Raw genomic sequence first — 72,089 nt, 5'->3', positions numbered from 1 at the left:
AGTCAGAGGCGGGTAATCAGAGTCGGGGAATCAGAGGCGGGGAATCAGAGGCGGGGAATCAGAGGCGGGGAATAAGAGGCAGGGAATCAGATGAAGGGAATCAGATGAAGGGAATCTGAGGCAGGGAATCTGAGGCAGGGAATCTGAGGCGGGGAATCTGAGGCGGGGAATCAGAGCCGGGGAATCTGAGGCGGGGAATCAGAGGCGGGGAATCAGAGGCGGGGAATCAGAGGCGGGGAATCAGAGGCGGGGAATCAGAGGCGGGGATTCAGATAAAGGGTATCTGAGGCAGGGAATCTGAAGCGGGGAATCAGAGGCGGGGAATCAGAGGCGGGGAATCAGAGGCGGGGAATCAGATGCGGGGAATCAGAGGCAGGGAATCAGAGGCAGGGAATCAGAGGCGGGGAATCAGATGCGGGGAATCAGAGGCAGGGAATCTGAGGCAGGGAATCTGAGGCGGGGTATCTAAGGCGGGGAATCAGAGGCGTGGAATCAGAGGCGGGGAATCAGAGGTGGGGAATCTGAGGCGGGGAATCAGAGGCAGGGAATCAGATGAAGGGAATCTGAGACATGGAATCTGAGACATGGAATCTGAGGCAGGGAATCTGAGGCGGGGAATCTGAGGCGGGGAATCAGAGGTGGGGAATCAGAGGCGGGGAATCAGAGGCGGGGAATCAGATGCGGGGAATCAGAGGCAGGGAATCTGAGGCAGGGAATCTGAGGCAGGGAATCTGAGGCGGGGAATCAGAGGCGGGGAATCAGAGGCGGGGAATCAGAGGCGGGGAATTAGAGGCGGGGAATCAGAGGCGGGTAATCAGATGCGGGGAATCAGAGGTGTGGAATCAGAGGCAGGGAATTAGAGGCGGGGAATCAGATGCGGGGAATCAGAGGCAGGGAATCTGAGGCAGGGAATCTGAGGCGGGGAATCTGAGGCGGGGAATCTGAGGCGGAGAATCAGAGGCGGGGAATCAGAGGCGGGGAATCAGAGGCGGGGAATCTGAGGTGGGGAATCAGAGGCAGGGAATCAGATGAAGGGAATCTGAGGCAGGGAATCTGAGGCAGGGTATCTGAGGCAGCGAATCAGAGGCAGGGAATCTGAGGCATGGAATTTGAGGCGGGGAATCTGAGGCGGGGAATCTGAGTCGGGGAATCTGAGGCGGGCAATCTGAGGCAGGGAAACATGTGGATAAACAGAGGCAGGTAAACATAGGCGGATAAATAGAGGTGGGGAAAGAGGTGGGCAAAACATAGTTGTTGGAACTTGTGTGTTGAAAATGAGGTACACAAAACAGATCAAACAGAGTTTTTGAAATTGAGGGAGGGAAAGAGAGGCGTGGAAAGAGTGGAGGGGAAAGAGTGGGGGTGAATGAGAGGCCCAGAGACAGAGGCGGGGAATCAGAGGCGGGGAATCATAGGCGGGGAATCAAAGGCGTGGAATCAGAGGAGGGGAAAGAGATGTGGGGAAACGGAGGCCGGGAAAGTTGTGCGGGAAGGGAGGCGGGGAATCAGAGGGGGGAATCAGAGGCGGGGAAATTGAGGCGGGGAATCAGAGGCGGGGAATCAGAGGCAGGGAATCAGATGCGGGGAATCAGAGGCGGGTAATCAGATGCGGGGAATCAGAGGCGGGGAATCAGAGGTGGGGAATAAGAGGCAGGGAATCAGATGAAGGGAATCAGATGAAGGGAATCTGAGGCAGGGAATCTGAGACAGGGAATCTGAGGCGGGGAATCTGAGGCGGGAAATCAGAGGCGGGGAATCAGAGGTAGGGAATCAGAGGTGGGGAATCAGAGGCGGGGAATCAGAGGCGGGGAATCACAGGCAGGGAATCTGAGGCAGGGAATCTGAGGCGGGGAGTCAGAGGCGGGGAATCAGAGTCGGGGAATCAGAGGCGGGGAATCCGAGGCGGGGAATCAGAGGCAGGGAATAAGAGGCAGGGAATCAGATGAAGGGAATCAGATGAAGGGAATCTGAGGCAGGGAATCTGAGGCAGGGAATCTGAGGCAGGGAATCAGAGCCGGGGAATCTGAGGCGGGGAATCAGAGGCGGGGAATCAGAGGCGGGGAATCAGAGGCGGGGATTCAGATGCGGGGAATCAGAGGCCGGGAATCAGAGGCAGGGAATAAGAGGTGGGGAATCAGATGCGTGGAATCAGAGGCCGGGATTCTGAGGCAGGGAATCTGAGGCAGGGAATCTGAGGCGGGGTATCTGAGGCGGGGAATCAGAGGCGGGGAATCAGAGGCGGGGAATCAGAGGCGGGGAATCTGAGGCGGGGAATCAGAGGCGGGGAATCAGATGAAGGGAATCTGAGACATGGAATCTGAGGCAGGGAATCTGAGGCAGGGAATCAGAGGCAGGGAATCTGAGGCATGGAATCTGAGGTGGGGAATCTGAGGTGGGGAATCTGAGTCGGGGAATCTGAGGCGGGGAATCTGAGGCAGGGAAACAGGTGGATAAACAGAGGCAGGTAAACATAGGCGGATAAATAGAGGCGGGGAAAGAGGTGGGCAATACATAGTGGTTGGAACTTATGTGTTGAAAATGAGGTACAGAAAACAGATCAAACAGAGTTGTTGAAATTGAGGGAGGGAAAGAGAGGCGGGGAAAGAGATGTGGGGAAACGGAGGCCAGGAATGTTGCGCGGAAAGGGAGGCGGGGAATCAGAGGCGGGGAATCAGAGGCGGGGAATCAGAGGCGGGGAATCAGAGGCGGGGAACCAGAGGCGGGGTATCAGATGCGGGGAATCAGAGGCAGGGAATTTGAGGCAGGGAATCTGAGGCAGGGAATCAGAGCCGGGGAATCTGAGGCGGGGAATCAGAGGCGGGGAATCAGAGGCGGGGAATCAGAGGTGGGGAATCAGAGGCGGGGAATCAGAGGCGGGGAATCAGAGGCAGGGAATCTGAGGCAGGGAATCTGAGGCAGGGAATCTGAGGCGGGGTATCTGAGGCGGGGAATCAGAGGCGGGGAATCAGAGGCGGGGAATCAGAGGCGGGGAATCTGAGGCGGGGAATCAGAGGCAGGGAATCAGATGAAGGGAATCTGAGGCATGGAGTCTGAGGCAGGGAATCTGAGGCAGGGAATCAGAGGCAGGGAATCTGAGGCAGGGAATCTGATGCGGGGAATCTGAGGTGGGGAATCTGAGTGGGGCAATCTGAGGCGGGGAATCTGAGGCAGGGAAACAGGTGGATAAACAGAGGCAGGTAAACATAGGCGGATAAATAGAGGCGGGGAAAGTGGTGGGCAAAACATAGTGGTTGGAACTTGTGTGTTGAAAATGAGGTACACAAAACAGATCAAACAGAGTTGTTGAAATTGAGGGAGGGAATGTGAGGCGCGGAAAGAGTGGAGGGGAAAGAGTGGGGGTGAATGAGAGGCGCAGAGACAGAGGCGGGGAATCTGAGGCGGGGAATCAGAGGCGGGGAATCAGAGGCGGGGAATCAGAGGCGGGGAATAAGAGGCAGGGAATCAGATGAAGGGAATCAGATGAAGGGAATCTGAGGCAGGGAATCTGAGGCAGGGAATCAGAGGCGGGGAATCAGAGGCGGGGAATCAGTGGCGGGGAATCAGAGGCGGGGAATCAGAGGCGGGGAATCAGAGGCGGGGATTCAGAGGCGGGGAATCAGAGGCGGCGAATCAGAGGCAGGGAATCAGAGGCGGGGAATAAGAGGCAGGGAATCAGATGAAGGGAATCAGATGAAGGGAATCTGAGGCAGGGAATCTGAGGCAGGGAATCTGAGGCAGGGAATCTGAGGCGGGGAATCTGAGGCGGGGAATCAGAGGCGGGGAATCAGAGGCGGGGAATCAGATGCGGGGAATCAGAGGCAGGGAATCAGAGGCAGGGAATCTGAGGCAGGGAATCTGAGGCGGGGTATCTGAGGCGGGGAATCAGAGGTGGGGAATCAGAGGCGGGGAATCAGAGGCGGGGAATCTGAGGCGGGGAATCAGAGGCAGGGAGTCAGATGAAGGGAATCTGAGGCATGGAATCTGAGGCAGGGAATCTGAGGCAGGGAATCAGAGGCAGGGAATCTGAGGCAGGGAATCTGATGCGGGGAATCTGAGCTGGGGAATCTGAGTGGGGCAATCTGAGGCGGGGAATCTGAGGCAGGGAAACAGGTGGATAAACAGAGGCAGGTAAACATAGGCGGATAAATAGAGGCGGGGAAAGTGGTGGGCAAAACATAGTGGTTGGAACTTGTGTGTTGAAAATGAGGTACACAAAACAGATCAAACAGAGTTGTTGAAATTGAGGGAGGGAAAGTGAGGCGTGGAAAGAGTGGAGGGGAAAGAGAGGGGGTGAATGAGAGGCGCAGAGACAGAGGCGGGGAATCTGAGGCGGGGAATCAGAGGCGGGGAATCAGAGGCGGGGAATCATAGGCGGGGAATCAGAGGCGGGGATTCAGATGAAGGGAATCTGAGGCAGGGAATCTGAGGCAGGGAATCTGAAGCGGGGAATCTGAAGCGGGGAATCAGAGGCGGGGAATCAGAGGCGGGGAATCAGATGCGGGGAATCAGAGGCAGGGAATCAGAGGCGGGGAATCAGAGGCGGGGAATCAGATGCGGGGAATCAGAGGCAGGGAATCTGAGGCAGGGAATCTGAGGCAGGGAATCTGAGGCGGGGTATCTGAGGTGGGGAATCAGAGGCGGGGAATCAGAGGCGGGGAATCAGAGGCGGGGAATCTGAGGCGGGGAATCAGAGGCAGGGAATCAGATGAAGGGAATCTGAGACATGGAATCTGAGGCAGGGAATCTGAGGCAGGGAATCTGAGACGGGGAATCAGAGGCGGGGAATCAGAGGCGGGGAATCAGATGCGGGGAATCAGATGCGGGGAATCAGAGGCAGGGAATCTGAGGCAGGGAATCTGAGGCAGGGAATCTGAGGTGGGGAATCAGAGGCGGGGAATCAGAGGCGGGGAATCAGAGGCGGGGAATCAGAGGTGGGGAATCAGAGGCGGGGAATCAGAGGCGGGGAATAAGAGGCAGGGAATCAGATGAAGGGAATCAGATGAAGGGAATCTGAGGCAGGGAATCTGAGGCAGGGAATCTGAGGCAGGGAATCAGAGCCGGGGAATCTGAGGCGGGGAATCAGAGGCGTGGAATCATAGGCGGGGAATCAGAGGCGGGGATTCAGATGCGGGGAATCAGAGGCAGGGAATCAGAGGCAGGGAATCAGAGGCGGGGAATCAGATGCGGGGAATCAGAGGCAGGGAATCTGAGGCAGGGAATCTGAGGCGGGGTATCTGAGGCGGGGAATCAGAGGCGGGGAATCAGAGGCGGGGAATCAGAGGCGGGGAATCTGAGGCGGGGAATCAGAGGCAGGGAATCAGATGAAGGGAATCTGAGACATGGAATCTGAGGCGGGGAATCTGAGGCGGGGAATCTGAGTTGGGCAATCTGAGGCGGTGAATCTGAGGCAGAGAAACAGGTGGATAAACAGAGGCAGGTAAACATAGGCGGATAAATAGAGGCGGGGAAAGAGGTGGGCAATACATAGTGGTTGGAACTTATGTGTTGAAAATGAGGTACACAAAACAGATCAAACAGAGTTGTTGAAATTGAGGGAGGGAAAGAGAGGCGAGGAAAGAGTGGAGGGGAAAGAGTGGGGGTGAATGACAGGCGCAGAGACAGAGGAGGGGAATCAGAGGCGGGGAATCATAGGCGGGGAATCAGAGGTGTGGAATCAGAGGCGGGGAAAGAGATGTGGGGAAACGGAGGCCGGGAAAGTTGCGCGGAAAGGGAGGCGGGGAATCAGAGGCGCTGAATCAGAGGCGGGGAATCTGAAGCGGGGAATCAGAGGCGGGGAATCAGAGGCGGGGAATCAGAGGCGGGGAATCAGAGGCGGGGAACCAGAGGCGGGGAATCAGATGCGGGGAATCAGAGGCAGGGAATCTGAGGCAGGGAATCTGAGGCAGGGAATCAGAGCCGGGGAATCTGAGGCGGGGAATCAGAGGCGGGGAATCAAAGGCGGGGAATCAGAGGCGGGGAATCAGAGGCAGGGAATCAGAGGCGGGGAATCAGAGGCAGGGAATCTGAGTCAGGGAAACAGGTGGATAAACAGAGGCAGGTAAACATAGGCAGATAAATAGTGGCGGGGAAAGAGGTGGGCAAAACATAGTGGTTGGAACTTGTGTGTTGAAAATGAGGTACACAAAACAGATCAAACAGAGTTGTTGAAATTGAGGGAGGGAAAGAGAGGCGCGGAAAGAGTGGGGGGGAAAGAGTGGGGGTGAATGAGAGGCCCAGAGAAAGAGGCGAGGAATCAGATGCGGGGAATCATATGCGGGGAATCAGAGGCGGGGAATCAGAGGCGGGGAATCAGATGCAGGGAATCAGAGGCGGGGATTCAGAGGCGGGTAATCAGATGCGGGGAATCAGAGGCGGGGAATCAGAGGCGGGGAATCAGATGCAGGGAATCAGAGGCAGGGAATCTGAGGCAGGGAATCAGAGGCGGGGAATCTGAGGCGGGGAATCAGAGGCGGGGAATAAGAGGCAGGGAATCAGTGGCAGGGAATCAGAGGCGAGGAATCAGAGGAGGGGATTCAGAGGCGGGGAATCAGTGGCAGGGAATCAGAGGCGGGGAATCAGAGGAGGGGATTCAGAGGCGGGGAATCTGAGGCAGGGAATCTGAGGCAGGGAATCTGAGGCGGGGAATCAGAGGCGGGGAATCAGAGGCGGGGAATCAGAGGCGGGGAATCAGATGCGGGGAATCAGAGGCAGGGAATCTGAGGCAGGGAATCTGAGGCAGGGAATCTGAGGCGGGGTATCTGAGGCGGGGAATCAGAGGCGGGGAATCAGAGGCGGGGAATCAGAGGCGGGGAATCAGAGGCGGGGAATCTGAGGCGGGGAATCAGAGGCAGGGAATCAGATGAAGGGAATCTGAGACATGGAATCTGAGGCAGGGAATCTGAGGCAGGGAATCTGAGGCAGGGAATCTGAGACGGGGAATCAGAGGCGGGGAATCAGAGGCGGGGAATCAGATGCGGGGAATCAGATGCGGGGAATCAGAGGCAGGGAATCTGAGGCAGGGAATCTGAGGCAGGGAATCTGAGGTGGGGAATCAGAGGCGGGGAATCAGAGGCGGGGAATCAGAGGCGGGGAATCAGAGGCGGGTAATCAGATGCGGGGAATCAGAGGTGGGGAATCAGAGGCAGGGAATTAGAGGCGGGGAATCAGATGCGGGGAATCAGAGGCAGGGAATCTGAGGCAGGGAATCTGAGGCAGGGAATCTGAGGCAGGGAATCTGAAGCGGGGAATCTGAGGCGGGGAATCAGAGGCGGGGAAACAGAGGCGGGGAATCAGAGGCGGGGAATCTGAGGTGGGGAATCAGAGGCAGGGAATCAGATGAAGTGAATCTGAGGCAGGGAATTTGAGGCGGGGAATCTGAGGCGGGGAATCTGAGTCGGGGAATCAGAGGCGGGGAAACAGAGGCGGGGAATCAGAGGCGGGGAATCTGAGGCAGGGAATCTGAGGCAGGGAATCAGAGGCATGGAATCTGAGGCAGGGAATTTGAGGCGGGGAATCTGAGGCGGGGAATCTGAGTCGGGGAATCTGAGGCGGGGAATCTGAGACAGGGAAACAGGTGGATAAACAGAGGCAGGTAAACATAGGCGGATAAATAGAGGCGGGGAAAGAGGTGGGCAAAACATAGTTGTTGGAACTTGTGTGTTGAAAATGAGGTACACAAAACAGATCAAACAGAGTTTTTGAAATTGAGGGAGGGAAAGAGAGGCGTGGAAAGAGTGGAGGGGAAAGAGTGGGGGTGAATGAGAGCCCCAGAGACAGAGGCGGGGAATCAGAGGTGGGGAATCATAGGCGGGGAATCAGAGGCGTGGAATCAGAGGCGGGGAAAGAGATGTGGGGAAACGGAGGCCGGGAAAGTTGGGCGGAAAGGGAGGGGGGGAATCAGAGGGTGGAATCAGAGGCGGGGAATCTGAGGCGGGGAATCAGAGGCAGGGAATCAGATGCGGGGAATCAGAGGCGGGTAATCAGATGCTGGGAATCAGAGGCGGGGAATCAGAGGCGGGGAATAAGAGGCAGGGAATCAGATGAAGGGAATCAGATGAAGGGAATCTGAGGCAGGGAATCTGAGGCAGGGAATTTGAGGCAGGGAATCTGAGGCGGGAAATCAGAGGCGGGGAATCAGAGGCAGGGAATCAGAGGCGGGGAATCAGAGGCGGGGAATCAGAGGCGGGGAATCACAGTCAGGGAATCTGAGGCAGGGAATCTGAGGCGGGGAGTCAGAGGCGGGGAATCAGAGTCGGGGAATCAGAGGCGGGGAATCAGAGGCGGGGAATCAGAGGCGGGGAATCAGAGGCGGGGAATCAGAGGCGGGGAATAAGAGGCAGGGAATCAGATGAAGGGAATCAGATGAAGGGAATCTGAGGCAGGGAATCTGAGGCAGGGAATCTGAGGCAGGGAATCTGAGGCAGGGAATCAGAGCCGGGGAATCTGAGGCGGGGAATCAGAGGCGTGGAATCATAGGCGGGGAATCAGAGGCGGGGATTCAGATGAAGGGAATCTGAGGCAGGGAATCTGAGGCAGGGAATCAGAAGTGGGGAATCAGAGGTGGGGAATCAGAGGCAGGGAATCAGAGGCGGGGAATCAGATGCGGGGAATCAGAGGCAGGGAATCAGAGGCAGGGAATCAGAGGCGGGGAATCAGATGCGGGGAATCAGAGGCAGGGAATCTGAGGCAGGGAATCTGAGGCGGGGTATCTGAGGCGGGGAATCAGAGGCGGGGAATCAGAGGCGGGGAATCAGAGGCGGGGAATCTGAGGCGGGGAATCAGAGGCAGGGAATCAGATGAAGGGAATCTGAGACATGGAATCTGAGGCAGGGAATCTGAGGCAGGGAATCAGAGGCAGGGAATCTGAGGCATGGAATCTGAGGCGGGGAATCTGAGGCGGGGAATCTGAGTTGGGCAATCTGAGGCGGTGAATCTGAGGCAGAGAAACAGGTGGATAAACAGAGGCAGGTAAACATAGGCGGATAAATAGAGGCGGGGAAAGAGGTGGGCAATACATAGTGGTTGGAACTTATGTGTTGAAAATGAGGTACACAAAACAGATCAAACAGAGTTGTTGAAATTGAGGGAGGGAAAGAGAGGCGCGGAAAGAGTGGGGGGGAAAGAGTGGGGGTGAATGAGAGGCACAGAGACAGAGGCGGGGAATCTGAGGCGGGGAATCAGAGGCGGGGAATCAGAGGCGGGGAATCATAGGCGGGGAATCAGAGGCGGGGATTCAGATGAAGGGAATCTGAGGCAGGGAATCTGAGGCAGGGAATCTGAAGCGGGGAATCTGAAGCGGGGAATCAGAGGCGGGGAATCAGAGGCGGGGAATCAGATGCGGGGAATCAGAGGCAGGGAATCAGAGGCGGGGAATCAGAGGCGGGGAATCAGATGCGGGGAATCAGAGGCAGGGAATCTGAGGCAGGGAATCTGAGGCAGGGAATCTGAGGCGGGGTATCTGAGGTGGGGAATCAGAGGCGGGGAATCAGAGGCGGGGAATCAGAGGCGGGGAATCTGAGGCGGGGAATCAGAGGCAGGGAATCAGATGAAGGGAATCTGAGACATGGAATCTGAGGCAGGGAATCTGAGGCAGGGAATCTGAGACGGGGAATCAGAGGCGGGGAATCAGAGGCGGGGAATCAGATGCGGGGAATCAGATGCGGGGAATCAGATGCGGGGAATCAGAGGCAGGGAATCTGAGGCAGGGAATCTGAGGCAGGGAATCTGAGGTGGGGAATCAGAGGCGGGGAATCAGAGGCGGGGAATCAGAGGCGGGGAATCAGAGGTGGGGAATCAGAGGCGGGGAATCAGAGGCGGGGAATAAGAGGCAGGGAATCAGATGAAGGGAATCAGATGAAGGGAATCTGAGGCAGGGAATCTGAGGCAGGGAATCTGAGGCAGGGAATCAGAGCCGGGGAATCTGAGGCGGGGAATCAGAGGCGTGGAATCATAGGCGGGGAATCAGAGGCGGGGATTCAGATGCGGGGAATCAGAGGCAGGGAATCAGAGGCAGGGAATCAGAGGCGGGGAATCAGATGCGGGGAATCAGAGGCAGGGAATCTGAGGCAGGGAATCTGAGGCGGGGTATCTGAGGCGGGGAATCAGAGGCGGGGAATCAGAGGCGGGGAATCAGAGGCGGGGAATCTGAGGCGGGGAATCAGAGGCAGGGAATCAGATGAAGGGAATCTGAGACATGGAATCTGAGGCGGGGAATCTGAGGCGGGGAATCTGAGTTGGGCAATCTGAGGCGGTGAATCTGAGGCAGAGAAACAGGTGGATAAACAGAGGCAGGTAAACATAGGCGGATAAATAGAGGCGGGGAAAGAGGTGGGCAATACATAGTGGTTGGAACTTATGTGTTGAAAATGAGGTACACAAAACAGATCAAACAGAGTTGTTGAAATTGAGGGAGGGAAAGAGAGGCGAGGAAAGAGTGGAGGGGAAAGAGTGGGGGTGAATGACAGGCGCAGAGACAGAGGAGGGGAATCAGAGGCGGGGAATCATAGGCGGGGAATCAGAGGTGTGGAATCAGAGGCGGGGAAAGAGATGTGGGGAAACGGAGGCCGGGAAAGTTGCGCGGAAAGGGAGGCGGGGAATCAGAGGCGCTGAATCAGAGGCGGGGAATCTGAAGCGGGGAATCAGAGGCGGGGAATCAGAGGCGGGGAATCAGAGGCGGGGAATCAGAGGCGGGGAACCAGAGGCGGGGAATCAGATGCGGGGAATCAGAGGCAGGGAATCTGAGGCAGGGAATCTGAGGCAGGGAATCAGAGCCGGGGAATCTGAGGCGGGGAATCAGAGGCGGGGAATCAAAGGCGGGGAATCAGAGGCGGGGAATCAGAGGCAGGGAATCAGAGGCGGGGAATCAGAGGCAGGGAATCTGAGTCAGGGAAACAGGTGGATAAACAGAGGCAGGTAAACATAGGCAGATAAATAGTGGCGGGGAAAGAGGTGGGCAAAACATAGTGGTTGGAACTTGTGTGTTGAAAATGAGGTACACAAAACAGATCAAACAGAGTTGTTGAAATTGAGGGAGGGAAAGAGAGGCGCGGAAAGAGTGGGGGGGAAAGAGTGGGGGTGAATGAGAGGCCCAGAGAAAGAGGCGAGGAATCAGATGCGGGGAATCATATGCGGGGAATCAGAGGCGGGGAATCAGAGGCGGGGAATCAGATGCAAGGAATCAGAGGCGGGGATTCAGAGGCGGGTAATCAGATGCGGGGAATCAGAGGCGGGGAATCAGAGGCGGGGAATCAGATGCAGGGAATCAGAGGCAGGGAATCTGAGGCGGGGAATCAGAGGCGGGGAATCTGAGGCGGGGAATCAGAGGCGGGGAATAAGAGGCAGGGAATCAGTGGCAGGGAATCAGAGGCGAGGAATCAGAGGAGGGGATTCAGAGGCGGGGAATCAGTGGCAGGGAATCAGAGGCGGGGAATCAGAGGAGGGGATTCAGAGGCGGGGAATCTGAGGCAGGGAATCTGAGGCAGGGAATCTGAGGCGGGGAATCAGAGGCGGGGAATCAGAGGCGGGGAATCAGAGGCGGGGAATCAGATGCGGGGAATCAGAGGCAGGGAATCTGAGGCAGGGAATCTGAGGCAGGGAATCTGAGGCAGGGAATCTGAGGCGGGGTATCTGAGGCGGGGAATCAGAGGCGGGGAATCAGAGGCGGGGAATCAGAGGCGGGGAATCTGAGGCGGGGAATCAGAGGCAGGGAATCAGATGAAGGGAATCTGAGACATGGAATCTGAGGCAGGGAATCTGAGGCAGGGAATCTGAGGCAGGGAATCTGAGACGGGGAATCAGAGGCGGGGAATCAGAGGCGGGGAATCAGATGCGGGGAATCAGATGCGGGGAATCAGAGGCAGGGAATCTGAGGCAGGGAATCTGAGGCAGGGAATCTGAGGTGGGGAATCAGAGGCGGGGAATCAGAGGCGGGGAATCAGAGGCGGGGAATCAGAGGCGGGGAATCAGAGGCGGGTAATCAGATGCGGGGAATCAGAGGCGGGGAATCAGAGGCAGGGAATTAGAGGCGGGGAATCAGATGCGGGGAATCAGAGGCAGGGAATCTGAGGCAGGGAATCTGAGGCAGGGAATCTGAAGCGGGGAATCTGAGGCGGGGAATCAGAGGCGGGGAAACAGAGGCGGGGAATCAGAGGCGGGGAATCTGAGGTGGGGAATCAGAGGCAGGGAATCAGATGAAGTGAATCTGAGGCAGGGAATTTGAGGCGGGGAATCTGAGGCGGGGAATCTGAGTCGGGGAATCAGAGGCGGGGAAACAGAGGCGGGGAATCAGAGGCGGGGAATCTGAGGCAGGGAATCTGAGGCAGGGAATCAGAGGCATGGAATCTGAGGCAGGGAATTTGAGGCGGGGAATCTGAGGCGGGGAATCTGAGTCGGGGAATCTGAGGCGGGGAATCTGAGACAGGGAAACAGGTGGATAAACAGAGGCAGGTAAACATAGGCGGATAAATAGAGGCGGGGAAAGAGGTGGGCAAAACATAGTTGTTGGAACTTGTGTGTTGAAAATGAGGTACACAAAACAGATCAAACAGAGTTTTTGAAATTGAGGGAGGGAAAGAGAGGCGTGGAAAGAGTGGAGGGGAAAGAGTGGGGGTGAATGAGAGGCCCAGAGACAGAGGCGGGGAATCGGAGGTGGGGAATCATAGGCGGGGAATCAGAGGCGTGGAATCAGAGGCGGGGAAAGAGATGTGGGGAAACGGAGGCCGGGAAAGTTGTGCGGAAAGGGAGGGGGGGAATCAGAGGGTGGAATCAGAGGCGGGGAATCTGAGGCGGGGAATCAGAGGCAGGGAATCAGATGCGGGGAATCAGAGGCGGGTAATCAGATGCTGGGAATCAGAGGCGGGGAATCAGAGGCGGGGAATAAGAGGCAGGGAATCAGATGAAGGGAATCAGATGAAGGGAATCTGAGGCAGGGAATCTGAGGCAGGGAATTTGAGGCAGGGAATCTGAGGCGGGAAATCAGAGGCGGGGAATCAGAGGCAGGGAATCAGAGGCGGGGAATCAGAGGCGGGGAATCAGAGGCGGGGAATCACAGTCAGGGAATCTGAGGCGGGGAATCTGAGGCAGGGAATCTGAGGCGGGGAATCTGAGGCGGGGAATCAGAGTCGGGGAATCAGAGGCGGGGAATCAGAGGCGGGGAATCAGAGTCGGGGAATCAGAGGCGGGGAATCAGAGGCGGGGAATCAGAGGCGGGGAATCAGAGGCGGGGAATCAGAGGCGGGGAATAAGAGGCAGGGAATCAGATGAAGGGAATCAGATGAAGGGAATCTGAGGCAGGGAATCTGAGGCAGGGAATCTGAGGCAGGGAATCAGAGCCGGGGAATCTGAGGCGGGGAATCAGAGGCGTGGAATCATAGGCGGGGAATCAGAGGCGGGGATTCAGATGAAGGGAATCTGAGGCAGGGAATCTGAGGCAGGGAATCAGAAGTGGGGAATCAGAGGTGGGGAATCAGATGCGGGGAATCAGATGCGGGGAATCAGAGGCAGGGCATCAGAGGCAGGGAATCAGAGGCGGGGAATCAGATGCGGGGAATCAGAGGCAGGGAATCTGAGGCAGGGAATCTGAGGCGGGGTATCTGAGGCGGGGAATCAGAGGCGGGGAATCAGAGGCGGGGAATCAGAGGCGGGGAATCTGAGGCGGGGAATCAGAGGCAGGGAATCAGATGAAGGGAATCTGAGACATGGAATCTGAGGCAGGGAATCTGAGGCAGGGAATCAGAGGCAGGGAATCTGAGGCATGGAATCTGAGGCGGGGAATCTGAGGCGGGGAATCTGAGTTGGGCAATCTGAGGCGGTGAATCTGAGGCAGAGAAACAGGTGGATAAACAGAGGCAGGTAAACATAGGCGGATAAATAGAGGCGGGGAAAGAGGTGGGCAAAACAAAGTGGTTGGAACTTGTGTGTTGAAAATGTGGTACACAAAACAGATCAAACAGAGTTGTTGAAATTGAGGGAGGGAAAGAGAGGCGCGGAAAGAGTGGGGGGGAAAGAGTGGGGGTGAATGAGAGGCACAGAGACAGAGGCGGGGAATCTGAGGCGGGGAATCAGAGGCGGGGAATCAGAGGCGGGGAATCAGAGGCGGGGAATAAGAGGCAGGGAATCAGTGGCAGGGAATCAGAGGCGAGGAATCAGAGGAGGGGATTCAGAGGCGGGGAATCAGTGGCAGGGAATCAGAGGCGGGGAATCAGAGGAGGGGATTCAGAGGCGGGGAATCTGAGGCAGGGAATCTGAGGCAGGGAATCTGAGGCGGGGAATCAGAGGCGGGGAATCAGAGGCGGGGAATCAGAGGCGGGGAATCTGAGGCAGGGAATCAGATGAAGGGAATCAGATGAAGGGAATCTGAGGCAGGGAATCTGAGGCAGGGAATCTGAGGCGGGGAATCAGAGGCGGGAAATCAGAGGCGGGGAATCTGAGGCGGGGAATCAGAGGCACGGAATCAGATGAAGGGAATCTGAGGCAGGGAATCTGAGGCAGGGAATCTGAAGCAGGGAATCAGAGGCAAGGAATCTGAGGCAGGGAATCTGAGGTGGGGAATCTGAGGCGGGGAATCTGAGTCGGGGAATCTGAGGCGGGGAATCTGAGGCAGGGAAACAGGTGGATAAACAGAGGCAGGTAAACATTGGCGGATAAATAGAGGCGGGGAAAGAGGTGGGCAAAACATAGTGGTTGGAACTTGTGTGTTGAAAATGAGGTACACAAAACAGATCAAACAGAGTTGTTGAAATTGAGGGAGGGAAAGAGAGGTGCGGAAAGAGTGGAGGGGAAAGAGTGTGGGTGAATGAGAGGCGCAGAGACAGAGGCGGGGAATCAGAGGCGGGGAATCATAAGCGGGAAATCAGAGGCATGTAATCAGAGGCAGGGAAAGAGATGTGGGGAAACGGAGGCCGGGAAAGTTGCGCGGAATGGGAGGCGGGGAATCAGAGGCGGGGAATCAGAGGCGGGGAATCTGAGGCGGGGAATCAGAGGCGGGGAATCAGAGGCGGGGTATCAGAGGCGGGTAATCAGATGCGGGGAATCAGAGGCGGGGAATCAGAGGCGGGGAATAAGAGGCAGGGAATCAGATGAAGGGAATCAGATGAAGGGAATCTGAGGCAGGGAATCTGAGGCAGGGAATTTGAGGCAGGGAATCTGACGCGGGAAATCAGAGGCGGGGAATCAGAGGCAGGGAATCAGAGGCGGGGAATCAGAGGCGGGGAATCAGAGGCGGGGAATCAGAGGCGGGGAATCACAGTCAGGGAATCTGAGGCGGGGAATCTGAGGCAGGGAATCTGAGGCGGGGAGTCAGAGGCGGGGAATCAGAGTCGGGGAATCAGAGGCGGGGAATCAGAGGCGGGGAATCAGAGGCGGGGAATCAGAGGCAGGGAATAAGAGGCAAGGAATTAGATGAAGGGAATCCGATGATGGGAATCTGAGGCAGGGAATCTGAGGTAGGGAATCTGAGGCAGGGAATCAGAGCCGGGGAATCTGAGGCGGGGAATCAGAGGCGTGGAATCATAGGCGGGGAATCAGAGGCGGGGATTCAGATGAAGGGAATCAGAGGCAGGGAATTTGAGGCAGGGAATCTGAGGCAGGGAATCTGAGGCGGGGTATCTGAGGCGGGGAAGCAGAGGCGGGGAATCAGAGGCGGGGAATCAGATGAAGGGAATCTGAGGCGGGGAATCTGAGGCGGGGAATCTGAGGCGGGGAATCAGAGGCGGGGAATCAGAGGCGGGGAATCAGAGGCGGGGAAACAGAGGCGGGGAATCAGAGGCGGGTAATCACAGACAGGGAATCTGATGCAGGGAATCTGAGGCAGGGAATCTGAGGCGGGGAATCAGAGGCGGGGAATCAGAGGCGGGGAATCAGTGGCGGGGAATCAGAGGCAGGGAATCAGAGTCGGGGATTCAGAGGCGGGGAATCTGAGGCAGGGAATCTGAGGCAGGGAATCAGAGGCGGGGAATATGAGGCGGGGAATCAGAGGCGGCGAATCAGAGGCAGGGATTCAGAGGCGGGGAATAAGAGGCAGGGAATCAGATGAAGGGAATCAGATGAAGGGAATCTGAGGCAGGGAATCTGAGGCAGGGAATCTGAGGCGGGGAAGCAGAGGCGGGGAAGCAGAGGCGGGGAATCAGAGGCGGGTAATCACAGACAGGGAATCTGATGCAGGGAATCTGAGGCAGGGAAACAGAGGCGGGGAATCAGAGGCGGGTAATCACAGACAGGGAATCTGATGCAGGGAATCTGAGGCAGGGAATCTGAGGCGGGGAATCAGAGGCGGGGAATCAGAGGCGGGGAATCAGTGGCGGGGAATCAGAGGCAGGGAATCAGAGGCAGGGAATCTGAGGCCGGGAATCAGAGGCGGGGAATATGAGGCGGGGAACCAGAGGCGGCGAATCAGAGGCAGGGATTCAGAGGCGGGGAATCTGAGGCGGGGAAACAGAGGCGGGGAATCAGAGGCGGGTAATCACAGACAGGGAATCTGATGCAGGGAATCTGAGGCAGAAAATCTGAGGCAGGGAATCTGAGGCGGGGAATCAGAGGCGGGGAATCAGAGGCGGGGAATCAGTGGCGGGGAATCAGAGGCAGGGAATCAGAGGCAGGGAATCAGAGGCAGGGATTCAGAGGCGAGGAATAAGTGGCAGGGAATCAGATGAAGGGAATCAGATGAAGGGAATCTGAGGCAGGGAATCTGAGGCAGGGAATCTGAGGCGGGGAAACAGAGGCGGGGAATCAGAGGCGGGTAATCACAGACAGGGAATCTGATGCAGGGAATCTGAGTCAGGGAATCTGAGGCGGGGAATCAGAGGCGGGGAATCAGAGGCGGGGAATCTGAGGCAGGGAATCTGAGGCAGGGAATCTGAGGCGGGGAATCTGAGGCGGGGAATCAGAGGCGGCGAATCAGAGGCAGGGAATCAGATGAAGGGAATCAGATGAAGGGAATCTGAGGCAGGGAATCTGAGGCAGGGAATCTGAGGCGGGGAAACAGAGGCGGGGAATCAGAGGCGGGTAATCACAGACAGGGAATCTGATGCAGGGAATCTGAGGCAGGGAATCCGAGGCAGGGAATCAGAGCCGGGGAATCTGAGGCGGGGAATCAGAGGCGTGGAATCATAGGCGGGGAATCAGAGGCGGGGATTCAGATGAAGGGAATCTGAGGCAGGGAATCTGAGGCAGGGAATCTGAAGCGGGGAATCAGAGGCGGGGAATCAGAGGTGGGGAATCAGAGGCGGGGAATCAGAGGCGGGGAATCAGAGGCGGGGAATCAGAGGCAGGGAATCAGAGGCAGGGAATCAGAGGCGGGGAATCAGATGCGGGGAATCAGAGGCAGGGAATTTGAGGCAGGGAATCTGAGGCAGGGAATCTGAGGCGGGGTATCTGAGGCGGGGAAGCAGAGGCGGGGAATCAGAGGCGGGGAATCAAATGAAGGGAATCTGAGGCAGGGAATCTGAGGCGGGGAATCTGAGGCGGGGAATCAGAGGCGGGGAATCAGAGGCGGGGAATCAGAGGCGGGGAAACAGAGGCGGGGAAACAGAGGCGGGGAATCAGAGGCGGGTAATCACAGACAGGGAATCTGATGCAGGGAATCTGAGGCAGGGAATCTGAGGCGGGGAATCAGAGGCGGGGAATCAGAGGCGGGGAATCAGTGGCGGGGAATCAGAGGCAGGGAATCAGAGTCGGGGATTCAGAGGCGGGGAATCTGAGGCAGGGAATCTGAGGCAGGGAATCAGAGGCGGGGAATATGAGGCGGGGAATCAGAGGCGGCGAATCAGAGGCAGGGATTCAGAGGCGGGGAATAAGAGGCAGGGAATCAGATGAAGGGAATCAGATGAAGGGAATCTGAGGCAGTGAATCTGAGGCAGGGAAACAGGTGGATAAACAGAGGCAGGTAAACATAGGCGGATAAATAGAGGCAGGGAAAGAGATGGGTGAAACATAGTGGTTGGAACTTCTGTGTTGAAAATGAGGTACAAAGAACAGATCAAACAGAGTTGTTGAAATTGAGGGAGGGAAAGAGAGGCGCGGAAAGAGTGAAGGGTAAAGGGCGGAGGCGAAAGAGAGGCGTAGAGACAGAGGTGGGGAATCAGAGGTGGGCAATCAGTGGCGGGGAATCAGAGGCGGGGAATCAGATGAGGGGAATCAGATGAAGGGAATCTGAGGCGGGGAATCTGAGGCGGGGAATCTGAGGCGGGGAATCTGAGGCGGGGAATCTGAGGTGGGGAATCTGAGGCGGGGAATCTGAGGCGGGGAATCTGAGGCGGGGAATCTGAGGCGGGGAATCTGAGGCGGGGAATCTGAGGCGGGGAATCAGAGGCGGGCAATCAGTGGCGGGGAATCAGAGGCGGGGAATCAGAGGCGGGGAATCAGAGGCGGGGAATCAGAGGCGGGGAATCAGAGGCGGGGAATCAGAGGCGGGGAATCAGAGGCGGGGAATCAGAGGCGGGGAATCAGAGGCGGGGAATCAGAGGTGGGGAATCAGAGGCGGGGAATCAGAGGAGGGGAATCAGAGGCGGGGAAACAGGCGGGTAAACAGAGGTGGGTAAACATAGGCGGATAAACAGACGCGGGGAAAGCGATGGGCGAAACATAGTGGTTGGAACTTATGTGTTGAAAATGAGGGACACAGAACAGATGAAACAGAGTTGTTGAAATTGAGGGAGGGAAAGAGAAGCACGGAAAGAGAGGAGGGGAAAGGGAGGTGGGGACTCAGAGGCAGGGAATTGGAGGCGAGGATTCAGAGGCCGGGATTCAGAGGCGGGGAATCAGAGGCGGGGAATCAGTGGCGGGGAATCAGAGGCGGGGAATCTGAGGCGGGGAATCTGAGGCGGGGAATCTGAGGCGGGGAATCTGAGGCGGGGAATCTGAGGCGGGGAATCTGAGGCGGGGAATTAGAGGCGGGGAATCAGAGGCGGGGAATCAGAGGCGGGGAATCAGAGGCGGGGAATCAGAGGCGGGGAATCAGAGGCGGGGAATCAGAGGCGGGGAATCAGAGGCGGGGAATCAGATGCGGGGAATCAGAGGCGGGGAATCAGAGGCGGGGAATCAGAGGCGGGGAATCAGAGGCGGGGAATCAGAGGCGGGGAATCAGAGGCGGGGAATCAGAGGCGGGGAATCAGAGGCGGGGAATCAGATGCGGGGAATCAGAGGCGGGGAATCAGAGGCGGGGAATCTGAGGCGGGGAATCTGAGGCGGGGAATCTGAGGCGGGGAATCTGAGGCGGGGAATCTGAGGCGGGGAATCTGAGGCAGGGAATCTGAGACGGGGAATCTGAGGCGGGGAAGCTGAGGCGGGGAATCTGAGGCGGGGAATCTGAGGCGGGGAAACTGAGGCAGGGAATCTGAGGCAGGGAACCTGAGGCGGGGAATCAGAGGCGGGGAATCAGAGGCGGGGAAACAGAGGCAGGGAATCAGAGGCAGGGAATCAGAGGCAGGGAATCAGAGGCAGGGAATCTGAGGTGGGGAATCAGAGGCGGTGAAACAGGCGGGTAAACAGAGGCGGGTAAACATAGGCAGATAAATAGAGGCAGGGAAAGAGATGGGTGAAACATAGTGGTTGGAACTTCTGTGGTGAAAATGAGGTACAAAGAACAGATCAAACAGAGTTGTTGAAATTGAGGGAGGGAAAGAGAGGCGCGGAAAGAGTGAAGGGTAAAGGGCGGAGGCGAAAGAGAGGCGTAGAGACAGAGGTGGGGAATCAGAGGTGGGCAATCAGTGGCGGGGAATCAGAGGCGGGGAATCAGATGAGGGGAATCAGATGAAGGGAATCTGAGGCGGGGAATCTGAGGCGGGGAATCTGAGGCGGGGAATCTGAGGCGGGGAATCTGAGGCGGGGAATCTGAGGCGGGGAATCTGAGGCGGGGAATCAGAGGCGGGGAATCAGAGGCGGGGAATCAGAGGCGGGGAATCAGAGGCGGGGAATCAGAGGCGGGGAATCAGAGGCGGGGAATCAGAGGCGGGGAATCAGAGGCGGGGAATCAGAGGCGGGGAATCAGAGGCGGGGAATCAGAGGTGGGGAATCAGAGGCGGGGAATCAGAGGTGGGGAATCAGAGGCGGGGAAACAGGCGGGTAAACAGAGGTGGGTAAACATAGGCGGATAAACAGACGCGGGGAAAGCGATGGGCGAAACATAGTGGTTGGAACTTATGTGTTGAAAATGAGGGACACAGAACAGATGAAACAGAGTTGTTGAAATTGAGGGAGGGAAAGAGAAGCACGGAAAGAGAGGAGGGGAAAGGGAGGTGGGGACTCAGAGGCAGGGAATTGGAGGCGAGGATTCAGAGGCCGGGATTCAGAGGCGGGGAATCAGAGGCGGGGAATCAGTGGCGGGGAATCAGAGGCGGGGAATCAGAGGCGGGGAATCAGAGGCGGGGAATCAGAGGCGGGGAATCAGAGGCGGGGAATCAGAGGCGGGGAATCAGAGGCGGGGAATCAGAGGCGGGGAATCAGAGGCGGGGAATCAGAGGCGGGGAATCAGAGGCGGGGAATCAGAGGCGGGGAATCAGAGGCGGGGAATCAGAGGCGGGGAATCAGAGGCGGGCAAACAGAGGCAGGCAAACAGCCGGGTGTACATAGGCAGTTAAACAGAGGCTGGTGAACAGATGGGCGAAACATAGTGGTTGGAACCTATGTGTTGAAAATGAGGAAGGGGCACAGAACAGATGAAACAGAGTTGTTGAAATTGTGGGAGGGAAAGAGAGGCACGGAAAGAGAGGAGCGGAAAGAGTGGAGGGGAAACAGAGGCTGGGAAACAGATGGGTTGAAACATAGTGGTTTGAACTGAGGTGTTCAAAATGAGGTGGGGACTCAAAACAGATTAAACAGAGTTGTTGAAATTGAGGGAGGGAAGGAGAGGTGCGGAAAGAGTGGAGGCGAAAGAGAGGCGGAGAGACAGAGGCGGGGAATCAGAGGTGAGGAATCTGAGGCGGGGAAAAAGAGGTGGGGAATTAGAGGCGGGGAATCGGCGGCAGAGAAACAGAGGTGGTTACATAGGGGCGGGGACTCAGAGGCAGTGCAAGAGAGGCAGGGAATCAGAGTCAGGGAATCGGAGGAGGAGAATCAGAGGTGGGGAATCAGAGGCGGGGAAACAGAGGGGGGAAACGGAGGCAGATATACAGAGGCGGGGAAATGGCAGCGGCGAAACAGGCAGGGAAACAGAGGCATTGGAACAGATGGTTGGAAGAAGAATGGATGAAAGAGAGGTGGAGAAATCAAGGTAGGGAAACAGAGGAGTAGGAGAGGTGGTGAAAAAGAGGTGGGGAAAGAGTGTGGTGGAAAAAGAGGAGTGATAAGAGATGGGTGGAATCTAAGGTGGAGAAACAGAGGTGTGGAATTATACTGGTTGAAAAAGAGAAGCAGAAAGAGGGGTAGAAACAGAGTTGGGGAAATGGAGGGGTGGAAACAGAGGTGTTAAAAATGAGGTAGGGAAAGAGAAGGCTGGTATAGGGTCAATAGTCAATTACTTGAAGGTGTGGATAAACAGAGGGACTTTGGGGTTCAAATCCAAACATCCCTCAACGTTGTTGCCGCACAGGTTAGTTATAGGATAGTCATGAAGGCCAATGGGATGCTGAGCTTCATTAACTTTTCTACGTGGTCGTGCATCAAAATGAGGTCATTTTGGTAAGAAAGCGCAGAAAATTACTACGATCACAGGAATGGCCTCCACGTGCATCCTCGAGCAATATCTACATGGTAATTTTATGGAAACAAGTGACAACGTGACCAAATATCCAATCATATTTATAAAAATAGCACTGGCCTTAGCGAAAGAATGGATCACGATGTCCGAATCCCCTCTACTTATAGCACGCTGGGCTGTGGAAATGAACAGCTGTTACCTATGGAAAAAAATCACATAAACATTACCCTGTGGTAAAGGTCTGTCAGCCATACCTGGACCACAAAAGGGGCCCAGATACAGTAATAAAAAGGAACAATAGAATTCTATAAAACATTTAAAGATTTATTAATTCCTCCCCTCCTGGAAGTAATCAACCAGATTGATAAAACACAAAGCTTACCAGATTCATGCAAAACAGCAATAATTACAGTAATACCAAAGACAGGGAAAGATCCACTCGCACCAGCGTCATATAGACCAATATAATTACTTAACACAGATTATAAGATAATAGCTAAACTATTAGCAAACAGATTAGCTGACTATGTACCAAAAATAGTAAATCTAGACCAAACTGGATTTATTAAAAAAAGATGAACAACAGACAATATTTGTAAATTTATTAACTTAATTCATGCAGAAGAAGGAAATAAAGCTCCATCAGTAGCGGTTGCTTTAGACGCAGAGAAGGCCTTTGACAGAGTAGAATGGAATTATTTATTCAAAGTACTACAAAAATTCAGTTTACCAGAGAAATATATTAATTGGATTAATATAAGGGGCCATTGGCGAAAGTGGCAGTAAATGGATATATATCAAAGCAATTTAACTTAAGCAGATCAACAAGGCAGGGATGCCCACTATCACCCTTATTGTTCGCGTTAGCCATAGAACCACTAGCAGAATTGATAAGAACAGAAAATAAAATAAAAAGGATAAAAATAAAAGACAAGGAATATGAAATCAGTTTATTTGCAGATGACGTTATAGTATACGTAACAGAACCAGAAGTATCAATAAAAGAATTACACAAGAAATTGAAGGAATATGGAGAAGTGTCGGGATACAACATTAACGCAAATAAAAGTGAAGCAATGCCAATGAATAATGCGGATTTCTCAAAATTTAAGAAAGAATCACCATTCAGATGGCAAATGCAAGCAATACGATACCTAGGTATACAAATAAAAAAAACCCTCGGCCATCTATATAAACTCAATTATTATCCACTAATGAAAAAATTACAGGATGACTTAGAGCATTGGAAAGACTTACCACTAACACTAATAGGAAGGATAAACTGTATTAAAATGAACATTTTCCCAAGGATACAATACCTATTTCAGCCATTGCCAATACACTTGACGGAGAAATTCTTAAAGGAGTTAAAGAAAATAATAAGGAAATTTTTATGGAAAGGGGGGAAACCGAGGATAGCACTAGATAAATTAACAGAATGGTATAAACAAGGAGGCTTACAACTGCCAAACTTTAAAAATTATTATAGAGCCGCACAATTAAGATACCTATCAGATTTTTATCAAACAAGGGAAAAGCCAGATTGGACTAGATTAGAACTAGATAAAATATGGGAGAAGATACCCGAACATATATTATATAAATGGGATGAAAAATTGGTACAACGTAGAAATTCTCCAGTATTACATCATCTGCTCAATATTTGGAAGAAGATTCATGTAGAAAGGAATAAAACAAATTACCAACTACCAAAACTAATACTGATGCAAAATCAGCTAATCCCTTTTACAATAGATCACCTTTCCTTTCGAGAATGGGAGAAAAAAGGGATCAAAAGAATAGAAAATTCTTTGCAACTTGACAAGTGTGACAAGTCTTACAAAATCTCTTTCCATCCTTTTCCAAATTAGGTCAGTAGAATTGTTTCATCATTTCCTTTACCCAAAGGTGCCCACCCAAATGTGTTTTATGAGCAATGTTCAAAATCTCATCTCTATAGGCTGTAGGATCTATAACCCAATGAACCTCTGCCCATTCTTCATTAGCCAATATCGCATTATATTTTCTCATCAATAAACCTCCTTTGAAATAATATCCAACTGGCCCTTTTTAATTCCTTCACCAGAGAATGGTTTCTATCCATCTCCATTTTGTTTTTCTATCAATTTTCCTCGAAGTTCTGAAAAATCCTTTTTCCAACCGCTGCTCACTGTCACAAACTTTTAAATCATTTTAGACATCACTGCCTTCACTGTCACAACTTTCAAATTTAAAATCAGAATCAGAATTCTGACTGAAGAAAATATTTAAAATGACTGGTGATTCACAGCTTGACTCTTTGATCTCTTAATTAGTTTGCTTCTGTACCTGACAGCTTGTTTCTTTCAGCTGCTGAATCTCTCAAGCTTTCTTGAAATCAATTGTCCAATATCTTCTTCACTGACCAAGGTTTTCAACATAACTGCCAACTTCCGTTGTTCAACTTTTAACCTCCAGAAGTTTCATCTCCTTAGCAATAAGCAACAACTCCTCCTTTTTCAGATCTGAAAAGTTTAGTGATTCCAAACACATTTTTAATTTCTATTTGGACAAGTTCACTTGGCCCACACTTAAGTTTTGTTTCCAAAACACACTCATCTGTACTTTGTGCAGAATCTCACTTCATATTGGGGTTTAAAACATTCACATTCTGCAGAAACTGACAAAGTTTCCACTTTCAAATCGACACAGATTGGAGTTGCCAAACATAGACCAAAATCCATCGCTGTACTTGAACCATACACACACAAAATAAGCCTTTTAATGAGTTTACTAATAAATCACAAAAACTCCAAAGATTTCACATCCCAAAACTCCAAATCACAAGGACAAGCCCAAAATATGCTATGAACTAACAACCTTTTTAATTATATTTGGGACTAAAGGACCTTTTGACAAGAATGTGCTAAAAAGCATTTAAATCCATTTATGCCTCTGAGAAGTCTGCTTTCCTCAGAACTAAAATGGCCTGCATTTGTACAGGTGCTTCTGAACTAACACCTATTGTTTTCAATATCTCAAGAACATCATAAATCCTTTTCACCTTCTCCAAGAACAATGTGTGTTTAAAATGCTAATGCTTTGTCCTTGTGCCCCTGAAACATCAAAGCTAACTGATCAAGAATACAGGTACAATATTTTACCTCTGTGATTTACTTTACTAAGACATTTTTATATATGAGAAATATTAAATTAATATTAAAGGTTAAAACAACTCCGTGACATATCTGAATAGTCAAGGTATTAAAGGTGAGTGGGAGAATGGATCAGTTCATGATGGAATGGACACAATGGGCCAAATGGCCTACTTCTGCTCCTGTATCTTATTGTCTCATATTTTACAAAGCACAGATGTTTTTTTCAACCCCAATTTGTAAATCACAGTTTTGGCTTTTGAAATGTAAATTGCACACATTTTTGCACAGCAAAGATGTCAGTTTTGACCCAAAAACAGGACATAGTTTGAAAAATACAACTTTTGTCTTTTTTTAAACAAAACACTCTATACTTTCCTTCAAAACACAACCTTCAGTTTTTGTTTATTAGAACCTCCACTTCTCCCAAAACAACCATTGTACACAAATTCTCCAAAACACCACAACCATTCCTTAACTGGGGAACACTTCCCCTAAATATTGGCAACATTTATGCTGGCATTGCTCGGACGCCCTAATCAGAGTGACCCACAGTCGCCAGGAGTGGGTGCTGCCACGCGAGCCATCATTCAAGTAAATGGCTCACGAGACCATCTTGTGACTTGAAGTCAAGCTGGTGTAAATACGATCAATAATTCTCTCTCTGTTTTGTGCAAAGAATCTTGCATATAAGAACTAAAGAGAGTTGGGGTGTGGTTTGGTGAAACTCTGTGTTCTTCATTAATTCTCTGAGTCAACTCAAAGTGGGAGTTTGATTCCTCATCTACGTGTGCAGCCCAGACATTTTGGGCACAGTTACACCAGGTGTACACATTGCCCAAAGCCTTTGGGATCAGCATTGTGGTGCACACAATAATCACGTCAAATAGGATGGAGTGATTAAACACCTTCAATGACCAAAAACCTGAGCATTACTGATACACAACTGGGCCAGGTTCCATGAACAGAAGCAAGAGGGGGCAAGTCCGGGAAATCCAGGGTGGAGCTAAGGGAGAGGTTGGAGGTCAGGTAGATATGGACTGGCCAGTCCATACATCTATATAAAAGCCTTTCACCACTTCTTTGAGATAAAACCCAACGAGATGATGTGGCGACACAGAGCACATACTGTACTTTATGACATACATAGTTCATAGTGTCCATCACAGGTTCAGCCTGTCGGGTGGTCTTGTGATCCTCTGTGGCTTCCGAGGCACTGGGCCCTCCCAATTTTGTGCAAGCTCCCCTTCTCGCTTCAGTCTGTGTACGGACCTGAATCATTAACTGACCATCTCTCTCCATGGACACTGCCTAACCTGCTGAGTTCCTCCAGCTTCATTCTTTATTCCTCATTCTGGTGGTCCTTCACCTAAAGGCAGAATGGGTTCACGGGGAGAAACAGCCTCCTGCTCCTACTTTATTCTGTGTTGGGGAAAACCTATTCTAAATCCTCGTTCACTCCTTGAGGTGATCGGTCCTTGGCATCTGTTGGCCCTTGTACAGAACAAAGGCCACTCTTCTGCCTCTCACCCTGAAAGGACACAGTTCAACCTTGTGCCATTTGGGGGATTAGTATTGGGGGAGTGTCAGGTATTGAAGGTTGGGGGTAAGGTGTGGGTTTGTTGGGGGATCAGGGATAAGTTAAAGGTTATCTGCCCTCTCATTTCAACTGAATCCACACAGACCTGAATCATTCTGTGTCATATTAAGCCCTGACCACACAAATCCCCCCATTCACTTTCCAATTTGATGAAGGGTGCAGAATATTAGCTGGATCTTGTTCTGATAATTGTGATGAAGACACCATCACACAGATTTTGCCAGGAAGCTAGGAGAGAAAGTGACCAAGGACATTTCAGACAGGAATCAATTTTCAACTCCTCGACTTGAGTCTCATATCCTAATGCCTCCCTCATCTCTAAAACAATAGTGCGAATTGACTACAGATGGAGCCACTTTCAGGTGCATTCTACATCAAGAATCAGTCTGCAGAAGCGGAAACAGCCCTGTGGAAAGTTCTTTCAGGTGGCAGCCTGAAAGGGACAGCTGCAGGAGAGGCGCCTCAGAGTGCACTCCAGTTCCTGTCAGCGCGGGACATCAGGGCAGGTGTGGCTAGCTAAGGATGTTGGGGCAGAGGAGGCTGCCAGGCAGCAGTGATGGGTGGTGTCGGGCACGGTGATGGGGGCTCTCGGGTGAGGTGAATGGGGCTGTCGGACGCGGGAAGGGTGGGTTGTCGGGCATGAGGAGGAGGGCTGTCAGGCGCGGGGATTTGGGTCCCTGGCTGATTATCATCAGGCGGCTGCATTCAGGTTCCTCGGGGGAATTGCTCAGACACAGAGATTATACCTCCCGAAGGAAGATTGGTAAGTACTCCTCCGAGCCGCATCAGGCTCTTTCACATGGCCTCCATACAGCAGCATTCGGGTTGAATATGTGACTTTACATCGGTGGTATTCTGGCCACCTGAAGGAGGCTCATCAGGCCTGATCCAAAGGCTGCAAGAAGCCTTCAGCACCACTCAGTCCCAGAATGGCAGTTTCTGCTTTGAACTGTTAGCCACCATTGTCAACTTCAAGAATTTAAAATTACTAAGAAACTAGACATTTACATATGTAAATTGGAAACCAGAAATCAGACAGGCAGAGAATGATTACCAATGTGTACTGTGAGCAACCCTTCCAGATTTCTGTTGAAATTTTGTAGACCAGAAGGATGTTCTTAATTTTAACGGGCACATGAGATTAAATTGCCAACAACAAATCCTTTCTATGTCTTGAGGAAGAGGATGTGCAAAATGTAAAGCAGAAGCTGTACCAATAGCTTCCAAGAAATGTTATCCAATTTGTTGGCAGGAAAATGTCTTAAAAGCTCTACCATGTGACTGTGTTCTTTAACTCCCGTTCAAACATTAATAGTGAGGTGAGTCTGTTCACCCACCACTGGTACCCCTCATTCTTGCTGGCATGACTCAATAAAGACTGTGTTTTAGAGTTTGTGGTTTGTTACTGTACCTTTTTGTACCTTGACAGGAACTTGACTTCAACAAGGGTGAGAAAAAAAAAACACTCAAACCCCTTACATGGTGAGAGATTGAACCTGGGTCACTGTCACTAAGAACATTCTTCCAAACATGCCAAGATCAAAATTCAATTGATTGTCATGGTATAAAGTGCAATATTACACAAAATTCACTTCATTCAGACATAAAGCAGACAGGGTCACATTAGCAGGAAGTTAGACATAGTGTTCCTTGCAGTCAAGAGGAAAAGAGAATTCCCTGAGTCCCCTACAGCACCCAAACCCAGCCCTTGCCTACAAACACCCAGCCCCCTGCCCCCAAAATCCAGCACAAACCATCAAATGCAGTTGCCTTGTTTAGAAAAGGTAATGGGGAGAATCTTGGGAATTATAGACCAGTATAGGATCTATGAGCATTTGCAGAAGTACAAACTTCTCAAGGACAGTCAGCATGGCTTTGTGATGGGAAGGTCATGCCTCATAAGTCTAAATGAGTTTTATTTGAGGGGGGTAACAAAGGAAATGAATGAGGGTTGTGTGGTAGATGTGGTCTACATGGATTTTAGCAAGAATTTGACGAGACTCATCAGAAAGTAATTTGGCAAAGGATCAGGGTATCTTTGGCTGTGGATAAAAAATTGTCTTGTTGGAAGAAAGCAGAGAGCAGTGGAGTGCCACAAAGATCTGTTCTGGGACCCCTGCACTTGGTGATTTTTATAAATGACCTGGATGGAGAGGCAGAAGATGGGTCAGTAAGTCTGCAGATGATGTGAAGATTGGAGGAGTTGTGGATGAAGCTGAAGGTTGTCGAAGGATACAAGAGGATACAGACAGGATGCAGATTTGGGCAGAAAAGTTGCAGATTGATTTCAATCCAGGTAAGTGTGAGGTGATGCATTTTGGAAGGACAAACCAGAAGGCTGGGTACAAGGTTACCAGTCGGTTACATGAGTGAGGATAAACAGAGGGACTTTGGGGTTCAAATCCAAACATCTCTCAAGGTTGCCGCTCAGGTTGATAGGATAGTTATGAAGGCCAATGGGATGATGAGCTTCATTAAACTTTTCTACGTGGTCGTGCATGAAAGTGAGGCCATTTTGGCAAGAAAGCACAGAAAAATTAACCACGATCACAGGAGTGGCCTCCACATGAGACCTGGAGCAATATCTTCATGGAAACAAGCGACAACTTAACCAAATATCTAATCTCATTTATAAAAATAGCACTGGCCTTCGCGAAAAGATGTATCACGATCAAGTGGATGTCCGATAGCACGCTGGGCTGTGGAAATGAACTGCTGTTACCTACGGAAAAAAAAAATCACATAAACGTGACCCTTTGGTAAAGGTCTGTCAGCTGTACCTGGACCACCTAGGGGCCCAGACACTAATATAAATGAACAATAAAAGGGGATAAAAGTAACCATTATATAAACCAAAACCAAGTTTCCCCAACTGGACTCATCTACTTGTAATCTCTGAAAATGTGGATATGAAAACAAACTGGAATAGAGAGAGAAAAAATTCAAAGTGCAAAAGGAAGAGTCTTTAAATGAATCCCTGAATGTGTGTTGAGTCTCGTAGTGAAGGGGTAGCAGATGTTCCTGAACCTGGCTATACCTCTTTACTGATGGGAGCAGTGAGAACAGAGCGGGAGATGTGGATCCTTGATTGCTGCTGCTCTCTGACAGCAGCTTTCCCTGCAAATGTTCTCAATGGTGAAGGGTTTTTACCTGAGATGTCCTGGGCGGTGTCCATACTTTTGCAGAGCTTTTTGCTCAGGGGTATTGGTGTCACAAGACAACAGCTCAAACCTACTACAAACTGAACCTTTCACCCCTCACACCCGTAAACCCACTATTTTTCTTGCATCAATGTGCCTGTCTAAATGTTAACGGTCCCTATTATTCCAGACTCCACCATCCTGCCCGGCCATGCGCTCCAGGCAACCGCAGACTTCTGCACGTTCTCTTTCTACAAGTCCTTCAGCAGCCTTGTGTTTCCTCAGCACTGCCTGCTCCTCCACCAAGCTCTGCCACAAATCCATTCACTCTATGAGCTTTCTGCATCACTCCAGAGAAAAGCCCAAGGTTTCTCTGTCTGGATATTGCATTTACTTCATTCTGATGGGCTGAATTCCTGCAGCTTCCCAATCAAACATCTGCAATCGCCTTTAAATTGTGGCCCTCTGCACAGATTTGTGTCACCTGCTTTTAAACAGGTTAAATCCTATGGGCATTCTGACAGTGTCCTTCCACTCTCTCTCTCTCTCTCTCTCTCTCCCTCTACCGGTGGAACTAAATCCTTCTGCTCAAATTGTTGCTTGGTCTGGGCTTCCGTCCTTTTGCCTGGATTCTCATCCTCTGCTATTTCAGTCTGAACCTTGCCGTCAGCCCGAGGAATAAAACCGTGGGGATATGGATCGGAATTCTTTCTGGCTGGAGCATCTCAAACACTGCTCTCATCCTCGTGTGTGCACAGCTAGAGACAAGAACAAATCTTGTCCTTAGTCACTGTGAAATCCATCTCCAGGATGTTGGCACTTTATTCCTGTATGTTTTTTTTAAACTTGCTTAGTGCTAGGTGTTTGAATTAAGATTTTTCCATTAGTTTTTCCTTTTGAATTGAACATTACAATATATGTTAACGCACTTTCCAAATTGTTTTACAATGTAAACAAAATTTTAAAGAAAAATCTGAAGACTTCACCATCTGAGATGCAGGAACTAATCTGTGGCTTCGGCGGGTCCGCGCCCAGGGGTATTTGGATTATTTTAAACAGGACCGTCTTCCAATGTCTGCAGTGAAACTGGGAGAAAGAGGGTTGGGCTGTCGGTGTCATAGTTAATGACGTCTCATTACAGAACTGAAAGCTTTCAGTCTGTGGTGAACTGATATTCTCATCCCACTGACCAGCACACCTTCCTGCTCATTCCCATCCATGGGTCCGGGACTCCCTCACCCTCACGGGTCCAACTCACACTCGCAGTTCCCCGATCGCCTCAACCACATGGATCCCCTCAAGCACTCGGGTTCCCACCCCCACCTTCAGCCTCGCGGGTCAACCATCAGCCTTCTGGGTCCCCGTCCCCCCTCAGCCTTCTGGGTCCCCGTCCCCCCTCAGCCTTCTGGGTCCCCGTCCCCCCTCAGCCTTCTGGGTCCCCGTCCCCCCTCAGCCTTCTGGGTCCCCGTCCCCCCTCAGCCTTCTGGGTCCCCGTCCCCCCTCAGCCTTCTGGGTCCCCGTCCCCCCTCAGCCTTCTGGGTCCCCGTCCCCCCTCAGCCTTCTGGGTCCCCGTCCCCCCTCAGCCTTCTGGGTCCCCGTCCCCCCTCAGCCTTCTGGGTCCCCGTCCCCCCTCAGCCTTCTGGGTCCCCGTCCCCCCTCAGCCTTCTGGGTCCCCGTCCCCCCTCAGCCTTCTGGGTCCCCGTCCCCCCTCAGCCTTCTGGGTCCCCGTCCCCCCTCAGCCTTCTGGGTCCCCGTCCCCCCTCAGCCTTCTGGGTCCCCGTCCCCCCTCAGCATCTTGGGTATCCCTCCCCCTTCTGGGTCCTAATCCGCTCCCCCTTCTGGGTCCTAATCCGCTCCCCCTTCTGGGTCCTAATCCGCTCCCCCTTCTGGGTCCTCGTCCCCTCCCCCAGCAGCCTCACCATTCCCCTCCCCCCCTCACCCTTGCCGTTCCCCGACCCCCCCTCAGTCTCGCGGGCCCCGACCCCCCCCCCTCAGCCTCACGGGCCCCGACCCCCCCCCCTCAGCCTCGCGGGCCCCGACCCCCCCCACTCAGCCTCGCGGGCCCCGACCCCCCCCTCAGCCTCGCGGGCCCCGACCCCCCCCTCAGCCTCGCGGGCCCCGACCCCCCCCCCCTCAGTCTCGCAGGCCCCGACCCCCCCCTCAGCCTCGCGGTCCCCGACCCCCCCTCAGCCTCGCGGGCCCCGACCCCCCCTCAGCCTCGCGGGCCCCGCCCCCCCCTCAGCCTCGGGGGCCCCGCCCCCCCCTCAGCCTCGGGGGCCCCGCCCCCCCTTCAGCCTCTCGGGCCCCGACCCCCCCCTCAGCCTCGCGGGCCCCGACCCCCCCCCCCCTCAGCCTCACGGTCCCCGAACCCCCCTCAGCCTCACGGTCCCCGAACCCCCCTCAGCCTCACGGTCCCCGACCCCCCTCAGCCTCGCGGGCCCCGACTACCACACACCCTAATGTCACCCCGACACAAACTCCCTCACGGTTCCCCGGCCCCACCTCACAACCATCCCCCTGCCCGTTCCCCTCCGAGCTCCGGCCGCCCCAGACCCAAAGGGCGACCCGTGGAAACTCCCTCCTCCCTGGTGTCGCTCCCAAAATGCCCCGATTCGCGCCCGTGAAGCACCGACACGAACCTCTCCCGCTCGCGACCAACTGCTCCAAAGGCGGGAAAGATCAACAACATGGCGGCACCCAGGGGTCGCTCTCGCGAGAGCTTGGGCCACCCCTCCACGGGATCTCTTCGCCAACCCAGTCCCACTGGGGAAGGGGCCAAGAGCTGCCTCGGGCCTCCAGTCCATCTCCCCTTCAGGCTGCACATTTCCACACCAGGACCTGCCCCACATTCTCCCCAAGAGTCCAGTACATCCCACCTCCACCACCTTGGCCCAAAGCTCATTCCACGCTCCCACCCGCCTCTGAGGGAAGAAAATCCCCCTTCAATCTCAATCCATGTCCTCCTCTTTGAATCTCTCCCACTCTCCTTGGAAACAGCCTGTCCCCATGGACACGATCCGTCCCCCCTCACAATTTTCAAATCTTCCTCAATCTTCTACGGTCCAGGGAATAAATTCCCAGCCTGTCCAACCTTCCCCTGGAACTCAAACCCCGAAAGACAGACCACCTTCTTGTCCCTCTCCTCGACGCGCTGTCTCATTCCTATCCTTCCTCTCCTCCGGCCACCCAAACGGCACACAATGTTCCCAAGTTGGCCTCACCTGTTATATAGAGAATTTAGGTTAAAATGACTCAAGTTAAAATGTGATGATTAATCATAAAAAGGGAAGCCAGAACGGACAGGGAGCTTACTAGCAGCCAAGGACAAAAGCTGAATATGTTTTTTTAAAAACCTATCTTTTCATGGTCATAGTGAGAGACATGCAGGAGACAAAGGATTGATAAGAAGGGTGAGAAACAGAATTTAGTGTATGTAGAGTTCACAGCGTACGTAACGAACGTGATAATTAAAAATGCAGTTATACTTAGAATGCTTTTGCAATACTAACCAATTAAAACAGTATTAATAAGAAGGGGAAGGGCAAACAATAAGGGTATAAAAATCAATGCACTGTATGTATCGGGGCTTAACTGGTGAGAAACCAGTTGAGTCCAACTCTGCAGACTTGTAAATAAAGCTTGTCGTGTCATCAGTTTTAAAGAGACTCATGTGTGAGAAGTTTTATTTCTGACAAATGGGGGCTCGTCCGGGATCTACACTCCGGCCGTGAGGGGAGGCGAGAAGAGGGACATCGGAGGCGGTGCACCCCGCTGAGTTCAGCGGCTCCTAGTCCCTTGCTCGTCGCTTCGGGCGGCTTGAGCGAGTGGTATCCGGACAGGGTGACACGACAAGATGGAGAGGAGAAGGGTGACGGTTCAATCCCCGGGAAGACACCGGTAAGTGACGACTTACGATTGTGGTGTGGGGATTGGGTAACAGGTGTAACGGGATACACCTGTTTGGATAAAAAAACCTAACATAATAGATCAGGTATAGAGCTTTTGTCGTGGCATGAGGACCCTGTCGTGGGACTCTAGGATAGACCCCAGGGAAACCTCGGCGGTAACCGAAGGAGGGACAGCACCTCCGACGAAGTGCCGAGAAGAGAGGGGTCAACCCCAGGGAAACCTCAGCGGTAACCGAAGGAGGGACAGTACCTCCGACGAGGCGTCTGAGAAGAAGGGAGTAGGGTCCAGAACGAGAGGGTCCTCAGCAACGATAAACAGATCTAGGTGGGAAAATGGGAGGATCAAAATCTAAGGGCTCGTCTGAAAATTCAGGACAATTCCTGGGAGTACCCCTTGACAGCCCTTTGGGGAGAATGTTTGAAAATTGGGATAGTAATAGATATCGGGACAAAAACAAGAAAAAGATGGTCCAATATTGTCTCCTTTGGTCAAAACAACCTATTAAAGGTTCCTCGGTCTGGTGGCCGAAATTTGGATCTGATGAGGATTGGGTTAGACAAGCATTAAACATATATGTAAATTCGAGACCAAAGGTGAATCAAGAAGAGTCAGCATATGCATTTTGTTGGGTTCCCTGGCCAGGATCCTTAACAGAATGTTTTAAATTGAGAGTGGCAGGAGAAAAGAAATGGGAACCTCTGGACAACCTTCCCCCTCCTTATATTCCCCCGGTGCCTACTGCGCCCGAGGAAAGCTTATTACCGGAGGGGAAAGGTGATGAATCTGATTGCCCCGAAGGGGGCCGGGATAAAAAGGATGAATTAAGGGAGTCGGACCCTAAACTTCCACCGGTAAACCGACCCTGGACAAGATCCCAGACTGGTCCAGGACCATCAAAATTTTCAATAAGCCTAAATCCCCTGAGGGAAGTTCCTATGGGAGGACCGGGAGGGGGAACGGGATATGTGAATGTTCCCCTAACTAGTACAGAGGTGCGGGGATTTAAGAAAGAAATGAAAAAGTTATTAGAAGATCCTATAGGACTGGCTGAACAGCTTGACCAATTCTTGGGACCAAACACATATACGTGGGAAGAGATGCAGGCAATAATGGGAACATTATTTTCACCCCAGGAGAGGCAGATGATTCGACGGGCTGCCCTCCTCATGTGGGAATATGAACAACCTGGGGACCCTAGACCCCATGAACAAAAATATCCCCTAAATGAACCCAGGTGGGACAAACGAACACCCGAGGGATTGGCAAGTATGAGACAATATAGAGAGTGGACAATTAAAGGGATACGGGAGGCTGTGCCAAAGGGTCACAATTTTACCAAGGCATTTGGGAACCACCAGGGGAAAGACGAGTCCCCTACTGATTTTTTGGAGAGGGTGAGAAAGAATGTCCAACAGTATGCTGGTGTGGACCCTAGTACACCAATGGGTGAACAGCTTATTCGAATTGAATTTGTTTCCAAATCATGGCAAGACATTAGAAAGAAACTAGAAAAGGAGGAGGACTGGAGCGAAAAACCCCTAAGTGACCTGTTAAAAAAGGCGCAAAAAGTATATGTGCAGAGAGAAGAAGAAGATCAAAAGAGGGCGACAAAGGTTATGGTACAGACTATCCGACAGATGAATGCTGAATCCAGAGGGGAAAGAAAACAAAACCTTCCTCTAAACAATCCAAGATATCCAAGAGAGGGAAGACCCCGGAGGTTCGTTAAGTGCTATTACTGCAATGAGGAAGGACACTTTAAGAGGGAATGCCCCCGATACAAGAGGGAACTGCGTGCCCTCGAACTTAAGGAAGAAGATTAGGGGTGTCAGGGGTTCCAAATGTTAGGGACCAAATATAAGAGGGAACCCCTGGTAAAACTAAAAATTGGTCCCAAGGGAGAAGAGGTGGTATTTATGGTGGACACAGGAGCGGAACGAAGTAGTGTAATAACTGTGCCAATCGGAACTGAGCCTATAAAAAGTAATTTGACAATTTCTGGGATAGAAGGAGCTCCCAGAATGGTATCAATAATTCCCCAAGTAACAGTGAAACTGGAAGAAAGAGAAGGGGTACAAGACCTCTTGTTATTACCTTCGGCTGGATTTAACCTCCTAGGAAGGGACTTACAGGCTCTCCTAGGTTTGGGTGCTCTCCCTGTGGACGGAGAAGTGCGAGTCCACCTTTGCGCTTTAAAGGAAGAGGATGAACGGCAGATTGACGAGAGAGTCTGGTATAAGGAGGGAAATCGAGGAGGTCTGGACATCCCACCTTTACATGTCACATTAATACCAGGTCATCAGCCGGTAAGGAAACGTCAGTATCCTATTTCTTTGGAAGGGAGAAAAGGGCTACAGCCGGTAATTGAGACTTTAATACGAGACGGACTATTAGAAGAATGCATGTCACCTTATAACACCCCTATACTCCCAGTAAAAAAGTCAGATGGATCCTATCGCCTAGTTCAGGATCTAAGAAGTTTGAATGCTATTGTTCAGACCCGCCACCCAGTGGTGCCTAATCCCTATACTATTATGAGTCGGATTCCCCCAGACCATGAGTGGTTTAGTGTTATCGACTTGAAGGATGCCTTCTGGACTTGTCCGTTAGAAGAGGAAAGTAGAGATATGTTTGCGTTTGAATGGGAAAATCCATGGACAGGTAGACGGAGACAGTTTCGGTGGGCTGTATTGCCCCAAGGGTTCACTGAATCTCCAAACCTGTTTGGACAAATGCTAGAACAAATCCTGATGGACTATCCACAATCTGATGATTCCCAACTAATGCAGTATGTGGATGATTTACTATTATCAGGACCCAAGGAACAAGAAATGAGGAGAGAGACCATTAGACTCTTGAATTATCTGGGGAAAAAGGGTCTACGAGTGTCCAGAAACAAGTTACAGTTTGTTGAGAAAACTGTGATATATCTGGGACACCAGATAAGTAAAGGACAGAAACGGATTACCCCTGAACGGATTGCGGGAATCACTAGAATGCCGTTACCCCGTAATAAGAAGGAAATAAGACAATTCCTGGGACTCTCAGGTTACTGTAGGTTATGGATAGAGGACTACTCAGCTTTGGTGAAGTTTATGTATGAAAAACTGACAAATGAAAATGAATATCCATTGAAATGGACCCAGGAGGAGGAGGGATGGTTCGAGGACTAGAAGCATCGCCTGACACGAGCCCCAGTACTCACTCTGCCCTCTTTAAAACAGCCCTTCCAGCTATTTGTCACTCATAAGCAAGGAACAGCTGTGGGGGTTTTAACACAGGAAAAAGGCGGTCAGCGACACCCAGTGGCTTTCCTTTCCAAAATGATGGACCCAGTGTCTCGCGGATGGCCGACGTGTATCCAGGGAGTAGCGGCTGCTGCTCTGTTGGTAGAGGAAGCACGTAAACTTACTTTTGGAGGAAAGATGACTGTGTACACCTCCCATTCTGTGAGTGTTTTATTAACACAAACTGCCCATCGATGGCTGACTGATTCTCGCATATTAAAGTATGAAACCATTTTAATGGTCGGAGAAGATCTACAGTTTGCAAAGATTAATAGCTGCAACCCAGCTCAGTTTTTATACGGCAGTGAAACAGAGAGAGAGGTGGAGCACGACTGTGTCGAGTTGACAGATCTTCAGACCAAGACCCGAGAAGACCTTTGCGATACTCCGCTGGGAGAAGGATATGAATTCTACATTGATGGCTCCGCCAGATGTGTTGACGGAATGAGAAGAAATGGGTATGCTATAATAGAAGGAAATACTTGGAAAGTAGTAGAATCCACGAGACTACCCGGAAGCTGGTCAGCACAATACTGTGAACTATATGCCTTGCAGAGAGCCCTCAAAATACTGGCAAAGAAAATTGGAACGATTTACACAGATTCCAAATACGCATACGGAGTAGTGCATACCTTTGGTAAGATCTGGAAGGAGCGTGGTCTAATTACATCAAGAGGAAAGGAATTGGCACACGAACAGATGATTACTCTGACTCTAGAAGCCTTAACATTACCCCAAGAAATAGCAGTGGTCTACATACCAAGCCATCAAAGGGGAGATAACCCGACAGCAATTGGAAACAGACTGGCTGATGAAGAAGCCAAAAGAGCAGCCATGCAACAAGAAGTCCGTTTGCTGACTTTAATCCCAATAAGGCAAGGCATAAAGACAGCTCCCATTTTCACTGCTAAAGAAGAAAAGAACATGGATCAGCTGGGCGCAAGCCAGTTACCTGATGGAACATGGAAAACACCAGATGGAAGAATTGTTCTAAATAAAGAAATAACTCGCAATATTTTAAAACACCTGCATCAACAGAGCCACTGGGGCACCCAAGCCTTATGTGACACAGTGCTTCGAGAATATGTGTGTAAGGGAATCTACACCTTGGCCCAACAAGAGGTGCAAAATTGTTACCTATGCACAAAAATTAATAAGAAGATAATGAGGACAGGGACCATGGGAGGTCAACCATTAGCCATACGCCCTTTTCAACGTATCCAGATCGACTTCACAGAGTTACCTCAAGTTCAAAGATGGAAATATCTGTTGGTGATAATAGATCACTTTACCCGATGGGTAGAAGCCTTCCCAACAATAAATACTACAGCCTCTACAGTAGCTCGCCTCCTCCTAGAGCAGATAATCCCCAGATATGGTATAATGGATTCTATAGACTCAGACAGGGGTCCACATTTTTCTTCAAAAATCCAACAATTGATTTGTGATGCATTACAGGTCTCTTGGAAATTACATACCCCTTGGCATCCACAAAGCTCAGGGAAGGTCGAGCGTATGAATGGAACACTAAAAATCCAATTGACAAAGTTAATGGTGGAAACTAAAATGCCTTGGATAAAGTGTCTGCCCCTAGCCTAATTGAGAATTCGTACTGCCCCACGAAAAGATGTAGGGCTGTCCCCTTATGAAATGATGTTTGGGCTTCCCTTCTGGAGTACAGTTGAGGGGTGTCCCACCTTGGGGGAAGGGGATATATTTGTTAGGAACTATTTACAGGCACTGTCACGCTCTCTTGCAGATTTACGAAAGAGAGGACTATTGGCACAAACACCGCCTTTAGACTTTTCTTTACACAAAGTGGAACCAGGAGACTGGATTCTCATCAAGACCTGGAAAACTGAAAAACTCCAGCCCCAGTGGGAAGGTCCATACCAAGTTCTCTTAACTACAGAAGCTGCAGCACGAACAAGAGAGAAGGGGTGGACACACGCATCCAGATTTAAGGGACCTGTAGAGGCGCCACAGGACCCTGATACGAACTCAGATTGGACTTGTATTCCTGGAGAAAAACCTCTTACCTTACGATTTCGCAAAAAGACTTAATTCACAATGTTATTGTTATGTTCTTTGATTTTTCTTAGTTTGCCTATGTCTTTATCAGGTGTGAAATGTAAGAAATGCAGAGATACAGTGGTCCTGTTTCAGGACCACATTTGGGGAAGAAAGGAAGGTAATTTCATTTCCCATACCTCAGTTCCTGAGAAATGTTGGGCAGAAAATACCACCCAACATCCATATACCCCTTGTGTGGAAAAAGAAGGAAATAATATGGGTCATTATATACAGATTCCTAATACCACTCCTTTCCCTCTTAACGGTTGGAAAGGTGACTCAAGCCCACCATGCCCTGATGGACTCTGGTTTTGCATACACCAACGTACTGTTCCAATGAGAAGTTACACTCCACACCCGAAATTGCCTGTCCCTTTAAGACAGCCGGACTTAGTTCGAGTCCATCCAAATAACCATGAAAGTTTCGGTCATGCAGTTGGGGGAAATAACCTTTTTGTAGATCTTGCAACTAAAATTGCAGGAACTTTTAATGTAACCAATTGTTGGGTCTGCGGGGGTCCACGGATGAATTCATATCTATATATATTACACACATTTTAAAGAGAGAAAGGGGTGGATTGTTATATAGAGAATTTAGGTTAAAATGACTCAAGTTAAAATGTGATGATTAATCATAAAAAGGGAAGCCAGAACGGACAGGGAGCTTACTAGCAGCCAAGGACAAAAGCTGAATATGTTTTTTTAAAAACCTATCTTTTCATGGTCATAGTGAGAGACATGCAGGAGACAAAGGATTGATAAGAAGGGTGAGAAACAGAATTTAGTGTATGTAGAGTTCACAGCGTACGTAACGAACGTGATAATTAAAAATGCAGTTATACTTAGAATGCTTTTGCAATACTAACCAATTAAAACAGTATTAATAAGAAGGGGAAGGGCAAACAATAAGGGTATAAAAATCAATGCACTGTATGTATCGGGGCTTAACTGGTGAGAAACCAGTTGAGTCCAACTCTGAAGACTTGTAAATAAAGCTTGTCGTGTCATCAGTTTTAAAGAGACTCATGTGTGAGAAGTTTTATTTCTGACATCACCCATGCCTCGTCCAACTTCCTAGTGGCCTCCCACCTCCTACACTCAATCCTCTCATTTCTGAAGGTCAAAATACCAGAAGCATTCTTCACCCCCCCCCCAACCCCCCCCCCCCAACCCCATCTCTACATGGGACTCCACTTTCGGGCAGGTCTGTACCACAGTTCCTCAATCCCTTTGTTTGACAACACTCCTCAATGGTCTGCCATTTAACATTCAAACTCTTACATTTTAAGAATCAATTGCAGAGATCCATGGATGTGGGAAGTCAGGAGGGTTAGGGACTGGGTGCAGGTCGATGAGACTGGCAAAATGATATTTCACCATGGACGAGAAGGGCCGAAGGGTCTCTTTTCTTTGCTGTGGTGTTTCTCGGTAGAGTTCACACCATTCTCAGGAAGGAGGATGAGCAGACAGATGTCATGGTCCACGGGTAGGAAAGGTGATGAGATCCTGCCAGGAGAGATGAGGGAGTTAAGTGCGAAGGTGAAGGGCACAACCAAGGGGTCTCTCTCTGTCTCTCTGTGTGTGTGTGTGTCACTACGACTGTGTGTGACTCTCTATGTCTGTGTGTCTCTCTGTGTCTATCTGTGTCTCTCTGTTTGTGTCTCCCTGTCTGTGTCTCCCTGTCTGTGTCTCCCTGTCTGTGTGTCTCTCTCTCTGCCTGTGTCTCTGTGTCTCTCTCTCTTTGTGTCACTCTCTGTGTGTCTCTCTGTCTGTGTGTGTCTGTCTGTGTGTCTCTATCTGTGTGTGTGTCTCGGTGTGTGTGTCTCAGTGTGTGTGTCTGTGTGTGTGTGTGTGTGTCTCTGTGTGTGTCTCTGTGTGTGTCTCTCTCTGTCTCTCTCGCTGTCAGTGTGTCTCTCTCTGTCTCTGTCTGTGTGTGTTTCTGTATGTGTGTGTGTGTCTGTGTATCTGTCTCTCTGTGTCTGTGTCTGTGTGTGTGTTTGTCTGTCTGGGTATGTGTGTGTCTCTCTCTCGGTGTCTCTCTCTGTCTGTTTGTGTGTGTCGCTGTCTGTGTGTGTCTCTCTCTCTGTCTCTCCCTCTGTGTCTCAATGAGTGTCTCTGTGTCTGTATGTGTGTGTGTCTCTCTCTCTGTCTGTGTATCTGTGTGTGTCTCTGTATCTGCGTGTCTCTGTGTCTGTCTCTGTCTCTATGTGTGTCTCTCTGTGTCTGTCTGTCTGTGTGTCTGTCTGTGTGTGTGTCTGTCTCTCTGTCATGTGTGTATCTCTCTCTGTCTCTATGTGTGTCTCTCTGTCTCTGTCTGTGTGTGTCTCGCTCTCCGTCTGTGTGTGTCTATCTGTCTGTGTGTGTCTGTGTGTGCCTCTATCTGTGTCTCTCTCTCGCTGTCAGTGTCTCCCTCTCTGTCTGTGTGTGTTTCTGTGTGTGTCTCTCTGTGTGTCTCTGTGTGCGTGTGTGTCTGTGTGTGTGTGTGTATCTGTCTCTCTGTGTCTGTGTGTGTGTCTGTCTGGGTATGTGTGTGTCTCTCTCTCGCTGTCTCTAATATTTGCTTATTCATTACCCACCATTATCCATCCCTACTGGTGGTGCGGGCTTTGTTCCCCAAGGCGTCCGTATTGGCTGTCCATAGACCATCTCTTCCCCAATGCATTCCTCGGTGTCAACTACATTAAAATCAAGATGGCATCAGCACCTTTTTGGGCACTTTTACCCGTGTTTCCTCAGTTGTTCTGGCCAGTTTTGTGTTTCGTTCACACATTCCTGCTGCCTGGGGTTAACAGCACTCGTGGAAGATCACCAGTTCCTGAAACAATTCATCATTTATCTTATTTGTAACATTTTTACATTTAATTTAACATATGCATTAAAAAACTTGAATTTCTTCTTTGAAAATAAGATAAAATTAATACATAGTGATTTAAAAAGTAACCCCTCCCACAGCTGCCCAATAGAAAAAAATAAAGAGAGAAAACATCTAGATAGTATTTATAAAAATTGACCAAAACTCTCAAATAAAATCTTGCTTTTCTTGGTTTTAGGAGTCAGAAAGTTCGTGTTGGGTGATTAAAACTTAATTCCTACAATTAGTAAATACACATCCCAAATCTTCAAAAGATCAGGAGCACTCAACATGGATTTGTGGGAGGAAGGTCATGTTTGACCAATCTGATTGAATTTTTTGAAGAGGTGACTAGGAATGTGGATGAGGGTAGCGCAGTGGATGTTGTCCATATAGACTTCAGTAAGGCCTTCGATAAGGTACCACATGGAAGGTTAGTTAAGAAGGTGCAGTCTTTGGGTATAAATTTTGAGATAGTCAAATGGATTGAACATTGGCTGAAAGGGAGAGGCCAGAGAGTGGTAGTGGATAATTGTCTGTCAGGTTGGAGGCCGGTGACCAGTGGTGTGCCTCAAGGATCTGTATTGGGCCCATTGTTGTTCGTTATATACATTAATGATCTAGATGATGGGGTGGTGAATTGTGTTATATAGAGAATTTAAGTTAAAAAGACTTAAGTTAAAATGTGATGATTAATCATAAACAGGGAAGCCAGAACGGACAGAGAGTTTACTAGCAGTCAAGGACAAAAGGATCTGCTGAATATGTTTTTTTAAACCTATCTTTTCATGGTCATAGTGAGAGACATGCAGGAGACAAAGGATTGATAAGAAGGGTGAGAAACAGAATTTAGTGTATGTAGAGTTCACAGCGTACGTAACGAACGTGATAATTAAAAATGCAGTTATACTTAAAATGCTTTTGTAATACTAACCAATTAAAACAGTATTAATAAGAAGGGGAAGGGCAAATAATAAGGGTATAAAAATCAATGCACTGTATGTATCGGGGCTTAACTGGTGAGAAACCAGTTGAGTCCAACTCTGCAGACTTGTAAATAAAGCTTGTCGTGTCATCAGTTTTAAAGAGACTCATGTGTGAGAAGTTTTATTTCTGACAAATTGGATTAGTAAATATGCAGACGATACTAAGATAGGTGGAATAGTGGATAATGAAGAAGGTTTTCAAGGATTGCAGAGGGATTTGGGCTGCTTAGAAAAGTGGGCTGAAAAATGGCAGATGGAATTTAATGCTGATAAGTGTGAGGTGCTTCATTTTGGTAAGAAGAATCAGAATAGGACATACGTGGTAAATGGGAGAGCATTGAGGAATACAGAAGAGCAGAAAGATTTAGGAGTAACGGTACATCGTTCCCTGAAGGTAGAAACTCACGTGAATAGGGTGGTGAAGAAGGCTTTTAGTATGCTGGCCTTTATCAATCATTGCATGGAATATAGGAGTTGGGAGGTGATGTTGAGATTGGATAAGACGTTGGTGCGGCCTAATTTGGAGTTCTGTGTGCAGTTCTGGTCGCCTAATTACAGGAAGGATATAAACAGAGTGGAGAGAGTGCAGAGAAGGTTTACCAGAATGTTACCTGGGTTAAAGCATCTAGAGTATAGGGAGAGATTGGACAGATTAGGTCTTTATTCTTTGGAGCGTAGAAGGTTGAGAGGGGATTTGATAGAAGTATTTAAGATTATGAAAGGGATAGACAGAGTGGATGTGGATAGACTATTTCCGTTAAGAGGAGGAAAGATTAAAACAAGAGGACATGAGTTAAGAATTAAGGGGCAGAGGTTTAGAGGTAACATGAGGGGGAACTTCTTTACTCAGAGAGTGGTAGCCGTGTGGAATGAGCTTCCAGGAGAAATAGTGGCGGCGGAGTCAATTGTATTATTTAAGAAAAGGTTGGACAGGTATATGGATGAGAAGAAGATGGAGGGTTATGGGCATTGTGCAGGGAGGTGGGACTAGAGAGGGGAGTTTGGTTCGGTGCGGACTAGAAGGGCCTAATGGCCTGTTTCGGTGCTGTAATTGTTATGTTATGTTATGAAATTCAAATCTGTTCCGTGAATTCGATGTAATTATTTCAAGTGGGATACAACGGCCTATTTCAGTGTGGCCATCGACCCATTCCCAAATACGCATCGGACTTCCAAGTTACTGCCACATATTTTACCCCTATAACAATTACAGCACAGAAACAGGTCATTTGGCCCTTCTTGTCCGCACTGAACTAAATACTCTCCTCTCGTACCACCCATCTGCATTCCCCTCCCCTCCAATTTTCCCTGAAATGACAAAATGGACTCAGCCGCCACTATTTCTCCCGGAAGCTCACTCCACTCAGCCACCATTCTGAGTAAAGAAGTTCCCCCTCATGTTAATTACAAACTTTTGCCTCTTAACTCAATACCTCCTGTTTCAATCTCTGCTTCCTGCAATGAAAAAAGTCTATCCACATCAATTCGTTCTATCCTCCTAGTAATTTTAAAGACCTCGATCAAATCCCCTCTCAACCATCTACAATCCAAAGAATAAAGACTTCATTTGCTCAATCTTTCTTTGTAATCTAGTTGCTGATATCCAGGTAACATTGACGTAAATCTTCTCTGCACCCTCTCTACTTTGTTGATAGCTTTCCTCTCATTTGGTGACCAGAACTGCACACAGTACTCTCAACAGGGCCTCACCAATACCTTGTCTAGTCTCAACCTCACTGCCCGACTCCTGTATTCTATGCGATGGTTGATCAAGGCCAGCTATTTGAACAGATTCTTTTCGAGGTACTCTCTGATTACCCTCCAATAATTAACCTATCACGGTCAGGCTCACCTGCTTGGCTTTTGAAGCCGTTTTTAAACAAAGGAACATTAGATTACATCCATTCCTCTGGCACCTCACCCGTGGATAAACAGGTTTTAAATATTCCTGTCAGAGCCCTTGCAATGTCTACTCTTCTTTCCCTCAAGGCCAAGGGAATATCATGTCAGACCTCCATCCACCAACAGACAAAAATCAGCCATCACAAGGTGAAGGCAGGACAGTAGTCCCACCTCTCCAGCACGAGTCACCCCAGGATCAAGTCAGCACTGACTGCAAGAAGTTTCTACATCCTCTTGGTGTCTGTGTGGATTTCCTCCCACACTCCACAGCTCAAGGGGGCCGTAAGTTCATTGGCGATTTGGGAAGCTCAAGACCATCGGGTGGAAGTGCACATTCTGGTCCTGGGGGCATCAATTCAATTCAACAGCACAGATGAACCTTTGGGCACGACCTGATCTTTTTCTGGTTTCAAACTCATTATTTTTGAAAATTGTATGTGCACCTCTAATGCAGCACGACTGCTGCAAAACAGGCTTCATGATACATATCCATGACAAGAACTCGGGAGAATCTGATTTGGTTACTAGACTTTTGAACAGAATAGTGTCTGGACATTTTATCCCTAAACTGAAACTTTATAGACATACAGAACAAAAAGAGGGCAAAACAAGCTTGTGTCTCACCAATACCACAATTCACGGACACTTTTTATGTTCTTAAGGGTGGCAGAAAACACAAAGAACAGACAAACTCCTTCCACACTGTCACTTTGAGAGCTTTGGACTCACCATGCTATAAATATTGCCAAGCCATCACTCTCTCTCCAAATCAATGACCAAAAGTACTGGCTGAGTGATGGATTTGAGACATTTTACCCGCTATGTAGCAATCAGGCACAAGGAAAATTGCTGCTTCCATTGTAAAGTATTTAGGAATCTCAGACCACAAACAACCTTCACCCCGAAAGACAAGCAATTCTCCACAATAAAACTAGGTTTCCTATCTGTCTGCAAGTATCTGCTCTCTTGAGTCTGAATGGCACAACTGGGGAAACCGTTTCAAACCCATGACTTGAAACAGCATATTCTCTTCCCCTAATTGGAGCTGTCTTGCAATTGGCCACCAATGTCCGAGCAAGAATGAACTGGGAGATCTCACACTTGATCCTTCACAGGTGAGACCTCCCAGTGCATTGGAGCTCCATATTATCCATCTTGCTTTATTTTGTTAACCTTAATCAAGTCTCCTTTCATTCTCCAACACTCCCATGAAAAATAAAAATCATGCATCCTGTAGTTTTTTGGACAGGAAATGGTTGGTTTGCACCTCGTGGGCTCTTGCACCAAGATTGAAGATTTGGAGATTTCCCATTGATTGGCAGAGAACATACACGAGATCACATCCAACCCTGAGATTCCCTTTTTCCTGTGGACACAGCCGAATTACCACGAATGGGTCATGCAAAAATAAACAGTTCAGTGGAAACCTGGAAAGATAAAAGAATTGAAAACAAAGAAAATCAATAAAGTGCTGCAAGAGTCCTGAAATGAGTTCCTGATTGAGTTTGTTGTTGAGGAGTCTGAAGGTGGAGGGGGAGCAGCTGTTCCTGAACCTGGGGGTGTGAGTCTTGAGGCACCGAGACCTCTTTCCTGATGGCAGCAGTGAGAAGAGAAAGAGAGAGTGTGGATCTTTGATGATTGCTGATGTTTTCTGACAGCACCATTCCCTATCGATAAACTCAATAGTGGAGAGAGTTTTGTCTGTGATGTCCTGGGCTGTGTCCACAACCTTTTGGAGGGCTTTATTCTCAGGGGTATTGGTGTCCCCATACCAGACCATGATGCAGCCAGTCAGCACACTTTCCACCACATCTCTGTCAAAATTTGCCAGGGTTTCTGATGTCATCCCAAAGCTCCACAAACCTCTGAAGTAGAGGTGCTGACGTGCTTTCTTCACGAGGTCACTGGTGTTGGGTCCAGGAAGAATTTTTGAGATGGTGACTCCCAAGAACCTAAATTTGCTCACCCTCTCCACCCCTGATCCCCCAATCATCACTGGATTTAAACCTCTGGCTTTCCTTTCCTGAAGTCAACAATCAACTCCTTGGTTTTGGTGACATTGAGTGCGAGGTTGTTGTTGATGCATCATTCAGCTCGGTTTTCAAACTCCCTCCTGCATGTGGAATGCGAGGCGGGGAACGCGAGGTGGGGAACGCGAGGTGGGGAACGCGAGGCGGGGAACGCGAGGCGGGGAACGCGAGGCGGGGAACGCGAGGCGGGGGAACGCGAGGCGGGGAAACAGAGGCGGGGAAACAGAGGCAGGGAAATGTTTCCTCGATAGGACTGTAATGCACATAACTCCCCACCCAATTCTGATTGGAGAACCTGGTTTGTTTGTTCCAGACAGTATTCAGTTAGACACACAACCAGCGTTTCAGGCTTGATCCCTTTATGAGGGCATGTATCTGCACGATATAAAGTTCACTGCTTGACCTGCTAAGCCTCTCCAGCATTTGCGTTCTTGCAGAATTTGGTTGAGTTACTGTTTTGATATGGTTTTTTTGTATGAACTGGCCAGTACAGACACGGGCTGACCCGCCCTCCTAATGACATCCTCTCCTAGACTCCTTCCTGGACTCATCCCCTGGGACCCAGGCCATAAAGGTCGAGTCACCGCTTCCTTTCCTAGCTTGGACCCAGGCCAACAAGTCTTTTGTGTTATGAAGACTATCGTTCCCCTCAGTCTTTGTCTCTGTGATTATTGGGGCAACTGGTAGTGCCCAACAGTTACTATATGCAAACACTGTAGAATTGACATCAGGACATTTCGCCCCTTAACTGTACATTCATTTCGACAGGAACTTTAAACATACAGAACAGCAACAGGTCATAACAAGCCCTGACCACACAAATACCCCCATTCACCTTCCCATTTGGTGAAGGGTGCAGAATATTAGCTGCAGAATACCTTGTTATGGAAATGATGATGAAGAAACCATCTCACACACTTTACCAGCAAGCTGGGAGAGAGTTAAAAAGGACATTCCAGACAAGAATCAATTCTGAGCCATATCCTAATGCCTGCCTCATCTCTAAAACAATAGTGCAAATTGACCACTATCTGTGAAACCTGATCCAAAGGCTTCAATAAGCCTCCAGCACCACTCAGTTCCGGAATGGCAGTTTCTGCTTTGAAGTTTTGGCCACCCTTGTCAACCTCAAGAATTTAAGATGACTGAAACTAGGCATTTCCATGTGTAAATAGGAAACCAGAAATCAGGCTGGCAGAGAATGATGACCAGTGTGTACTGTGAGCAACCCTTCCAGACTTCTATTGAATTTTTGTGGACCAGAAGGATGTTCTTAATTATAACTGGTACATGAGATTAAATGACCAACAACAAATCCTTTTCATGCCTTCAGGAGGAGGAGTTGCAAAATGTAAAACATAAGCTGTAGCAATACCTTCCAAGAAATATTATCCAATTTGTTTGCAGGAAAAGGCCTTAAACGCTGTACCCTGTGACTGTGTTCTTTACCCTAGGTTCAAACAGAACAAGTGAGGTGAGTCTGTCCACCCACCACTGCTACCCCTCATTCCCGCTGCGTAACTCAATAAAGACTGTGTTTTGGACTTTGTGGTTCATTACTGAACCTTTTTTGTACCCTTAAAGAAGCTCAACTTTAACAAGGGTGGAAAAACAAACCCACACAAACTCCTTACACGGGGACAGATTTGAACCTGGGTCAATGTCACTGAGAACATTCTGCCAAACATGCCAAAATCAAAATTCAATTATCATGTTATAAAGTGCAATATTACACAAAATTCACTTCATTCAGACATAAAACAGAGATACATGAGCAGAAAGTTAAATGAAGTGCTTCTTTCAGTCAGAATTCCATGAGACCCTGAAGCCCCCAAACCCAGCCCTTGCCCACAAGCAGCCAGCCACTGCCCCCACGCCCCCCAATCCAGCCCAAACCATCAAATGCAGTCGCCTCGTTTAAAAAAAGTAATGGGGAGATTCTTGGGAATTATAGACCAGTATAGGATCTATGACCATTTGGAGAGAAGTACAAACTACTCAAGGACAGTCAGCATGGCTTTGTGAAGGGAAGGTCATGCCTCATGAGTCTAAATGAGTTTTATTTGAGGGGGGTAACAAAGGAAATCAATGAAGATAGGGTGGTAGATGTGGTCTACATAGATTTTAGCAAGAATTTGACGAGACACATCCAGAACGTAATTTGGCAAAGGATCAGAGTCACTTTGGCTGTGGATAAAAAATTGTCTTGTAGGAAGAAAGCAGAGAGCAGTGGAGTGCCACAGGGATCTGTTCTGGGATGCCTGCTCTTGGTGATTTTTTTAAATGACCTGGAATGACAAGGCAAAAGGATGAGTCAGTAAGTCTGTAGATGATACAAAGGATGGAGGAGTTGTGGATGGAGCTGAAGGTTGTCAAAGGTTACAAGAGGATAGAGACAGGATGCAGAGTTGGGCAGAAAAGTAGCAGATGGGCTTCAATCTGGCGAAGTGTGAGGTGATGCAGTTTGCAAGGACAAACCGGAAAGCTGGGTACAGGGTTAATGGTCAGTTACTTAAGAGTGTGGATGAACAGAGGTGCCTTGGGGTTCAAATCCAAACACCCCTCAACGTTGCCACACAGGCTGATAGAATATTTCAGGCCAATGGGACGCTAGGCATCATTAATCTTTCAATGTACCGCGTGGTCGTGCGTGAAAGTGTGGCCATTTTGGCCAAAAAAGTGCAGTAAAACTAACCGCGATCACAGGAGTGGCCTCCACAGGCGACCCGCAGCAATATCTTTGAGGTAATTTCATGGAAACAAACGACAACTTAAGCAAATATCAAATCTCACTTATAAAAATGGCACTGGCCTTGTCCTTTGACTCTTGATTCCGTGATTAGTCAGGGATGACTTAAAAGTGGGGGGTGGGGGGGAGAAAGAAAGTGTTTGAAAACAATGAAATAACAAATGAAGGGCAGGGGAGTGGATGTGGGGTGTGTGGATTTTAGTGAGGCCTTTGACAGGGTTGCCCAGGGTAGATTCATTCTGATAGTCATGAGGCAAAGGATCTGTGGAACCTTGGTTGTGTGGATTCAGAATTAGTTTGCCTGCAGAAAGAGGTTCTCAACCTTTATCTTCTCACTCACCTACCACCATAAGTAATCTCTGAACATTAAGGGATTGCTTCATGTGGTAGGTGAGTGGGAAGGGAAGGTTGAGAATGATGGTTCTAGATTGTTCATATGATTATTTTAAAATAGGGTTTGAACTTTCTTTCCACCCACTTACCACTAAAAGTGGTATGTGAGTGGAAGGAAAAAGGTTGAGAACTATTGGTTTAGTACGTTATATTTAAGGAATGAGTATATGGGCTAGAACAACATCAAGGCCTGAAGGGCCTGTACTGTGCTGTGTTTTCTGGATCTGCTGATCAATGGCCAGGGTTACCCATCCAGTATGGACACTGCAACTGAGTAAGGCAAGAGGAAACTTCTTCAGTATTTCCAGCCCATCTGTAACCATGACCTAAACGTCAATATTGGTCTCAGCTCAGAAAAGAACGGAGAGGCCACAACTACAATTCAGAGGTTCAGAGACTGTGGTGGATTGAGAGACAGGATCGCCCTCGCTGGATGGTAAGGCACCTGAATGATGATATTTGGTGTCCAAAATAGGAACTTCTCTTATTTTTGATCATTGAGCCCATGGTAAAACCTTCATTTCACTTCAAGTCACACTTTCCAAGAATGTGTCGACAACATTGAGGACCAGCTGTAGACCCTGGTGTGTTCACCTTCAAGTCCCAGCAACATCCTAACCAATCTCTGCACTCCTTCAATCACATGGATTCTGCAATTTGGTGACTTGGTCCTCCAAATATGAAACAGCTAAAGCAACCTGTAAAAATCCCGTTTAATCCAAATATTTTTAGTCTTCCAGGAAAAATATTCTAGGATCCATTGGGAGTGTTCAAAATTTTAATTTTGGACCAAAATGTATATATTTTGGACAAACCCAAGTAGAATATATAAACATAGAAAAATAGGTGCAGGATTCAGCCATTTGGCCCTTCAAACCTACCCTGCCATTCAATACGATCATGGCTGATCAGTACCCAGTTCCTGCCTTCTCTCCATACCTCCTGATCCCCTTAGCCACAAGGGCCAATTCTAACCTACTCTTGAACATTGACAAGGAACCAGCCTCAACTACTTTCTGTTGCAAAGAATTCCATAGATCCATCATCCTCCAAGAGAAGAAATCTTTCCTCATCTCGGTCCTGAAAACCTTCCCCCAATGCCTGAAGAGGGCGCATAAAATCAGTGAACTGGTGCGGACTCGAAAGGCCAACATGGCCTGTTTCCGCTCCGTAAATGGTTATATGGTTATAGTATGGTTATCCTTAAACTGTAACCCCTGGTTCTGTTTTTCCCAGCATTGCAAACAACCTACCCGCATCTAGTCTGTCTAAACCCTTTAGAATTTTGTTTCTGTAAGATCCCCCTTCAATTTCCTAAATTCCAGAGAATACAAGCCTAGTCTATCCAACCTTTCTTCATCTGCAAGTCCTTCCATCCCTGGTATCAGTCTAGTGAATCTTCTCTGCACCCACTCCATGGCGAGGATGTCCTTCCTCGGATTAAAGAGGCCAAAATGGCACGCAGTACTCCAGGTGTGGTCTCACCAAGGCCGTGCACGGCTGCAGCAGGATCTCTGTACTCAAATCCTCTTGCTATGAATGCCTTCCTCACCGCCTGTTGTACCTCCACGCCCACTTTCAACGACTGATGCACAGCCACACCCAAGTCTACCTGCATTTCCTGAACAGATACCGTGGAGATAATAGTCCTCTTTCCTGTTCTTGCCTCCAAAGTGGATCACCTCACATTTATCCACATAAAAGAACCTACTTTATTACATCCAAGACAAATCTGATAATGTCAAATTAAATTTATTTAAATTGGGTGTCAAGTATAATCGATGTAAAAAAGATTATATTGTAACAGTCTCGACCTGACATTAATAATTTTAGTTGTACTTAATGATTTTCATATTTTAACTTTCAAATCAGATTCCCATTTTAATCTTGATTTATGAATTTCTAATTTAGGAGCTTTTTTCTGTACATTTCTGAAATAACTCCATTAGTGATCACAGACAAAGGAACAGAACCAGGCCACTAGGCCCATCGAGTCTGTTCCATAAATCTGCACTAAGCTACTCTACCCTAGTTCTCATTTTTGGCCTTTCCCCCATAATCCCTTGACGCCCTCACTAATGAAATATTTGTCATTCTTTTTAAAATACTCCCAGCGATCTGGCTTCCACTGCTGTATGCCGCAGTGAGTTCCACACATCCACGACCCTCTGGCTAAAGAAGTTCTTCCTGATCTCTTTTATATGGATAACCTCTCATTATCAGACTATGAATAGTATTCTGCCTGTTTAATATTTCCACTGGTAGACGAGGCTTGTATTATACGTTATCTTTTCTAATGGAATACAAGACCTCCTTTCTGAATGCCACCATTGAATACTCGTCATTTTCTAGCCCCAGCTAAAGCCAATCTCAAAGAGCAATTTGAGACTCATCTAATTTTAATTCTAAACTCAATTTCTTCACATAACCCAATAAAAATACCTTAGGATCAAGTGAAAGTTTAAATTTTAATAAGTTCCTTGATTCTATCCCAGAAAGGTTTCACATAATCAAGTCGAGTGCAAGAAAGAGCCAACTTGCTTATGGCACCTAAAGCACCGATTTTCGTGAAACTCCACGAGTTCCACCTACCTACTTCCCTTGCCCATAACCCTCCCACCCCCCTCGCATCCATGTACTCATATAACCTCATCTTAAATGACAGAATTGACCCTGGCGCAACTTCTTCCAGTAGATCATTCCACTCAGCCACCACTCTGAGTGAAGAAGCATCCTCTTGTATTACTTCTCAAGTTTTGCCCCTTAACTTATGACCCCTTGTTCCAATCTCTGCTCCCCTTAGGGGAAAGAGCCTATTTCTATTCCCTTGATAATTTTAAATACCTCTATCAAATCCCCGCTCAACCCTCTACGCTCCAATGAATGAAGTCCCAGTCCACTCAATCTTTCTACGTATTCAAAATACTGCAATCCAGGCAACATTTTCGTCAAACTTCTTTTCACTCTCTCTACCTTATTGATATCCTTCCTATAATTTGGAGACCAGAACGGCATACAATACTCCAAACTTGGCCTCACCAACACTCTGAACATCACCTCCCCAGATCCTATATTCCATGCTATGATTTATAAAGGCCAGCGTACCCAAAGCCTTCTATCTCCATGGGAATCCACCTTCAAATTTAAAACTAATTTGGCAGGGGGAAGGGAACTGGACTGATAGGGAAGCAGATAGGAGAGTGAATATAGGGGTGGTTCTGTTAGACAGTGAAACAATAAGGAAAAAGGGAACTAAAAGTGATAGGAGAGTAGGGGCAAGTGCATCGAGAACAAAGGTGGAGGGAGAAAGGAGATATGGTATCAAGGTATTGTGTATGAATGCACGGAGTGTAAGGAATAAAATGGATGAGCTTGAGGCGCAAATGGCAATGGGAAGTTATGACATTGTCGGAGTTACGGAGACATGGCTGCGGGAAGGGCAGGATTGGGAAATCAATGTTCCCGGGTACACGTCCTATAGAAAAGACAGAAAGTTAGGAAAAGGAGGTGGGGGAGCTCTGTTGGTAAGAAATGAAATTCAGGCGTTTGAAAGGAAAGACATTGAAACAGGTGGGTAGAGTCTGTTTAGATAGAATTAAGAAATTGTAAAGGCATGAGGACCATAATGAGGGTCATTTACAGGCCTCCGAAAAGTAGCTCAGATATCGGGAGAAGTATAAATCAGGAATTAAGAGTGGCATGTCAAAGTGGTAGCAATACGGTAGTTATGGGGGACTTCAACATGAAGGTGGACTGGGTTAATCAGACGGGGGCAAGAACACAAGAGACTGAGTTTATTGAATGTCTACGAGATACTTTCTTGGAGCAGCTAGTGGAGGAACCTACCAGGGGGAAGTCGATTCTGGACTTGGTGCTGTGCAGCGACGCAGAGTTAATAAGAGACCTCGATGTAGGGGAGCCATTAGGGAATAGTGACCATGGTATGGTTACTTTTGAGCTGCAATTAGGAAGGGAAAAAGAAAGGAAGTCGGAAGCATCTGTACTGCAGTTAAATAAAGGGGATTATGCAGCTATGAGGGAGGAGCTAGCCAAAATAAAATGGAAATATACACTAGCTGTGAGGACAACTGGGGAAAAATGGCAGGCATTGTTGGACATTTTTCACAGGATTCAGGACAAATTTATTCCAAAGTGGAGGAAAGGCTCTAGGAGATGCAAATGGCAGCCGTGGCTAACTAATGAAATCAAGTGCAATATCAAATCCAAAGGGAGTAAGTATAAGATAGCGAAGCGGAGTGGGAAGTTAGAGGATTGGGAAACCTTCAAGGAGCATCAGAGGGTAACTAAGAAAGTCATAAGAGAGGGGAAAATGAAGTACGAGAGGAAATTAGCAAATAATATAATATTAGGAAATTAGCAAATAGCAAAAGCTTTTTTAAATATGTGAAGAGGAAGAAATTGGTTCGGTCTAAAATTGGTCCATTAAGAATGGAAAAGGGTGGAATTATTACCGGAAACAAGGAGATGGCTGAGGAATTTAACAAATACTTTGCATCGGTCTTCACCAAGGAGGATATAGGTTATGGTCAGTTAGGGGGTAGTGGTCATGCGGTATCAAGAGACTTGGGGAACTTTCCTGGGGAAGTAGGGGATCTAATGGATATCCGGATCTAGAAGCAGGAGGTTGTGAGTAAATTGTTGGGACTGAGGGCAGATAAATCCCCAGGGCCTGATGGGCTGCATCCCAGGGTGCTTAAAGAAGTTGCTATGGAAATTGTGGAGGCACTGGTCGACATTTTCCAAAGTTCCATAGATTCGGGGGAGGTCCCTGAGGATTGGAGAGTAGCTGATGTGGTGCCGATTTTTAAGAAGGGAGGGAGGGAGAAAACGGGAAATTATAGACCGGTCAGCCTGACGTCAGTGGTGGGGAAGATATTGGAATCTATCATAAAAGGAGTAATAGCAGAACACTTAGGCAGAAATAATAGTATAAGGGCTAGTCAGCATGGATTCCTTAAGGGCAAGTCATGCTTGACTAACCTTCTGGAATTTTTCGAGGAAATGACAAAGAGGGTGGACTTGGGAGAGCCAGTGGATGTGGTGTATTTGGACTTCCAGAAGGCCTTTGATAAGGTACCGCACGGGAGACTAGTGGGCAAGATCAGGGAGCATGGTATTGGAGGTAAGGTGCTGACATGGATAGGAAATTGGTTAAGAAATAGGAAAGAAAGGGTTGGAGTAAGCGGGTGTTTTTCGGGATGTGACGAGTGGAGTGCCGCAGGGATCGGTGTTGGGTCCTCAGTTGTTTGTAATTTATGTAAATGATTTGGATGAGGGGATTATTAATAACATGAGCAAATTTGCAGATGACACTAAACTGGGTGGCGGTGTGGGGTGTGAGGAGGATGTCAGGAAAATGCAGAGGGACTTGGACAGGTTGGGGGAGTGGGCTGCTGAATGGAAGATGACGTTCAATGTGAGCAAATGTGAGGTTATCCATTTTGGGGGCAATAATAGGAAAGCTGAGTATTATTTAAATGGAGACAAGCTAGGGAGTGGGGAGGTGCAAATGGATCTGGGTGTACTTGTTCACCGGTCACTGAAACCTAACATGCAGGTTCAGAAAGCTGTGAAGAAGGCAAATGGCATGTTGGCTTTCATAAAGAAGGGATTGGAGTATAGGAACAGAGACGCCCTTCTGCAGTTGTACAGGGCCCTGGTGAGACCCCACCTGGAGTATTGCGTCCAGCTCTGGTCTCCAATTTTGAGGAAGGACATACGAGCTCTAGAGGGTGTGCAGTGCAGATTTACAAGGTTAGTTCCAGGGATGGCGGAGTTGACATATGCTGAAAGGCTAGAAAAACTGGACTTGTATCCGATGGAGTTTAGAAGGATGAGGGGGGACATGATTGAGGTATACAAAATTATCAGGGGGATAGACAGGGTGAAGTCGGATTACTTGTTCCCAATGATGGGGGAGACGAGGTCTAGAGGGCATAGTTTAAGAATACAGGGTAGGCCCTTTAGGACGGAGATGAGAAAACATTTTTTTACCCAGAGAAGTGTGAATCTGTGGAATGCTCTGCCACAGAGGGTGGTAGAGGCAGATTCGCTGATTATGTTCAAAAGAGAGTTAGATAAGACTATTGTAGGCAAAGGAGTTTAGGGTTATGGGGATAAGGCTGCAAAGGGGTACTGATAGTAGTGATCAGCCATGCTCTGTAAAATGGCGGTCACTGAAGGCTCGACAGGCCGAAGGGCCTACTCCAGCTCCTATTGTCTATTGTCTATTGAACCATTCCTCCAAGATCCCTCTGTTCCTCAATGCCCTCCCCTTCACTGCATACGTCTTGTTATTCTTCCCAAAATAAAGCACCTCACACTTTCCTACATTAAACTCCATCTGCCATCTTTCCAAACAGTCCAAATCCTTTTGTAGTCCATGAAAACCCTCCTCACTCTCCACAACTCTTGAAAATAAGCAAAATGTATTACGTTATGTTAAGCTTCTCTTTGAAAATTTTAATTTCACATGCATTAAATGCGTACATAAATTTCTCATTCAAAGATAATGAAAAATTAATACATAGTATTTTTTTTTAATTCCCCCTGCCCAACAACACAATAGAAAAGAAAGATAACATCTGGAAAGTATTTATAAAAAAATTACTAAAAAACTATCAAATAAAATCTAACAAATTTTCTTGATTTTAGGAGTCAGAAGGTTCAGGTTGGGCGATTACAACTTAATTCCCACAGTTTATAAATAGGATTCCCAAATCTTTCCAAAAATTTCGAATTTGTTACATAAATTACATGTAATTATTTCAAGTGTCAAGGGACTTCGGGGGGTTCTCGTTCAGGAAAACATAGTGAGTGGGTAACCACCAGGTTGGATCGGCAGGAAAAGAAAGCAAATTCTATGTTGGCCTTTGTTTCAAGGGTAGGGAGGTGTTGATGGGGCATGGGAGAGACCTCATTTGGAGAACTGCGAAGTTCATTTTAAAAAGGATGTGCTGATGTTGGAGAGAGAGCAGATATTTACCAGGATGATAAATCTCCACTCTTCATTGGAGTATAGAAGGAGAGGAGATCTCAGAAACCTTTCCAATGCTGAAAGGATTGGACAGTAGATGTGAATAATGTTTCCCTTGGATAAAAAGACATTGTCTTAGAATTAGAAGATACCTATTTAAAGCAGGTGAGAAATTTATTTCACCAGAAGGTCATGGAATTTGTTGCTGGATTGTTCAGGGAGTTTAAGTGGGGGGGGGCAGAATTAATAGATGTTTAATGAGTCAGGGTACCAAGGGATCAGGGGAAAAAGCCAGAACTTGGAATGAGAGGCGACAACTGTTTAGATCAGGGGATAGCAGACACAGTGGGCTGAATGGCCAACTTCTGTTCCTTGTGATTTGACACCATTTTAACTAATGTACCTTTGAGAATTTTAACATCCATCCATATGTCCTCTGTATTTTGGATGTGAAACAACGGCTGTGCAGGAGAAGCCAGTGAGTGGCTGTGGCCAATTGCTCCTCAGACTGGAGGCCTGTGACGAGAGATGTGCCTCAGGGATAGGTGCGGGAACAATAATATGGTGAATTGGATTAGCAAGTTTGCAGGTGATACCAAGAACGGAGGAGTTGTGGACAGCCAGGAAAGCTTGCAGAAGGATCTGGACCAGCTGGAGAAAGGGCAGATGGAATTTAATGCAGACAAGTGTGAGGTGTCACATTTTGAAGGGCAAACCAAGAAAAGATAGACACGGTGAACGGTCGGGCACTGAGGAGTGAGGTTGAACAGAGGGACATGGTAAACGGGTGTCATTCCATGCAAGTGCTGGCACAGGTGGATTTGGGTGAGAATTGAAGATACCCAAATTAACTAAAATTGAAAATTGTAAATGGGGCAAAAAAAGGGATCTATTTCAGAAATGTTTGTGACAACAGAAAATGGCTAAACCATCTTTAGATTAAATGGGAGATTCTTCTTTAGAATTAACCCAAGAAGAACGGACTACTTACTATGTGTGAAGATGGTGGATTAAATTGATTAATGTGCGATATGATTGGGTGAATTATAATTTTTTTTTACATCAGTTGTATTTAACTCCAGGAAAAAAAGATAACGATTTAGTAATTCAGATTTATGTTTTCATTGTGGGATTCAAATTAATACTTTTTTTGTCTGTCTGGTTGTGTGATAAAGTTAAGCCTTTGAGGATTTATTTGAAACTACTTTAAAGAAACTCTTTTTATGTTCGATCCACTGCTTTTTCTAGTGTGGTATATTACAACTTTAACAACGGGATTAAGAATGGATAAATCTCAAATTGAGTTTATTCAGTTAGTATTAGCAGATCCAGCTGCGCTGGGTGGGCCACGTCTCCAGAATGGAGGACCATCGCCTTCCCAAGATCGTGTTATATGCCGAGCTCTCAACTGGCCACCGTGACAGGGGTGCACCAAAGAAAAGGTACAAGGACTGCCTAAAGAAATCTCTTGGTGCCTGCCACATTGACCACTGCCAGTGGGCTGATATCGCCTCAAACCGTGCATCTTGGCGCCTCACAGTTTGACGGGCAGCAACCTCCTTTGAAGAAGACCGCAGAGCCCACCTCACTGACAAAAGGCAAAGGAGGAGAAACCCAACACCCAACCCCAACCAACCAATTTTCCCCTGCAACCGCTGCAACTGTGTCTGCCTGTCCCGCATTGGACTTGTCAGCCACAAACAAGCCTGCAGCTGACGTGGACATTTACCCCCTCCATAAATCTTCGTCCGCGAAGCCAAGCCAAAGAAGAAGCAGTGGCCAGTAAATGCATTGCGATGACGTGGAAAATTAGGTTTGGTGTTTTCATTCTGCCGCAAAGAATTGATATGATTTTTCTCTCCCTCAGTCGATGGAGTTTGGGGGGGGGGGTGGAATTATGGGGAGGGGGGGTGGAATATAGTTTTTTTTGGGAGGTTGGTTTTTTTTGTTTACTATGTATTTTATATATTCATAAATAAAGTTTAAAAAAAGATACACAACCAGTGTTTCAGGCTTGAGACTTTTATCAGGGTTACGAGTATCTGTACTCTATAAAGGTTCTCTGCTTGATCAGCTGAGCTTCTCCAGCATTTGTGTCCTTACAGAATTTGGTTGAGTTACTATATTGAAGCAAGTTATACATTACTAAAATAAATTTATTTCCAGTAGGATTACAAATCAGTAATTCTAATTCACTTTGATTAGGTAACATCAAATTAGACCTATTTTTACAGATAAAAATGCTTTAACTTGGTAATAATAGATAATTCTTTCAAAGGTTTCAATCTCACATCCTCAAAACTAATTTTCTTAATTCCCTTTCATCTCCAAATCTTCCAGAATTGGTTGTCTATTGAAAAAGGAAAACACCTATTTCAATATTAAACCTTTCATGCCAATTTCATTATCAACTCAAACAAATGTTTCAAAATAGATGATTCCCCACTTCCAAATAAAGCTTAGGATTCCATTTGTAAATAAAATCTTGGGGATCCATATTCCCTATTGCATTAAATTCGACAGAAACCCAAGCTGGAATATCATCTAAATTATACAATATATTTATAAATCTCAATTGAGCTGCTTTTTAATAATTCTTAAAATGAGGAAGACACAAACCACACACCCCCCCCCCCCCCCACCAACTCATATTTCGAAGTAAATTTTTCCAAAGAAACCCTGGGCATTTTATCTTTACATAATTTCCGAACCGCCATATTTAAATCCTGACAATGCATTTTTTGAGCTCCTTGTTTATAAACTAACTGTTGAAATACACCTGACATAAAATTCTTTCCCTGATCTGATTTTATTTCTTGAGGCAAACGAAACAAATTGAAAAAATTTTTCTCGAGCCCCAGACACAGTTTTTGCTTTAATGTTCCCAAGTGGTATGGCTTCTGTCCACCTGGAAATGGCACACATAATGGTCAATAGATATTCATTTCCAGTTTTTGTTTCAGGCATTGGACCAAGACAGTCCACAATTACTTTAGAAAAATGTTCTCCAAGAACAGATTTTAAAGATGTTACTGTGGGACCTTCATTAGGTTTCTTTGCAACTTGACAAGTCTTACAAAATCTCTTTCCATCCTTTTCCAAATTAGGTCAGTAGAATTGTTTCATCATTTTCTTTACTCCAAGGTGCCCACCCAAATGTGTTTTATGAGCCATGTTCAAAATCTCATCTCTATAGGCTGTAGGATCTATAACCCAATGAACCTCTGCCCATTCATCATTTTCCAACGTCACATTATATTTTATCATCAATAAACCTCCTTTGAAATAATATCCAACTGGCCCTTTTTAATTCCTTCACCAGAGAATGGTTTCTATCCATCTCCATTTTGTTTTTCTATCAATTTTCCTCTAAGATCTGAAAAATCCTTTTTCCAACTGCTGCTCACTGTCACAAACTTTTAAATCATTTTAGACATCACTGCCTTCACTGTCACAACTTTCAAATTTAAAATCAGAATCAGAATTCTGACTGAAGAAAGTATTTAAAATGACTGGTGATTCACAGCTCGACTCTTTGATCTCTTAATTAGTTTGCTTCTGTACCTGACAGCTTGTTTCTTTCAGCTGCTATATCTCTCAAGCTTTCTTGAAATCAATTGTCCAATATCTTCTTCACTGACCAAGGTTTTCAACATGACTGCCAACTTGCGTTGTTCAACTTTTAACCTCCAGAAGTTTCATCTCCTTAGCAATAAGCAGCAACTCCTCCTTCTTCAGATCTGAAAAGTTTGGTGATTCCAAACACATTTTTAATTTCTATTTGGACAAGTTCACTTGGCCCACACTTAAGTTTTGTTTCCAAAACACACTCATCTGTACTTTGTACAGAATCTCACTTAATATTGGGGTTTAAAACATTCACATTCTGCAGAAACTGACAAAGTTTCCACTTTCAAATCGACACAGATTGGTGTTGCCAAACACGGACCAAAATACATCGCTGTACATTAACCACACACACAATAGGCCTTTTAATTTGCTTGGGAAATCAGTTTACTAATAAATCACAAAAACTCCAAAGATTTCACATCCCAAAACTCCAAATCACAAGGACAAGCCCAAAATATGTTATGAACTAACAACCTTTTTAATTATATTTGGGACTAAAGGACCTTTTGACAAGAATGTGCTAAAAAGCATTTAAATCCATTTATGCCTCTGAGAAGTCTGCTTTCCTCAGAACTAAAATGGCCTGCGTTTGTACAGGTGCTTCTGAACTAACACCTATTGTTTTCAATATCTCAAGAACATCATAAATCCTTTTCACCTTCTCCAAGAACAATGTGTGTTTAAAATGCTAATGCTTTGTCCTTGTGCCCCTGAAACATCCAAGCTAACTCATCAAGAATACAGGTACAATATTTTACCTCTGTAATTTATTTTACTAAGACATTTTTATATATGAGAAATATTAAATTAATATTAAAGGTTAACACAACTCCGTGACATATCTGAATAGTCAAGGTATTAAAGGTGAGTGGGAGAATGGATCAGTTCATGATGGATGGACACAATGGGCCAAATGGCCTACTTCTGCTCCTGTATCTTATTGACTCATATTTTACAAAGCACAGATGTTTTTTTCAACCCCAATTTGTAAATCACTTTTGGCTTTTGAAATGAAAATTGAACACATTTTTTGCACAGCAAAGATGTCGGTTTTGACCCAAAAATAGGACATATTTTGAAAAATACAACTTTTGTCTTTTTTTAGCAAAACACTCCATACTTTCCTTCAAAACACAACCTTCAGTTTTTGTTTATTAGAACCTCCAATTCTCCCAAAACAACCATTGGACACAAATTCCCCAAAACACCACAACCATTCCTTAATTGGGGAACTCTTCTCCTAAATATTGGCAACATTTATGCTGGCATTGCTCGGACGCCCTAATCAGAGTGACCCACAGTCGCCAGGAGTGGGTGCTGCCACGCGAGCCATCATTCAAGTAAATGGCTCACGAGACTATCTTGTGACTTGAAGTCAAGCTGGTGTAAATACGATCAATAACCCTCTCCGTTTTGTGCAAAGAATCTTGCATACAAGAACTAAAGAGAGTTGGGGTGTGGTTTGGTGAAACTCTGTGTCCTTCATTAATTCTCTGAGTCAACTCACAGTGGGAGTTCGATTCCTCATCTACGTGTGCAGCCCGACATTTTGGGCACAGTTACACCAGGTGTACACATTGCCCAAAGCCTTTGGGATCACCATTGTGGTGCACACAATAATCACGTCAAATAGGATGGAGTGATCAAACACCTTCAATTGCCAAAAACCTGAGCATTACTGATACACAACTGGGCCAGGTTCCATGAACAGGAGCAAGAGGGGGCAAGTCCAGGAAATCCAGGGTGGAGCTAAGGGAGAGTTTGGAGAAGGTCAGGTAGATTCGGACTGGCCAGTCCATACATCTATATAAAAGCCTTTCATCACATTCACCACTTCTTTGAGATAAAACCCAGCGAGGTGATGTGACGACACGGAGCACATACTGTACTTTATGACATACATAGTTCTTAGTGTCCATCACAGGTTCAGCCTGTCGGGTTGTCTTGTGATCCTCTGTGGTTTTCGAGGCACAGGGCGAGATCCCTGTTGTGCAGCACATCATTATGGGGGCGGCATCCCCCTTCAATCGCCAAGTTGGCAATTTAATGGGTTGATTCCCCCTGAAATTTAAAAGCTGCTTCCAGCTCCTTTGTCCCAGTTATCGTACCTGGGTCCCAGAGGTGCTGCAGTTTCAAAGAGGCTTCTGACAGTACCAACCCCTCCCTCTGCCAGTGCTCCGTGAACATTGACCCCTACGGTGACATTATAAATAACCCTATTGCTGCATCTGGCCTCGGACGAGCTGGAGCAACAGCTCAATTAAATTTCCCTCAATTTTGCCAACCTTCGGAGAGGAGTCACGTGATGGAGTAGTGGCCGGACGGTGAACTCCAGCCCTCTCCAGAAAAGTCGGGAAAAACAAGAGAAAATACAAAGGCACAGAAATACAAGTTAAAGAAAAGTGAGTATAAAGGTGGAAAGAAGATGGAGACAAAAGGAGAAAAATCAAAATCAACGGAAAGAAGAGAGGAAGAGAAGACAACGGAGGAAAAAGGTGAAGGCCTTACCTGTCCGAAGAGGCCCGCTGTGGAGAGAGGACCCCACTACCTCAGGTCGGTAGAAAAAGAACTACAACAATGGCTCACAGAGCCGAGTAAAAGTGCGCAACCGCGCATGCGCGACTCCTCGCACATGCGCGATGCGCATGAAAAAAAACACACCGACGGGAGGGGGGACCAGCTGGGGAGTCGATCTCCACAGCCGGCAACGACAGCTGCAGAACACCTGCAGCAAGAAGAGACCACAGAAGACAATGGAAACAAGAAAGAAGAGGAGGAAAGGGCATCAAAGAAACAACAGATGGCCAACCCAGAGGAAGAAGAAGAGGAAGAATACAGTGAAATAGATAAAGGGAAAGGCAAGGTAAAGAATATACTTGCTCTTGTAAGAGGATACATGGAGTCATTTAAAGAATGGCAAACACAGGAATTCAATGATTTAAGAAGAAGAATAAACAACACAGAAAAGAAAATAAATAAAATGGATATGACCTTAACAGAAATGGGGAAAAAAATGGACAAGATGGAAGAACGGGCAATAGCAGCAGAAATGGAGGTAGAAGACTTAAAAAAGAAATTGGAGGAATCTAATAAAAAAACTAAAGAGACACAAGAATTACTAGCCCAAAAAATAGATATAATGGAAAATTATAACAGAAGAAATAACATAAAGATAGTGGGCCTTAAGGAAGATGAAGAAGGCAAGAATATGAGGGAGTTTATAAAAGAATGGATCCCTAAGGCCCTAGGATGTCCAGAACTACAGCAAGAAATGGAAATAGAAAGGGCACATAGAGCATTGGCCACTAAACCACAACCACAACAAAAACCAAGATCTATTGTAGTAAAATTCCTAAGATATACTACAAGAGAAAAGGTACTGGAGAAGACAATGGAAAAAGTAAGAGAGGGCAACAAACCACTGGAGTATAAAGGGCAAAAAATCTTCATTTATCCAGATATAAGCTTTGAACTCCTAAAGAAGAGAAAAGAGTTCAATACAGCAAAAGCGATTTTATGGAAGAAAGGATATAAATTTACACTGAAGCATCCTGCGGTATTGAAAATATTTATTCCAGGACAACAAAACAGACTGTTCTCGGATCCAGAAGAAGCACGAAAATTTGCAGAACAATTACAAAAATAGACTGAGGGATGAAGACGGGTAATGAGAGCAAAAATGATCACGATTGATATGTATGTGGGTAAAGACAAAAATAGACTGAGGGATGAAGACGGGTAATGAGGGTAAAAATGACCACGATTGATTTGTATGCGGGTAAAGAGGTATAAGAGTGAATAGAGACAATGGGCATACGTGAAAGTATCTGTAATTAGAGGAAAACATAGATAGTATAGACAAGAATTAATAAGGGAAGGTAATGGAATAGAGAGAATAAGGATGGAATTAAAAGAGTGACCTTTGTGACATATAAAAAGTGAAATCTTTTCTGGGGGGGGCTGGGTGGGGGAAAAGAGCGGTCACTGCAAAATCAGTTGACGCTTGCGAGTGGATTCGCAAATCCAAATGGAAAGGGGAGATGTGGTTGTCCGACAAGGGATAAAGGACAACTCAGGAGGGGAAGGGGAGATTGGGGATAAAGAAGATAGAAATAGGAGAATAAGGAAAATGTTGGATGTTGTAGGAATGTTGTCTGGTAAAGAGTTGAAAATAAGAAAACAGAAATGGAAAAGGAGGAAAGGTAATGATGGAAAAACAGAAAGAGAAGATAAACAAAATATAAAAGGGCTACGCTGAACTATATGACTCTAAATATTAATGGAATACATAACCAAATTAAAAGAAACTACTAAATTTACTGAAAAAGGAAAAAATAGATATAGCATTTGTCCAAGAAACACACTTAACTGAATTGGAGCACAAGAAATTAAAGAGAGATTGGGTAGGACATGTAACAGCAGCATCGTATAATTCAAAAGCAAGAGGAGTGGCTATATTAATTAGCAAAAATGTGCCATTTAAAATAGAAGAGGAAATAATAGATCCAGCAGGGAGATATGTTATGATAAAATGTCAGATATATTCGGAGCTTTGGAATCTACTTAATATATATTCACCTAACGAAGAAGATCAAAAGTTTATGCAAGATATCTTTTTGAAGGTAGCTAATACGCAAGGGAACATACTAATAGGAGGGGATTTCAATCTGAATTTGGATCCAAATATGGATAAAACGGGGAAAAAAATTAACAGGAAGAACAAAGTAACCAAATTTATAATTAAATCAATGCAAGAAATGAAACTTGTGGACATATGGAGGAAACAAAACCCAAAAGAAAAGGAATACTCATACTACTCGACTAGACATAAAACATACTCAAGGATAGACCTATTCCTGTTATCAGCCCACATTCAAGGGAGAGTTAGGAAAACGGAATATAAAGCTAGACTATTATCGGACCACTCACCTGTTATTGGCAATAGAGCTAGAGGACATCCCTCCAAGAATGTATAGATGGAGATTAAACCCCATGCTACTTAAAAGACAGGATTTTAGAGAATTTATTGAAAAACAATTAAAAATGTACTTTGAAGTAAATACGGAATCAGTGGAAGATAAGTTTATACTATGGGACGCAATGAAAGCATTCATTAGAGGACAAATAATAAGTTATGCAACCAAGATGAAGAAGGACTATAATCAGGAAACAGAGCAGTTGGAAAGGGAAATAATAAACATAGAAAAAAAATTAGCAAAAAAGGAAGATACAACCAAAAGAAGAGAATTGGCGGATAAAAAAATAAAATATGAAACATTACAAACATATAAGGTGGAGAAGAATATAATGAAGACAAAACAGAAATATTATGAACTAGGTGAAAAAACACACAAAATCTTAGCATGGCAGCTTAAGACAGAGCAAACTAAGAAAATGGTATTGGCAACAAGGAAAAAAGACAAACAAATTACATATAATCCAAAAGAAATTAAGGAAAACTTCAGAGAATTCTATGAACAATTATACCGAACTGAAAACGAAGGGAAAGAAGGGAAAATAGATGAATTTTTGACTAAAATTGAACTACCAAAACTACAAATAGAGGAACAAAATAAATTAACAGAACCATTTGGAACAGTAGAAATACAAGAGATAATAAAAAATTTACCAAATAATAAGACACCAGGAGAGGATGGACTCCCAATAGAATTCTACAAAACATTTAAAGATCTAATAATACCGCCCCTCCTGGATGTAATCAACCAGATTGATGAGACACAAAACTTACCAGATTCATGTAAAACAGCAATAATTACAGTGATACTAAAACAAGGGAAAGATCCACTCTCACCAGCGTCATATAGACCAATATCTCTGCTAAACACAGATTATAATATAATAGGTAAACTATTAGCAAACAGATTAGCAGAACAGGTACCGAAAATGGTAAATTTAGACCAAACTGGATTTATCAAAAAAAGACGCACAACAGACAATATTTGTAAATTTATTAACTTAATTCATGCAGTAGAAGGAAATAAAGCACCGGCAGTAGCAGTTGCTTTAGACGCAGAGAAGGCCTTCGACAGAGTAGAATGGAATTACTTGTTCAAAGTATTGCAAAAATTCAGTTTACCGGAGAAGTATATTAATTGGATTAAAGCATTATATGAGGGACCGTTAGCGAAAGTGACAGTAAATGGACATGTATCAAAGCAATTTAACTTAAGCAGGTCAACGCGGCAGGGATGCCCACTATCACCATTATTGTTTGCGCTAGCTATAGAACCACTAGCAGAATCGATAAGAATAGATAATAATATAAAAGGAATAAAAATAAAAGACAGGGAATATAAAATCAGTCTATTTGCGGATGATGTGATAGTGTACTTAACAGAACCAGAACTATCAATAAAAGAACTATATAAGAAATTGAAGGAATATGGAGAAGTGTCGGGATACAAGATAAACTTAAATAAAAGTGAAGCAATGCCTATGAATAACGCGGATTTCTCAAAATTTAAGGAGGAATCCCCATTCAGATGGCAAATGCAGGCAATAAGATACCTAGGTGTGCAAATAAACAAAAATCTAGGCCAATTATAAACTCAATTACAATCCACTAATGAAAAAATTACAGGACGATTTAGAGCGTTGGAAAGAGCTACCACTAACACTGATAGGAAGGATAAACTGTATTAAAATGAACATTTTTCCAAGGATACTATACCTATTTCAGGCATTGCCAATACAACTGACAGAGAAATTCTTCAAGGAGTTAAAGAAAATAATAAGGAAATTTTTATGGAAAGGGGGGAAACCGAGGATAGCACTAGATAAATTAACAGAATGGTATAAACAAGGAGGCTTACAATTGCCAAACTTCAAAAATTATTATAGAGCCGCACAATTAAGGTACCTATCAGATTTTTATCAAACAAAGGAAAAACCAGACTGGACGAGACTAGAATTAGATAAAATAGGGGAAAAGATACCTGAACACATATTATATAAATGGGACGAAAAATTGGTACAACATAGAACTTCTCCAGTATTACACCATCTCCTCAATATATGGAAGAAGATTCATGTAGAAAGAAATAAAATAAATTATCAAATACCAAAACTAACATTGATGCAAAATAAGCTACTCCCTTTTACAATAGACAACCTTTCCTTTAGAAAATGGGGAAAAAAAGGGATTAAAAGAATAGAAAATTGTTTTTCAGGAAGTAGATTCTTATCCTTTGAACAAATGAGAGACAAGTACAATATAACTGGAGATACAGCGCTGGCATATTACCAACTGAGATCCTACTTGAAAGATAAATTAGGAAGCAATTTGAGTTTACCAGAGGGAAGTAACCTTGAATATGTGATTACAGATACAATGTTAATCAAAAGATTTATAACAAATATGTATATCAAACTGCAAGAAAAGGAGAATGAGGAAACAAATGGTAAAACTAAACAAAAATGGGAACAAGATTTAAATATAAAGATAAAAAAGGAAACATGGGAGAAATTATGTTCTGGAACGATGAGAAATACAATAAATACGAGGCTGCGTATGATACAATATAATTGGTTACACAGACTATACATTACACCGCAAAAGTTAAATAAATGGGACCCAACAGTATCTGATAGATGTTTTCGATGTAAAAAAGAAAGGGGAACAACAATTCATGCAATCTGGACATGTGAGAGAGTAGAAAAATTTTGGGATGATCTCAATCAGATATTAAATAAAATAACAGAAAACAATATACCAAAGAATCCAGAGATCTTTCTCCTAAGTAACATAAAAAATAAAGAATTTGGAATTGACTTGGAAGATGCACAAAAAAGATTTGTCAAGATAGCCCTAGCCGTAGCAAAAAAATGTATTATGTCAACCTGGAAATTGGAAGATAATTTGAAAATACAACAATGGTATATAGAAATGAATAAATGTATTCCATTAGAAAAAATAACATATAGTTTAAGAAATAATATTGAAATATTCGAACAAGTATGGGAGCCTTACATTAAATACAATAGCGAAAACCTACCGGGAACAAACATTACCTAAGTTGATGGAAGGAGAAGAAAAGAAAAGAATGGACTCAGTAGAATTTCTGGTGTATTTTTGTTGAATGACAACATTGTCTGACTGAATTAATGCAACCTAGATTGTATACCTAAAATGGATGAGAGGGGGGGAGTGGGGGGGTGGCTTGGGAGGAGGGGGGGGGGGGGAGAAAAAGTCACTGTAAATGTGTGGAAAAGAAAAAGTGTATATCATGGCTATTGTGATTTATGGTGTGAAAAATAAAAAATTAAAAATAAAAAAAATTTTGCCAACCTTCATTAAATCTCCAAATATTCAGTGTCCTTCAATCATGTCATTTTGTGAAATAAGTCAAACTCTTCCAGTCTGCTACTTCAGACACTGGAGGATGGTATTGCACCTTGCCATGACTTCATGCAATACTCAGTTATAACACGTGGTGGCAGCACCTTACAGCACTTGTATTTTGCTGAGCCCGACAGCAGGTGGCATATCCAAGGTGAGGTTGGATGAGACAACAGTGTCAAGGTTTTTGATTCTTATGTGGCGCACACCATGAGGCAGGCGAACCGGCTCCGCTTGCAATCCAGCGGCCCGGCAACCGGCCAAAATGGCGCCATCAAGGATTTCCCCTTCTTCTCAGCACGGGGCTCAGAAGCCCTGCGCTGAGGGACCACGTGACGCCCAGGTGATGTCAGCGCCCCCCAATGCAGTTCTCAGCCAAGTCCAAGTCCAGCCCAGCAGCCTGCAATAAATCAGTTCTGCTCGCTGAGCTCAACCCGTCTGGTTGTGTGCTCTTTCAGTAGCAGTGTAGCTGCCGCTACACATAGTTAATTTTGTGCTCGACTCTTTAAGCAAACTATTGTTTACAGAGTTACCATTGTGACTATGACATAATATGTTGAATTATCCATGCAGACTAAGAGCTTGCATCTCATTCTTCGACAAACTATGAAGGGGACATGAGCACGAGTTAATTTTCTTTGAATTCGTCTCATTTCTTGTATATCCCTCTGAAGTTAAATATCGTTATTTCTTTAAATACAATATATGTTTTGTTTATTCATCTTTATGAAAAGCTTAATGCAAAGTTATGCAAAATGTTTATCTGTTTTATCTACGGGTTAAAGCTGCATCTACAAAGTTTGGTTAATTGGATTAAAGAGACTGTAATTCAGAATATCATCCCCAAGTTTCCTTGAAGATGACATGTTTTGAAATTAGGAAATACTCGAACCTGGAAAGTGTCATCTATATTTTGATTCAAAGAAGATTTTTAATTGAGAACTTTCTTTGAAAGAAAAGCTTGTAAAATTTGTCTGAAAGAACTCAACTTGTGAAAAGCAAAGAGTCATCTTCGCTGTAATAATAGAATATTCCAGTTCTGTGAGATTCTATGTTGTCTGTGAATTGCACAGTTTAAACCAAGCTTGTTGGGCGTAAGTCCACCCTCTGCTGGACATCATGATACCCACATCATGATGTCTCCCTTCCATCTACAACCCTGTGTGTCAGTAGCCACGTTAGTCTAAAAGAAGTAAAGGATGAGAAAGCATCACTCCTTCGAGTCTTAATTGTGTGAGTACCAACACAACAGTGGCAAAGAGGAACAAAATAAACCCTGCACATACTCCATGCACCAACCATGAGAAGGAAAACAACTATCTTACAACCCCAACAAATTCCCAACGAAAGATCAAGGCAAAAGCATGCCAAGATGGTGGAGAGTACATTCAGGGAATTCAACAAAGTAGAAGAAAGTTGGGATAACTCCATAGAATGGTTTATCCACTACTGCTTAGCCACAATATTGTGGAAGGTCCAGTAAACCACTTAAGTGCCCTCTTCCTCGATATAATGTTCATCCCTAACCCTCTATTGATATGCTTCCAGGAGTGAAAAAAACAGAACTGCAGACAATGTTCCAAATTTGCCCTCACCAATGTCTGAAACAACATCAACATAACATCCCAATGCTAAAATTTGTGAAGGCTAAAATGCCAAAAGTTTGCTTTCCACCACTGTAGAGGAATCAAGCATCCCTATTCCCAGATCTTTGCTCCTCCACACTCATGAATGTGCACATCCTACCTTAGTTGTCCATTCCAAAATGCAACACCTCACATTTGACCTCTGCATCAAATTCCATCTGCCATTTTTGGTGCAATCTCCCATTTGGACAAGATCCCTCTGGAAGCTCCTCCTTGTCTGACCTCAGCAAAACATCTTGTTCCAATTCACCACATTATCATCCAGATCAATAATATTGGCAATAGACAACCATTGTCCCAACACAGATACCCAAGGCACACCAATAAATCACAGGTCTTCCATCTGAGAAGCAACCATCCACTATCACTGTCTTCTCCCACACAGCCAATTTTGAATCCAGCTCTCCATCGATACCTTGTGCTTTAACCTTCTGAAAATAACCTCACATGGAGAACCTTGTCAAAGCCTTACTTACGTGCATGCAGTCAACATCCACAGCCTTTCACTCATCTTCCTCAGATCTTTGCTGTCAGTTCTTGACTAAACTTGCCTAAAATCCTACCCATCTAACCTCAGTGTCAACTTCACTCTGACCTCAACTGCCATGCTCAGAACATTCAATTGTCTCGGCCAATGTACCTGATTGCCATTATGGCCCAGCTCTGTGATCCAATTGGCAGCACCTCACCCTTGTCCTCATGAAATTTCATTTGCCATTTGGCAGCCCAATTTCTGGCTATTCAATCTCATTACAATCTTTGATGCTTTTGCCTGCTTTGCATTCTGAATCTTTGTATCAATTTCAAACTTGCTGATCCTGTTCACCACATTCTCATCAACAATCTCGGTGACAAAAGACTTAAAACTGATCCTTGGGGCCCACCATTCAGAAAGGCAAACCTCTCTCACTCACTGTTCACCTTGAACCCCAACATCTAATCCAATTGTTCATTTCGACACAGACATCACAGACAGTGGTTGATGCAGCAGGAGAAATGGGAGTGGGACAGGAGCAGGAAAGGAACAAGGACTGTCCCACACAACCGAATAGGACAGGCAAATCTGGGGCCCACATGCACCCTGGATTGGACATCCCTGCTTTGGAGGTCAGAACGCAGGTGTCAGACACCTCAACTATCAGGTTGGAGTTTGGGAGATCGTCTGAGTGATGAGATCTATGATTGAATGGGAAATACCTTTGTGGGATCCCCATCTGTGGAGGTGGGTGGGAGCAAGAAATGAGGTGTCAGAGAGCTTCTTGTTGGACTCCAACGACGAGATCAAATACAGAGTGGACCTTTGCCTCAGCTTTGCCAGATTCTTGTCCATGATGTCGGACAGTCACTGATCCAATTTGACACCGGTGGCACTCCTGAACTCTTCCTCTGATGCATCCATTGTATCTGAACCCATGTCAAAATCAACAAGCTCATCAACTTCACTGCCAGCATGAAGCTGCCTTGTGGTGTGGACTATTTGCAACACTTTCCAGATCTCCAACTTCCTCTGAGAAAGCCAACATCCTTGGACATGCCCTGAACTCTTCACCCTTCAACTTGAGAAAGGGCTCTCTGAGTGGACAACCACTTCTCTGAGCGCCTGTGCTTAACCTGCAGATCAAAGCTGCAGCCCTTGGATACCAGCCACGTTCATAACCGTACCATATTGCATGCAGACTTCGAGCAGCTTCAGTGGGAAAGAAAGAATGAATGGATTTCCAGCAGGAATTCCCCACCAGTCTCGATGGAGAGAGCCGGCACAAAATAGACAGTCT

General features: G+C 46.9%; 1 long non-coding RNA gene across 1 annotated transcript; it reads left to right on the top strand.

Annotated features, from left to right (window-relative positions):
* The first annotated feature begins 32,729 nt into the window (after positions 1-32,729).
* LOC138741625 (uncharacterized) lies at positions 32,730-39,793 on the top strand. The gene is made up of 2 exons (XR_011343626.1): positions 32,730-33,399; positions 38,458-39,793. It is a non-coding gene; the product is annotated as an uncharacterized lncRNA (long non-coding RNA).
* Positions 39,794-72,089: the final 32,296 nt, after the last annotated feature.

The sequence above is a fragment of the Narcine bancroftii genome, chromosome 8, assembly GCF_036971445.1.
Source record: "Narcine bancroftii isolate sNarBan1 chromosome 8, sNarBan1.hap1, whole genome shotgun sequence".
Classification (NCBI taxonomy): domain Eukaryota; kingdom Metazoa; phylum Chordata; class Chondrichthyes; order Torpediniformes; family Narcinidae; genus Narcine; species Narcine bancroftii.
The sequence above is the reverse complement of the archived record's forward strand: the minus strand, read 5'-3'. Positions and strand labels throughout refer to the sequence as shown.